Source organism: Oratosquilla oratoria, chromosome 18, assembly GCF_046742065.1.
Source record: "Oratosquilla oratoria isolate Oo_2021 chromosome 18, ASM4674206v1, whole genome shotgun sequence".
NCBI lineage: Eukaryota > Metazoa > Arthropoda > Malacostraca > Stomatopoda > Squillidae > Oratosquilla > Oratosquilla oratoria.
Window position 1 is genome coordinate 4,759,975 of NC_134794.1, and position 70,760 is coordinate 4,830,734.

General features: G+C 39.2%; 9 protein-coding genes across 9 annotated transcripts in view; all 9 read left to right on the forward strand.

The window, feature by feature from the left end:
• Window positions 1–2,988, forward strand: part of LOC143035145 (transmembrane protease serine 9-like) — a 6,661-nt gene extending 3,673 nt beyond the window's left edge. The window contains exon 7 of the mRNA XM_076201767.1: window positions 1–2,988. This exon is cut by the window's left edge and continues 59 nt beyond it. Coding sequence (XP_076057882.1) covers window positions 1–457 — 457 coding nt within the window. The 3' untranslated portion in view covers window positions 458–2,988.
• A 5,870-nt stretch (window positions 2,989–8,858) lies between these two features.
• On the forward strand, window positions 8,859–9,971 carry LOC143035008 (trypsin-1-like). Its single transcript, XM_076201400.1, has 3 exons — window positions 8,859–9,009; window positions 9,119–9,339; window positions 9,443–9,971. The coding sequence occupies exons 1-3, from the start codon at window positions 8,967–8,969 to the stop codon at window positions 9,956–9,958; spliced, it is 780 nt and encodes a 259-aa protein (XP_076057515.1). The 5' UTR covers window positions 8,859–8,966; the 3' UTR covers window positions 9,959–9,971.
• A 5,170-nt stretch (window positions 9,972–15,141) lies between these two features.
• Window positions 15,142–19,989, forward strand: LOC143035006 (trypsin-1-like). The gene is made up of 3 exons (XM_076201398.1): window positions 15,142–16,830; window positions 16,924–17,144; window positions 17,255–19,989. The coding sequence occupies exons 1-3, from the start codon at window positions 16,743–16,745 to the stop codon at window positions 17,768–17,770; spliced, it is 825 nt and encodes a 274-aa protein (XP_076057513.1). The 5' UTR covers window positions 15,142–16,742; the 3' UTR covers window positions 17,771–19,989.
• Window positions 19,990–20,441: 452 nt separating this feature from the next.
• On the forward strand, window positions 20,442–26,517 carry LOC143035010 (trypsin-1-like). Its single transcript, XM_076201401.1, has 3 exons — window positions 20,442–25,537; window positions 25,647–25,867; window positions 25,971–26,517. The coding sequence occupies exons 1-3, from the start codon at window positions 25,495–25,497 to the stop codon at window positions 26,484–26,486; spliced, it is 780 nt and encodes a 259-aa protein (XP_076057516.1). The 5' UTR covers window positions 20,442–25,494; the 3' UTR covers window positions 26,487–26,517.
• A 6,774-nt stretch (window positions 26,518–33,291) lies between these two features.
• LOC143035007 (trypsin-1-like) lies at window positions 33,292–34,335 on the forward strand. The gene is made up of 3 exons (XM_076201399.1): window positions 33,292–33,364; window positions 33,469–33,689; window positions 33,794–34,335. The coding sequence occupies exons 1-3, from the start codon at window positions 33,322–33,324 to the stop codon at window positions 34,307–34,309; spliced, it is 780 nt and encodes a 259-aa protein (XP_076057514.1). The 5' UTR covers window positions 33,292–33,321; the 3' UTR covers window positions 34,310–34,335.
• A 10,191-nt stretch (window positions 34,336–44,526) lies between these two features.
• On the forward strand, window positions 44,527–45,544 carry LOC143034890 (trypsin-1-like). Its single transcript, XM_076201233.1, has 3 exons — window positions 44,527–44,569; window positions 44,679–44,899; window positions 45,003–45,544. The coding sequence occupies exons 1-3, from the start codon at window positions 44,527–44,529 to the stop codon at window positions 45,516–45,518; spliced, it is 780 nt and encodes a 259-aa protein (XP_076057348.1). The 3' UTR covers window positions 45,519–45,544.
• A 7,578-nt stretch (window positions 45,545–53,122) lies between these two features.
• On the forward strand, window positions 53,123–54,164 carry LOC143034891 (trypsin-1-like). Its single transcript, XM_076201234.1, has 3 exons — window positions 53,123–53,189; window positions 53,299–53,519; window positions 53,623–54,164. The coding sequence occupies exons 1-3, from the start codon at window positions 53,147–53,149 to the stop codon at window positions 54,136–54,138; spliced, it is 780 nt and encodes a 259-aa protein (XP_076057349.1). The 5' UTR covers window positions 53,123–53,146; the 3' UTR covers window positions 54,139–54,164.
• Window positions 54,165–60,741: 6,577 nt separating this feature from the next.
• Window positions 60,742–61,732, forward strand: LOC143034892 (trypsin-1-like). Its single transcript, XM_076201235.1, has 3 exons — window positions 60,742–60,784; window positions 60,891–61,111; window positions 61,217–61,732. The coding sequence occupies exons 1-3, from the start codon at window positions 60,742–60,744 to the stop codon at window positions 61,730–61,732; spliced, it is 780 nt and encodes a 259-aa protein (XP_076057350.1).
• A 6,546-nt stretch (window positions 61,733–68,278) lies between these two features.
• On the forward strand, window positions 68,279–69,274 carry LOC143034893 (trypsin-1-like). Its single transcript, XM_076201236.1, has 3 exons — window positions 68,279–68,321; window positions 68,432–68,652; window positions 68,759–69,274. The coding sequence occupies exons 1-3, from the start codon at window positions 68,279–68,281 to the stop codon at window positions 69,272–69,274; spliced, it is 780 nt and encodes a 259-aa protein (XP_076057351.1).
• The last annotated feature ends 1,486 nt before the right edge of the window (window positions 69,275–70,760 follow it).

The window sequence follows — 70,760 nt, forward strand, 5'->3', positions numbered from 1 at the left end:
CGAGAGGATCATCCTCCACGAGGGCTACAACGCATGGAACGCCAGCAACGACATCTCCCTGCTCAAGCTGTTCAAGCCCCTCGAAATAAACAAGTACGTCGAAGGCATCCCTCTCGAAACCGATGTAGCCAGTGGTGACTGCCAGGTGACCGGTTGGGGAGCGATCTCTGAAGGAGGATCTTATCCCAGTGTCCTGCAGAAGGTCACCGTCTCCATCGTTTCTGACAAGGAATGCCGCGACGCCTACGGTCCCGATGAGATCTTCGACTCGATGCTGTGTGCTGGCGGTGATGGCGAAAAGGATTCCTGTCAAGAAGACTCCGGTGGCCCTCTTGCCTGTGATGGTCGTCTTGCTGGTGTGGTGTCATGGGGCTATGGATGTGCTCGCCCCAACTACCCCGGAGTCTACACAGAGGTCTCTTACTTTGTTGACTGGGTGACAAAACACGCCGTCTAGATAGATGCCCTTGTATCATGTCCCATGATCGGCGAGAGGATATTGATTCTATCTTGCTTAAGAGTACTGCGTGAGAGGAGTCACCCCAAACATGAGAAATGTACATACATACATATACCAAGGGCTTTTTCCCCCTTACATGGGGGGTAGCCACACACAGAAATGTAGTTCATACAATAACAGATAGATACCCTATATCGGATAAGCAGATGAGTTGGTGATTTTGAGGTGATTACAGAACACCCAAGGTGCTCTGGCAGTAGTTTTACAAAGGATCACAAAAGCGGAGCATGCCGACAGGAGACCTTTTGGTCCATAACTAGGTCGGATGCGAATAAAATCATGATGATAAATAAATAAGTAAATAAACAAATAAATATATAATAATATAAATGATAATAGATAATTTAAATAAATGCATAGATAATAAGCAAACACGTGAATAGTAAATAATATTAAATTGACATATAAATAATAACAAATGTGAATCAAGCAAAAAATAATAAAAGAATAGACAAATAATAACAAAACAAATAAACAAATAATATAAAATAAATGACAGTCATTACTGCATCTTGCTCAGGTGTTTATCTAAATGATTCTTAAAGCTTCGAACTGAACAACATTGCACTTACTCTGCAGAAAGTTTATTCCATTCATTAACCACACGGTTGGCGAAGTTGTTTCTACCCACTTCCAAATTAAATTTAATTCCTGACAGTTTGAGACCATAGCTTCTTGTCTGATTCTCATTCAGTGTGAAATTTTTATCACTTTTGATGTTGTCAATTCCGTTTAGAATCTTAAAGAATTGTATCAAGTCACTTCTGAGCCTTCGCTTTTTTAAGGAAAACAGATTCATATGTTTTAGTCGATTTTCGTATGATTTATTTTTTATATTTGGAATCAGTTTTGTGGCTCGCCGTTATACTTTTTCCAGTCTGTCAATGTCTTTAATGAGATCCGGCTTCCAATCTGTCAATGTCTTTAATTAGGTGTTGGATTACTAGTAAAAGATAGCCCGAGGAGATTTAGTAAACAAAATATGACACAAAAGGGAAGATTTTGTTGAGGGGAAAGGTGAAGAAATTGTCTTTGTGACGCTCAGTGACACCAGATTTTCTCTACTCTGATCAGATATGAGAGGAATGTCAGAAGTCAGGTGTTCCGCAGCGATCCTTTTATAATAATGAAACTTAATTTGAGAAAGACGTTTAATGAATCACGTTGAAAAATGTAGTGTAACCAGCATAAGAGTATATAGGGGAAAATGTGTGGGCCAATAAAACATTTATAAAAAGGAAAAATAAGAATAGTAGATAAAAGAGCGCCCTATGGGACGCCAGTGGCTATGGCATGAGAAGAAGGCTGTGATTGTCTACCACATGGGAGTAGGTCAGAGAAAAACCTTTTTTCAGAAATGAAAGGTAATTTCTTGGGCAACATTGAATTTGGTTTTGCAGTGCCGTTTTATTTTGGTTTTGGTTTTTGTTATTCATCTCTAGGTTTTATTTTTTACTTAGTTTCTGACTGTATTGTGGAGTTTCTCATGGTTCCGTTCTTGGGCCACTTCTATTCATAGTATATATAAATGATATAGACCACGGACTGAAATCTGTTATCTACGAATTTGTTTGTGATACAAAATTGTGCGGAATGGCGAATGGTCACTTAAACCAATTAGATATTCAAGAATATTTAGATAAACTACAGCACTGGTCTAAAAATGGGCAATGGAATTAAACCCAAGTAAATATAAGGTTATGCACATAGGTAAAAATAACAATAAGTACGATCTCAAGTTATTTGGGAATTTGTAAACAAAAATGGATAGTGAAATGGATCTCGGGGTAATTATCAGTAATGCTCTCAAATCGTCTAAGAAGTGTATTTCCGCCTCAGAGAAGGCAAATAAGATTCTAGGACTGATTGCGCGATCTTTTGCTTTTGACAGTCCATCTGTCATTAACAAGCTATACTGTATAGACCAGGGGTGGGGAACCTGCGGCCTTCCGGGCCATCAAGTGCGGCCTTCTGCGGCCTTTGATATACATATTATCTTTTTAAAAGACCTTGAATATTTTTTAAGTCTGAAATCATTATACACCTGAAACTTATAATATACACCACACACATAGACGAAAGCAAAGTTAACCGTGTTCAGTGATGTCACTCCCAGAAATTGGAACGATTTTTATACATAGGTATATTTTTGAAATTAAAAAATATTTTTAAACTTAATTTTTAGGGAGGGGGGGTGGAAAACTTACACCATCCCCTAAAAAGGGATAAAATAATTGAAAAAAAAAAAAAAATCAGTGCGGCCTCTATGTGGGACGATGAATTGCAAGGTGGCCTTCATGCACAAAAAGGTTCCCCAACCCTGGTATAGACTGTTAGTTCGTCCACATTTGGAATATACTGTTTCCGTGTGGTCACCGCATCTCATTGAAGACATTGAATGATTCGAAAAGTACAACGGTGAGCCACAACAATGATTCCAAACATCAGAAATAAATCATACTAAAGCATACTAATCTATTTCCCCTAAAAAGCGTAGATTCAGGTTTGTAAGATTCTAAAGGAAATTTACAACATCTAAAATGACAAAATTTTCACCCTGAATGCAAACCAGAGAAGAAATAATGGTCTCAATCTGTCAGGAAGTAGATCTAATTTGGAAGTGGGTAGAAACAACTTCGCCAGCCATGTAGTAGATGAATGGAATGAACTTCCTGCAGAGGCAGTGTATTTCGAAGTTTTCATTTTCATTTAAATAAACACCTAAGCAGTATGCTGTAATGCCTACCATTTATTTTGTTCTATTCAATTGTTTATTCATTATTGTTTATTTTTATTATTATCTATAATTATTTATCATTCATTCTATTATTTACTTATTTATATATTCATTTATTTATCTATTATATATTTATTTATTTATTTATTTGTTTATTTATTTATCTATTCTTTTTTACTTCATATAACTTCATGATATTTTATTTTTTCCACCTAGTTATGAACCAAATGGTCCCTTGTTGGCATGTTCTTCCTTGGTAATCCCAAACGTGGAGTCCCAACAGTCTCGCCTCCCTGTGCAGTGGCTTAGGGTATCCAACCAACATTTCCAACGACTAAACAAGAAGGACAGCATCATTAGCAGGGACAAAGTGTTACCAAGAGATGCTCCGCACCGACATTGATCGACAACTCTGTCCAATACCCAGATTATGCAGGAATTGAAATATTTTTGGGTCAGGATGCATTCTTGCCTCACTCCTGAATTAACAGGAAAGAGGCTAGAAATTCCTCCTCCATACTTTACAGTACTCTCTGTCTCAGAGTAAAAGCCATGCATCGAGTCAATTATCTTCATAGGAGTCCCATGGATCCGCAGAAGATCTCAGGGCACCCCACGAAACTTTAGCTGATGTGAACGAACCCGTGTCAGCAACAGACGAGCAAGCCTTTTACCTAGCAAAACGAACAGTGCAATACCGTGTTAGTTGTTGCAGTCCTTCCGGTCCCCTTTACGCCTTCAGATAAGGACGATCAGGCCCTTTTTACAGTCAGAAATAATGGTACCGGCCTACCATACAGCATGCAACCCACAGATTATGGTCTCACTTCCATGTTTCAGCAACTCTACACTGATATTGCAGATGACAGCTGCCTTTCCACCCTACAACTCACCCACAACCTCTTTGATCTCTTGTTCTCTGTCAGAGAGGGCACACATTCGTCTATTGGTGGACCAGTAACCGTCACCTGAATTCCACTGATGGGAAGCTGTGCGAGTGATAAACTGCTCAAAGTACTCGCCACAGTACTACACCCCTCTACGCCTCTCCAACAACATTTAGGACTGTGTTCCTCTGGATCACAAATTTGAAACGGAGTTTATTCAGATCTCGATAAGCAGCCTGGAGGTCACTTGCATTATAAAAGACCTCGATATCCTCAGCGATTCCTCTGACGTGCCTCTCCTTATCCATTCTAATGAGAGCTCTACTCCGCCGTTTCTGAGTCCTCTATCGGTCCAGGTTCCCAGACATTCTGGCAACATTCTCCTGTGTCTCCCGCCACGCCACTCTACTCCTCGACCTTGGGCGCTCTCCAATGCACTCCTCGGTAGCTGTCAGAGTTTCACGTTTAAAGGTGTTCCGCAGATCTTCAGGGTCTTTAAGTGTATGAAGGACTCCATACCAATAAGAGATTGATATCGCATATTCCTGGGGACACGCATTATCCCTGGGCTTCTCTAGACAAAATCTAGGTGGGCTACTTCTCGGGATTCTCGTTCCGACCACAAGTCTATGATCAGTCTCAAAGAATGCAGCACTCTGATAAATCCTGCAGTTTGTAGAATCTTTCAAAGAGTACTAACAGGTATTTGATCGATCTCCTTGGCCACTCCTCCGGTATTACTATACCATGTCCATCGATATGGCTCTCGTCTCTGGAATCAGAAATCACTAATCCTCAGCCTTCTGGACTTTGTAAAATTTAGAAGGAGGGACCTGTTAATGTTTCTGGTTCGAGAACCATGGGGGGGGGGATGGGGGGGTAATACATACTTTGTACTTCATAGCCAGCTCTGTCAATGCCAGTAATCGTATTGAAGTCGCCCAGAACTATAAGTGTATTTTATGGTGGGTACTAGTCAGCTGTGGATTCAAGCCTATCTGAATTGATGCCATCTAAAATTCTTTGTGTGAGGTTTGTCAGAAGAGTGTTTGTGGAGTGTAGTGGCCTAAAACTGTGTTGTGAGTCAGCAAGGGGAATATGTGGTGTGACAAGTTTAAGTATTAGGCGTTCAATGACTTTAGAGGGGGTGCAGAGAAGTGTGATTGGGCGGTGCGATGTTGGGATTGTTGGGTCTTTGTTCGGTTTTGGAATGGTGATTATTTTACCATGCTTCCAAATGTCGGGTATAGTGTTGTGTGAATAGCTGTAGTTTGCAATGTTTGTGAGTGCATGTATACCTTGTGGTCCAATGTGTTTTAGGTGGATGTTGCTTATGTTATCAGGGCCACAAACAGCCACCACAAACACATTACACCCGCTACACTACATAGCAGAACACCCGCACACACCAAGAAACATTAAAACAACACCCAAAGACCTTTATCACGCACAGATACTCTCTTCTCTTCCTCCACAACCACCAAATACCAGCCTCCGGAAACATATTCATAATCATATCACTCACCGCTCCATTAACACACTGAAAGACAACACACTGCTGCATGCCAGACCCCCTGATATCCACCCATCTGAATCCTCTCTCCCACGAAAGGACGGAGTCCACTTGGCCAGACTGCGGTGCGGTCGCCACCCAGCACCTCTAACCTACCAGAAGAGGCTGGATGACCGCGTTGTGAACAGCTGCCCAGGATGTAACACTTCACCCCATACCATACAACACATAATGGAAGGCTGCATTATACACAATCATGCACGCAAACAACCCACATACGCTCTATAAAGGATTTGTGGGAAAACCCAGTTTCGGCTATGGCATTCCTTGGGGAGGCGGGACTGCTCGGACAGACAGTCTAGAGAACGACAACAACAACAACAACAACAACATTTGGACAAAACAAAGAAACTAATATAACAATATACAAACAATGCATACGCTCAGTGTTGAATTATGCGAGTCCTGCATGGGCTCCTAATCTCAGTGAGACACACCACAACACCCTTCAAATCATACAAAACAAAGCCCTAAAATCAATTACAGGCTGCACAAATACAACACCTACAGACCATTTACACCATGAAACAAAAGTCCTCAAAGTCAAGGACCACCTCGACATGAGAGGCACACAAACACTTGCCGCAGCCACCACAAACACATTACACCCGCTACACTACATAGCAGAACACCCACACACACCAAGAAACATTAAAACAACACCCAAAGACCTTTATCACGCACAGATACTCTCTTCTCTTCCTCCACAACCACCAAATACCAGCCTCCGGAATCATATTCATAATCATATCACTCACCGCTCCATTAACACACTGAAAGACAACACACTGCTGCATGCCAGACCCCCTAATATCCACCCTTCTGAATCCTCTCTCCCACGAAAGGACAGAGTCCACTTGGCCAGACTGCGGTGCGGTCACCACCCAGCACTTCTAACCTACCAGAAGAGGCTGGATGACCGCGTTGTGAACAGCTGCCCAGGATGTAACACTTCACCCCATACCATACAACACATAATGGAAGACTGCATTATACACAATCATGCACGCAAACAACACAACATACGCTCTATAAAGGATTTGTGGGAAAACCCAGTTTCGGCTATGGCATTCCTTGGGGAGACGGGACTGCTCGGACAGACAGTCTAGGGAACGACAACAACAACAACAACATCTTCCTCTCCTCAAGTTCGTACGCCTCAGTAGGAGCATATACCACAATAAAAGAGATGAAGCCCAAGGTGTGTTTCAGCCTCACCAGCATTATATGCTCATCAACAGATAGCTATGTTTGGTTCGGCCCGACAAGAAGTAGGTATAACTTTTACTACTGATCTTACCACTGTCTGGTCTCCTCACCTCTGAGAGAGCCACTACGTATTATCTAAGCATCCTGAGAGAGAAAAAGAATATTCCAAGCGTCTACACGGAGAGCCCACCTGAGGTTTACCCTGGTCCCGGCTCTACGTTTTGCTGCCTCATTTCATAGTAGGCTTACTTATTTTGACAGGGACGGGTTGCAAGCCCACCCCTCCATGCTAAAGTAAATTCACATGCATCAAAAGGCCTTTCGTAAGGAGGCACCGTCCTATATCTTTCTGAAAGGGGGAGATTCATGACATTAAACTGAATCATGTTACTGCTCAACCTATCATATGACTCAGATAAGAGTACTCTAAGGCGGTTCGTTTGTGGATGTTGAGCTATTTTTTCATTTATTTATGAATTTGTTTATTCATCTTTTAGATATCGCATATACTTTCATTTTGATATTAAGTTGACTATTGGTGGCGGCTAGTGGGCTACATAATACCTAATAACATGTTTATCCGAATGTGGCTGTGAGTTCCTTCGGATTTTTTTTTTTTTTTTTTTTTTAAGATTTATCTATGATTCATTTTCAAACTGTTGCTATTTTCCTGGTCGACTTTTCGAAATTCCTTTGGGTTATCAAATAGCTTTGATATCTGTTAAGAAATTTTGAGGGCTTGAATTTCTTATAAGCCTCTTTTTTATCGCAATATTATTCTTCGTTTCTTTATCAATTGTCTTTCGACGAGATTGATGAGAAGAATGCGCGTTTCTATTGTCTTTTTTCTAAGTCTGTTCCACATTGTCTTCCACATCATAAGCTGACATTCTTGTTGTATGTCAGTAAAATAGGTTTTCTTAAGACAGGTATTATATCTGTGCAACTGTGTTGTATTGGATAGTGATATTCTTTAAGGTGTGCCTAAGGGAGAGGAATGTGCCAGAAGACTAGAAGAGTACATATATAATTCCACTTTAGCGGGATCAGCCAGTTAGGTGTAGTTGGAAAAGCATACGAAATGGTTTTATTTTAGATGATTGGGAGGGGAACAGAACTGATCATTTTGAAAGAGTAGTAAGGGTTTAAGAAAGGAAGAGGGTATATAAATCAAATTCTCGTAGTAAAGCACATATCCGCGAGGTTTTTGGCAAAAAGTAAGGATGTCTTGGGAGAATAATTTACTTGAAGAGAGCGTATAAGTGTTAACAGGAAGACATTATGGAATGTGTTGTAGATGTATGGGGTAGAGGGAAGGGTTTTGAAGGCAGCCAAAAAATTTTACGTAAGTAGTAAAACTTGTGTTAGAGTATGAGAAAATGAATGGTTTGAGGTGAACGTGGAGCTACACCAGGGTTATGTAACATCATCATTGTTGTTCAGCGTGTATTCTTACATAAATGGGGTGGTACGGTACGTAAATGCGAGGGTTAGGTTTAGAGTTTTTGGGGTTAAGCTTTTGGTTTTGAATTCATAGTATTCCTCATCGTATTTATCAAGATTATCAAAATACCAGAAAATCTTTTATATCCGAAACTATTTCTTCTTCCCTAATCTCGACGATAATAAGGGCTAACTACACCTGGTAGTAACACAAAAGGAATCCCCTGAAAGTTATTTACCATGGATGAAACACCTCTTCATAATATATACAAATTTTCTTTCATTAATAAAATGATTAAAAGCATAAATGGATTTTGCCTGTTGATACCTAGTTATATAACAGTTAGTCAAATACGTTTAAAGGAACGCCAATTTCACCTTTCATATATACCTCGGACACACCTATATTGTATAGGTTGTGCATCACGAACGGAATCTATACCATAACATTTTCAGTTTAGGCGAGATCTATGGTGAAATTAGATAAGAAAGAGATATGCTGAGGGTTTTTCCCATACAGTGGTCTTTGTGGGAGGAGCGGCTCACCGCTGACACGGATAAAAAGGAGTCGGACGCTCCATCTTCACCATTACAGTCATGAAGGTCCTCATCTTCACTCTCCTGGTAGCCGGCGCCTTCGGTATGTGATATAGCGACAAATTCCTTCAAACATTACTGACCGCAAAAAACGTAGCCACTTTCTAAAAACTCTATCAAACAATTGACCAATGTTCTTGATGTATTTGCAGCCGTACCCGCAAACAGGCCCCGCCTCCGCTTGGGCTTGAACAAAATTGTTGGAGGGGAGGATGCCACACCCGGAGAGTTCCCTTACCAGATCAGCTTCCAGGATAATTCATGGGGATTTATCTTCCACTTCTGTGGTGGATCAGTGTACAATGAGAACTACATAGTCACTGCTGGACACTGCGTCTATGGAAAGAACTACGATAACCCAAGGAATCTTCAGGTATGTTGTTTAGTAAACAGGAGCGTGTTTGTAGTGCTTCATTTTCAATAACCACATCACTTTTATTTTTCTGGATGTAATGGTAATGGTTTCTTAATCCCAGATCACTGCTGGTGAGCACAATCTGGACAAGGAAGAAGGAAATGAGCAGTCCATCAAGGTCGAGAAGATCACCCTGCACGAGGACTACAGCTCGTGGAGAACCACCAACGACATTGCTCTTCTCAAGCTGGCCGAGCCCCTCACCATGAACGACTACGTCAAAAGCATTCCCCTCGAAACCGGTGTAGCCAGTGGTGACTGCCAGGTAACTGGTTGGGGAGCATTGACTGAAGGAGGATCTTCTCCTAGCATCTTGCAGAAGGTCACCGTCACCGTCATCAGTGACAGTGAATGCCGCGATGCCTACGGTTCCAGTAAGATCTTGGACTCGATGATGTGTGCTGGCGGTGATGGCGAAAAGGATTCCTGCCAAGGAGACTCCGGTGGTCCTCTTGCCTGCGATGGTCGTCTTGCTGGTGTGGTGTCATGGGGCTATGGATGTGCTCGCCCCAACTACCCCGGAGTCTACACAGAGGTCTCCTACTTTGCTGACTGGGTGGAAAACCACGCCGTTTAAACCGATGTCCCTGTATCATGTCTAAATACAAGAATTTCCTTCAAATTCTCTTTTCTTTTCTTCTTTCCGACGATTACATGAGGAATACATGGTCCCAGTTGTGTTGTAGTGCGCTAACATTCTTTACTTCTTGAAGAATTTATTTAATTGTGAACATACATTGCCTGTTTAGATGGACGGAGGCAGCTATATCAGTGGAGGATTTCCTCACCATAATGTTGGATAATCTTCACGTCCACACTTATCATAGTCTCAGAGATGGTAATAAAAGCTCTCATAAAAACAACATTAGTCTGTGAGGTCAGATTTATTCCACCTAATGTCATTAAAGTTGCTGATTTGTCCGAACTATATGTTTTCAGAGTTGAGTTGGTAAGGTGATGATATTTTGTATGTTGAGTATCGACAAATGTATTGGAGATAGTTATATCAAAATAACAATAGGTGGAGTTAGTATAGTTTTGAGTTTGATGTAATTGTGTCTTATTCCGGGGCGTCACGGTGAGAAGGGGGTAGAGCATGTTTTTACATAGTGGGAAAGAGTTTTGGTGAGTGGATCGTAAGTTCCTTGTAACCTATGGAAACGCATGACGTCTTTGCTTCTGTAGGTTTAATAATGGCATGGTTTTGTATGTTCATTGTCGAATTTGTCGTTGAGTTTTTCTTGGTTTGTCTTGTTTTATTATGTATTGGCTTTGGGTGACAGCCTGTGAGATTGCCTCGGAGGGGGTTGTGCTGACAATATTCAGTTGAACATTTTGTCTATGGTTAATGTGATATTGAATTTATATATATATACATATATATATATATATATATATATATATATGCCGATAAGAACACGGGTACGTATGTTCACTTATGCAAAGTAGACTACTTGGAAAAAGAAACTAACGAAACAGCGCTTTCGCATATTACATCTTTAATGCAAAAAGTACATAATTGAACAGATATACATAGTTTATATATATATATATATATATATATATATATATATATATATATATATATAAGGAATAAGGACAGTTTACATAAGAGTAGAGGCTATTGACTCCCTGGAAAGCGGTGGGTCAGGTCGGAAGGGTCAATGCGTAAAACTAATGAGGGAGGGGCGACATCAGGTCACAGTCGCAGGGCTACATTTCACCTTATTATTCTTTTGTTTATTTCTTGACAGATAAAACTGTCAAGTTTATATAAGCCTTTGTTTAAGTTTTTATTTTGATCACTGGTGGTATGGATCAAAGTGCACTCTATTAATTTTCTTACTATTATATCATTGGTGTGATAGACGGTATGGGCATTACCCCAATTAACAGGATGATTATTCAATTGAACATGTTTGAAGATTCCACTGGAATTATTACCATCCCTAATATTTTTCTTACATTGTTCAATCCTGATGCTTAAGGGTTTGGCAGTTTGACCTATGTAAAATTGATTACACGTTTTGCCAGGAATTCTATAAATGCATCCTTTTTTTATCTTTAATACTACTGTTGATGAGCATATGTTTTACTGTACTATTATTCTTAAAAATTATGTTTACGTTAAATCTTTTTAATAATTCTGTGGCACTTAAATTTTTTTTTCTTGAAATGGCATTATGATAACTGAAAGATGATTTTGGTTGGGAAGTTTTATCTACCAATAAATAAACAAAAGAATAATAATAAGGTAAAATGTAACTCTGCGACTGTGACCTAATGTCCCCCCTCCCTCATTAGTGGGATGCATTGACCCTTGCGACTCGACTTACCGCTTTCCAGGTGGTAAATGTCCTCTACTCTTATGTAAACTGTCCTTGTTCCTTCTTCATGTATATATATAACCTACGTATTTCTGTTCAACTATGTACTTTTTGCACTAAAGATGTAATATACGAATGCGCTCTGCTTTGTTAGTTTCTTTTTCCAAGTGGTCTACTTTGCATAAGTGAACACACGTACCCGTGTTCTTATCAATATATATATATATATATATATATATGTATATATATATATATATGCATATATATGTATGTATATATATATATATATATATATATATATATACAGTATGCGCCGAAAGTAATGACGCCGCCCTTAATGAAACCCGTAAACTGAAGATGAAGGTTAGTTTGCATGTGAAAATATATGAAATAATGCAAGTTATGGTACTTACATATAGAAATTGGTTAAAATGAATATTCCTTCCTCTGTATCACCTTCTGGAGACGTCCTGGAGCTGATAGTGCCAAGAAGGTTATGGAGGGTTGTTTCAGGTATGGAGGCCCAGAGCTGGCGAATAGCGAATTCCAACCGTGGCACTGATGAGGTGTCCATGTCACGCAATTTTCTTTTCATTAAACCCCAAAGGTTTTCTATCGGGTTAATATCGGGACTGTTACCCGGCCAGTCTTTCATATAACTCACTTCACAGTCTCTTAGCCAGTCTGTCACAAGTTTGGCCGTGTGAGCAGGTACTCCATCCTGCATAAAAACCTCGGCCTTGGTCTCCTCAAAACAGTCAGGAAGATAGTCAGTCAATAACTCCAAATAGTTATACTAATTTACTTTTTCATTAGCAGGGAGTACAACGAGCTTGCCAACACCATAATACGTAAATCCTGCCCAAACCATAAGCGAGGCAGGGTGCTTGACGTTCGTGAAGCGAGGTTTCAAGGTGTCATTACCAGGCTTGCGGTAGACCTTAGCTGCTGGAGTGCCAGTCACTGTGAAAGTCGATTCGTCACTCCAGAAGACTGTTTTCTACTGTTCATCTGTCCATGTTGAATATTTCTTGGCAAATTTTAGACGTTTAACAACTTGCCGACGAGTAACCCAAGGAGTAGTGCGGGCATGGTAACTTTTATAATTCAGGTCATCGTGTAGTAGCTGCTGGATCGACCTGATAGAGACATCACCAAGGAGATTCGGGTTCTTCTCTTTCAGAAGGAGAACCCGAATCTCCTTGGTGATGTCTCTATCAGGTCGATCCAGCAGCTAACACGGGAAGGATGGATTATATAAGCTGTTCATTTTCTGAGACTGCATGTACTTTGAGAATGTCCTGGTAAGGACGAAACGTCAGTGAATAAAACTCCAACTGTTCTCTGTGTTTAGTTCACCGCCCTTCCACTCATTTGTCTTCCACACTTCAATATTCTCGGCAACTTCTGCCAGTGGCTTGGTAATGGTCGGATTGCCAGACGCGAGAAGGACAAAAGCGAAGAGAGATGTTTTCTTAAAGCAGGTGACGTCTACTTGCAAGTATTTTTGCATTTTTGCATTTTTTCTCTCCTTTTTTTTTGTGATGGGCGGGGAGCTGAAAAACTGAGCAAAATTAGCATCGAAGTATTTGATATTTTTTTTTATATTGACGTTAGGAAGTGTACTAAATTATGTTAAGTGTAACTGGTCGACGTGTATTATTTTGTGTCGTGTGGGTCTGCGTGTGTGTATAACAGCACAATGTATTGTCATAAATATGTATATGTATATATCTATATGTATATATATATATATGTAATATGTATACATATATATACATATATACATGTATATACATGCATGCGTGTATGTGTATATATATATATATATATGTATATGTATGTGTGTGTGTATGTATATGTTTATGTATATATAATCTTATCAAATACAAAAAAAAAAAAAAAAAATAGTAATAATATTCTTGGTCCACCGGCCGGGGGATGGGTGTAAATGTGCGCAATGTTAAACAATGTAAGACTTTTCCCCCCCAATACTTACAAAGTAACTGAAACTATCATAAGGAGACAGAGTTTGAAACCTTACCTTGACGCAAGAGCACAACTCGTCTCCCCCTGCACTTAATGAAAGTGGGATAAAAGAAAAACTAGAGGGCATGAAAAGAAACTAAAAAATGATAGTCACAGAAGAGATCTGAAAAAAATAGTTTTGCACACAGTGGTAGATGTCTGGAACAAATTAGACAAAACAATAATATGTGCAAACAGCATACAAGAATTTAAGAACAAACTAGAATAAAGTGTGATAAAAAAAAAACTAGGGTGCATGAAAAGAAACTCAAAAATGATAGTTATAGAAGAGATCTGAAAAAATAGAATTTTCCACACAGAGTGGTAGATATCTGGAATGAATTAGACAAAACAATAGTATGTGCAAACACCATACAAGAATTTAAGAACAAACTAGACGCTGAGAGATGCAAAGACGGTCACTACGAGTATAGTTCCCCTTCCGTGTAATACAACTAGGTACATACAAATATCAACCACCCATGCGTCGTTCCATCATCGTAATCTACGATTCCGTTTACGATCTCAAAGACCGAAAGAGATGCGAGAATATCGCGGGAAGGAATGAACTACCGCGTCATTCACCATATGAGGATGGAGCCTTTATTTGTACAACGTTTGGCTTATTACAGCTTTTTCGAGTACAAGTTGAGATACACATGCTTGAGATTGAATAATAAGAATGGAGGGAACGGGGAAAGAAAGTTGCTGTGATGATTATCATTTATTTTATATGATTTGTTTTTGTTTTGTTAACATTTGTCTGTTTGATTCTCATTTATTATTAGTTATATGTCAATTTATTATTATTTTCTATTTACCTGTTTGTTTATTATTTAACCATACCTATGACTTTATGTATTTCATTTGTTATTTACATTATTATAGTTTTTATTTATTCATTATTATTATTATGATTTTTTTTCGCATCCGACCTAGATATGGATCAAAAGGTCTCCTGTCGGCATGTTCCGCCTTTGTAATTCCTTTGTAATATATATATATATTGGTGAAGCGTGGCAGGAGATTCTCTCTGATGCATATTCTGTTAAAAACGACAGCAAAAGAATTATTAATTAACTTTTTCCGTGAGCTCTCAAGCTTGCGAAAAGTAGATTTCTGATAGGGGGAAAGGGAGTAAATCAAATTTCCAAAACTCATAGGAAACAAAAGTTATAATGAACACAAAAAATACAGCACACAGTAAACTAAATATAAGAAAAGACAAAGAATACAGCAAAAAACAAAATACAAGCAGAACAAATTTCAAAACGTTTCGCAGATCTTTCTGCATCCTCAGTTGATGTAAATAAGAATGGAAAAGGAAGCATATTTAAATGAAGAGAAAAGCACGGGGAGAAGACACCGTGTAGAAACTGGGGGAGGTCACCCGTATGAGCACGAACACTCGGAGAGATCACAGGTTGGCCCCCTTGCCTGCAATGGTCGTCTTGCTGGTGTGGTCTCCTGGGGCTATGGTTGTGCTCGCCCCAAGTACCCTGGAGTCTACACCGAGGTCTCCTACTTTGCTGACTGGGTGACAAAACACGCCGTCTAGATAGATGCCCTTGTATCATGTCTAAATACAAGCATTTCCTTGAAATCTTTTTTACTTTACCCTTTTCTTTTTGTTTTCACATGAATAGTATCTGTTCATGGTTGTGTTGTAGAGTGACATGGATTTAGATAATTTACTCATAACACCCAAGCTAGATGTATATGTTTAATAGAGGCAAAATTACCATATATTACAACAATGAAGTGACCGCTAAAAACAGAAACTATACCAGTTTGAAGTCAAATGCCAGGGTAAGGAAACTGTCTTGAACTTCATCTTTTGCAAGAGTTTAAGTCATAGAAAATCTGAAAATCTAATGTTGCATGGTCTTCTAAGAAAGGGGAGCACACAGCTATTGAGTTCAGGAAAAAATATCATGAAAATAGTGATACAAGAGATAGAAATGCAATTCTATGACTAACAGGGAAAATCCTATGGTCGGCGAAAGGATATTGACTTTATCTTACATAAGAGTACTGCGTGAGACGAGTCACCCCAAACATGAGAAATGTACTTCATACAAGAACAAATAAATACTCTGTATCGGAACATTACAGAACACCCAAGCTGTTCTAGTAGTAGTTGAGGTGTTTGATTTTCCGTTACCAGTAAAAGATAGCCCAAGGACTTTTAGTAAAAAATATGTAACACAACAGAGAAAGAGATTGATCTGAGGAGAATTTTGTTGAGGGGAAAGGTAAAGAAATTGTCTTTGTGGCGCTCAATGATACCAGCTTTCCTCTACTCTGATCAGATATGACAGGAATATCAGAAGTCAGATATTCTGCAGCGATCCTTTTATAATGATGAAACTTAATTTAAAAAAGAAAAATAGAGAAAATGTACAACATCGGGATGAAGGGCGAATGGTGAAATCCCCCCCATGAGAGAAAAAATAGTAACACGTAAAGAAATAATGAACCAAATAATGAACCATGATGTCAGGAAATCGCACGGACCGGATGAAATCGCAAATTGGATACTAAAAGAATGTAAAGAAGAATTAATAGACAAAATACATAACATAGTAAATTGCTCACTCAAAGAAGGAAAAATACAAGAAGGTTGGAAAAAATGCAGATATCGTACCAATTTATAAAGGAGGAGACAAGGAAGACCCAAACAATTACAGACCGCATTTAAGGCATAATGTATTCATGAAATACCAAAATCACTCAATAACTAGAAAACGTAATGTCTTGGACCGAACAAACCAATATTTTCTTGTAGGTATTTAAAAACAATGTTAACTTAATTAAAAGTGTCTATGACTACACTAATTTGACATTTGAAATAGTCATTAGATAAGTTTATAGTTTTTAATTTGTGTGATATCACTGGTATCTATTCCTAGAATTTCACAAAAAACATGTAAAATTATACGAGAAAAAGATAAATGAATATAATTTTCTCATGCATCTGAGTGGGAGGAGCAACTGAACGGTGACATGCATAAAACAGCACTCGGACGCTTCGTGTTCACCATTGTAGTCATGAGGACCATCATCGTCGCCCTCCTGGTAGCCGGCGCCTTCGGTAAGTGATGTAGTTGCAACTTCAAATTATGCTAATTGAAGAAAAGTGTAGTGTTTGGTAAATGGTTGAGCAAGGTTCTTGATGTTGTTTCAGCCGTACCCGCAAACAGGCCCCGCCTCCGCTTGGGCTTGAACAAAATTGTTGGAGGGGAGGATGCCACACCCGGAGAGTTCCCTTACCAGATCAGCATCCAAGATATCTTTTGGGGATCTGTCTTCCACTTCTGTGGTGGATCAGTGTATAATGAGAACTACATAGTCACTGCTGGACACTGCGTCTATGGAAATAACTACGACAACCCAAGTAATCTTCAGGTATAGTCTTTGGTATAGATGCCAGTGCGTTTGTAGGGATTCATACTCGAAAAATATATTTCCATAGTTTCATTATCTTAGTTCTAATGGTAAGGACTTTCTGATCGTAGATCACTGCTGGTGACCACGATCTGGACAAGGAAGAAGGACATGAGCAGTCCATCGAGGTCGAGAGGATCATCCTCCACGAGGGCTACAACGCATGGAACGCCAGCAACGACATCTCCCTGCTCAAGCTGGTCAAGCCCCTCGAAATAAACAAGTACGTCGAAGGCATCCCTCTCGAAACCGATGTAGCCAGTGGTGACTGCCAGGTGACCGGTTGGGGAGCGCTCTCTGAAGGAGGATCTTATCCCAGTGTCCTGCAGAAGGTCACCGTCACCATCGTTTCTGACAAGGAATGCCGCGACGCCTACGGTCCCGATGAGATCTTCGACTCGATGCTGTGTGCTGGCGGTGATGGCGAAAAGGATTCCTGTCAAGAAGACTCCGGTGGTCCTCTTGCCTGTGATGGTCGTCTTGCTGGTGTGGTGTCATGGGGCTATGGATGTGCTCGCCCCAACTACCCCGGAGTCTACACAGAGGTCTCCTACTTTGTTGACTGGGTGACAAAACACGCCGTCTAGATAGATGCCCTTGTATCATGTCCCATGATCGGCGAGAGGATATTGATTCTATCTTGCTTAAGAGTACTGCGTGAGAGGAGTCACCCCAAACATGAGAAATGTACATACATACATATACCAAGGGCTTTTTCCCCCTTACATGGGGGGTAGCCACACACAGAAATGTAGTTCATACAATAACAGATAGATACCCTATATCGGATAAGCAGATGAGTTGGTGATTTTGAGGTGATTACAGAACACCCAAGGTGCTCTGGCAGTAGTTTTACAAAGGATCACAAAAGCGGAGCATGCCGACAGGAGACCTTTTGGTCCATAACTAGGTCGGATGCGAATAAAATCATGATGATGAATAAATAAGTAAATAAACAAATAAATATATAATAATATAAATGATAATAAATAATTTAAATAAATGCATAGATAATAAGCAAACAGGTGAATAGTAAATAATATTAAATTGACATATAAATAATAACAAATGTGAATCAAGCAAAAAATAATAAAAGAATAGACAAATAATAACAAAACAAATAAACAAATAATATAAAATAAATGACAGTCATTACTGCATCTTGCTCAGGTGTTTATCTAAATGATTCTTAAAGCTTCGAACTGAACAACATTGCACTTACTCTGCAGAAAGTTTATTCCATTCATTAACCACACGGTTGGCGAAGTTGTTTCTACCCACTTCCAAATTAAATCTAATTCCTGACAGTTTGAGACCATAGCTTCTTGTCTGATTCTCATTCAGTGTGAATTTTTTATCACTTTTGATGTTGTCAATTCCGTTTAGAATCTTAAAGAATTGTATCAAGTCACTTCTGAGCCTTCGCTTTTTTAAGGAAAACAGATTCATATGTTTTAGTCGATTTTCGTATGATTTATATTTTATATTTGGAATCAGTTTTGTGGCTCGCCGTTGTACTTTTTCCAGTCTGTCAATGTCTTTAATGAGATTTGGCTTCCAATCTGTCAATGTCTTTAATTAGGTGTTGGATTTTCCGTTACTAGTAAAAGATAGCCCGAGGACATTTAGTAAACAAAATATGACACAAAAGGGAAGATTTTGTTGAGGGGAAAGGTGAAGAAATTGTCTTTGTGACGCTCAGTGACACCAGATTTTCTCTACTCTGATCAGATATGAGAGGAATGTCAGAAGTCAGGTGTTCCGCAGCGATCCTTTTATAATAATGAAACTTAATTTGAGAAAGACGTTTAATGAATCACGTTGAAAAATGTAGTGTAACCAGCATAAGAGTATATAGGGGAAAATGTGTGGGCCAATAAAACATTTATAAAAAGGAAAAATAAGAATAGTAGATAAAAGAGCGCCCTATGGGACGCCAGTGGCTATGGCATGAGAAGAAGGCTGTGATTGTCTACCACATGGGAGTAGGTCAGAGAAAAACCTTTTTTCAGAAATGAAAGGTAATTTCTTGGGCAACATTGAATTTGGTTTTGCAGTGCCGTTTTATTTTGGTTTTGGTTTTTGTTATTCATCTCTAGGTTTTATTTTTTACTTAGTTTCTGACTGTATTGTGGAGTTTCTCATGGTTCCGTTCTTGGGCCACTTCTATTCATAGTATATATAAATGATATAGACCACGGACTGAAATCTGTTATCTACGAATTTGTTTGTGATACAAAATTGTGCGGAATGGCGAATGGTCACTTAAACCAATTAGATATTCAAGAATATTTAGATAAACTACAGCACTGGTCTAAAAATGGGCAATGGAATTAAACCCAAGTAAATATAAGGTTATGCACATAGGTAAAAATAACAATAAGTACGATCTCAAGTTATTTGGGAATTTGTAAACAAAAATGGATAGTGAAATGGATCTCGGGGTAATTATCAGTAATGCTCTCAAATCGTCTAAGAAGTGTATTTCCGCCTCAGAGAAGGCAAATAAGATTCTAGGACTGATTGCGCGATCTTTTGCTTTTGACAGTCCATCTGTCATTAACAAGCTATACTGTATAGACCAGGGGTGGGGAACCTGCGGCCTTCCGGGCCATCAAGTGCGGCCTTCTGCGGCCTTTGATATACATATTATCTTTTTAAAAGACCTTGAATATTTTTTAAGTCTGAAATCATTATACACCTGAAACTTATAATATACACCACACACATAGACGAAAGCAAAGTTAACCGTGTTCAGTGATGTCACTCCCAGAAATTGGAACGATTTTTATACATATGTATATTTTTGAAATGAAAAAAAAATATTTTTAAACTGAATTTTTAGGAAGGGGGATGGAAAACTTACACCATCCCCTAAAAAGGGATAAAAAAAAAAAAAAAAATCAGTGCGGCCTCTATGTGGGACGATGAATTGCAAGGTGGCCTTCATGCACAAAAAGGTTCCCCAACCCTGGTATAGACTGTTAGTTCGTCCACATTTGGAATATACTGTTTCCGTGTGGTCACCGCATCTCATTGAAGACATTGAATGATTCGAAAAGTACAACGGTGAGCCACAACAATGATTCCAAACATCAGAAATAAATCATACTAAAGCATACTAATCTATTTCCCCTAAAAAGCGTAGATTCAGGTTTGTAAGATTCTAAAGGAAATTTACAACATCTAAAATGACAAAATTTTCACCCTGAATGCAAACCAGAGAAGAAATAATGGTCTCAATCTGTCAGGAAGTAGATCTAATTTGGAAGTGGGTAGAAACAACTTCGCCAGCCATGTAGTAGATGAATGGAATGAACTTCCTGCAGAGGCAGTGTATTTCGAAGTTTTCATTTTCATTTAAATAAACACCTAAGCAGTATGCTGTAATGCCTACCATTTATTTTGTTCTATTTATTTGTTTATTCATTATTGTTTATTTTTATCATTATTTATAATTGTTTATTATTCATTCTATTATTTACTTATTTATATATTCATTTATTTATCTATCATATATTTATTTATCTATTTATTTGTTGATCTATTTATCTATTCTTTTTTACTTCATATAATTTCATGATATTTTATTTTTTCCACCTAGTTATGAACCAAATGGTCCCTTGTTGGCATGTTCTTCCTTGGTAATCCCAAACGTGGAGTCCCAACAGTCTCGCCTCCCTGTGCAGTGGCTTAGGGTATCCAACCAACATTTCCAACGACTTAACAAGAAGGACAGCATCATTAGCAGGGACAAAGTGTTACCAAGAGATGCTCCGCACCGACATTGATCGACAACTCTGTCCAATACCCAGATTATGCAGGAATTGAAATATTTTTGGGTCAGGATGCATTCTTGCCTCACTCCTGAATTAACAGGAAAGAGGCTAGAAATTCCTCCTCCATACTTTACAGTACTCTCTGTCTCAGAGTAAAAGCCATGCATCGAGTCAATTATCTTCATAGGAGTCCCACGGATCCGCAGAAGATCTCAGGGCACCCCACGTAACTTTAGCTGATGTGAACGAACCCGTGTCAGCAACAGACGAGCAAGCCTTTTACCTAGCAAAACGAACAGTGCAATACCGTGTTAGTTGTTGCAGTCCTGCCGGTCCCCTTTACGCCTTCAGATAAGGACGATCAGGCCCTTTTTACAGTCAGAAATAATTGTACCGGCCTACCATACAGCATGCAACCCACAGATTATGGTCTCACTTCCATGTTTCAGCAACTCTACACTGATATTGCAGATGACAGCTGCCTTTCCACCCTACAACTCACCCACAACCTCTTTGATCTCTTGTTCTCTGTCAGAGAGGGCACACATTCGTCTATTGGTGGACCAGTAACCGTCACCTGAATTCCATTGATGGGAAGCTGTCCGACTGATAAACTGCTCAAAGTACTCGCCACAGTGCTACACCCCTCTACGCCTCTCCAACAACATTTAGGACTGTGTTCCTTTGGATCACAAATTTGAAGCGGAGTTTATTCAGATCTCGATAAGCAGCCTGGAGGTCACTTGCATTATAATAGCCCTCGACATCCTCAGCGATTCCTCTGACGTGCCTCTCCTTATCCATTCTAATGAGAGCTCTACTCCGCCGTTTCTGAGTCCTCTATCGGTCCAGGTTCCCAGACATTCTGGCAACATTCTCCTGTGTCTCTCGTCACGCCACTCCACTCCTCGACCTTGCGCGCTCTCCAATGCACTCCTCGGTAGATGTCAGAGTTTCACGCTTAAAGGTGTCCCAGAGATCTTCAGGGTCTTCAAGTGTATGAAGGACTGCATACCAACAAGGGATTGATATCGCATATTCCTGGGGACATTCATTATCCCTGACCTTCTCCAGATAAATTCCAGGTGGGCTACTTCTCGGGATTCTCGTTGCGACCACAAGTCTATGATGAGTCTCAAAGAATGCAGCACTCTGATAAACCCTGCAGTTTGTAGAATCTTTCAAAGAGTACTAACAGGTATTTGATAATCTCCTTGGCTTCTCCTCCGGTATTACTATACCATGTCCATCGGTGTGGCTCTCGTCTCTGGAATCAGAAATCACCAATCCTCAGCCTTCTGGACTTTGTAAAATTTAGAAGGAGGGACCTGTTAATGTTTCTGGTTCGAGAACCATGGGTTGGGGGGGTGGGGATGGGGGGGTAATACATACTTTGTACTTCATAGCCAGCTCTGTCAATGCCAGTAATCGTATTGAAGTCACCCAGAACTATAAGTGTATTTTATGGTGGGTACTAGTCAGCTGTGGATTCAAGCCTATCTGAATTAATGCCATCTAAAATTCTTTGTGTGAGGTTTGTCAGAAGAGTGTTTGTGGAGTGTAGTGGCCTAAAACCGTGTTGTGAGTCAGCAAGGGGAATATGTGGTGTGACAAGTTTAAGTATTAGGCGTTCAATGACTTTAGAGGGGGTGCAGAGAAGTGTGATTGGGCGGTGCGATGTTGGGATTGTTGGGTCTTTGTTCGGTTTTGGAATGGTGATTATTTTACCATGCTTCCAGATGTCGGGTATAGTGTTGTGTGAATAGCTGTAGTTTGCAATGTTTGTGAGTGCATGTATACCTTGTGGTCCAATGTGTTTTAGGTGGATGTTGCTTATGTTATCAGGGCCACAAACAGCCACCACAAACACATTACACCCGCTACACTACCAAGAAACATTAAAACAACACCCAAAGACCTTTATCACGCACAGATACTCTCTTCTCTTCCTCCACAACCACCAAATACCAGCCTCCGGAAACATATTCATAATCATATCACTCACCGCTCCATTAACACACTGAAAGACAACACACTGCTGCATGCCAGACCCCCTGATATCCACCCTTCTGAATCCTCTCTCCCACGAAAGGACAGAGTCCACTTGGCCAGACTGCGGTGCGGTCACCACCCAGCACCTCTAAGCTACCAGAAGAGGCTGGATGACCGCGTTGTGAACAGCTGCCCAGGATGTAACACTTCACCCCATACCATACAACACATAATGGAAGACTGCATTATACACAATCATGCACGCAAACAACACAACATACGCTCTATAAAGGATTTGTGGGAAAACCCAGTTTCGGCTATGGCATTCCTTGGGGAGACGGGACTGCTCGGACAGACAGTCTAGGGAACGACAACAACAACAACATCTTCCTCTCCTCAAGTTCGTACGCCTCAGTAGGAGCATATACCACAATAAAAGAGATGAAGCCCAAGGTGTGTTTCAGCCTCACCAGCATTATATGCTCATCAACAGAAGTAACCTTTATAACGACGTGCTGTAGTCGGCTAGCTATGTTTGGTTCGGCCCGACAAGAAGTAGGTATAACTTTTACTATTGATCTTACCACTGTCTGGTCTCCTCATCTCTGAGAGAGCCACTACGTATTATCTAAGCGTCCTGAGAGAGAAAAAGAATATTCCAGGCGTCTACACGGAGAGCCCACCTGAGGTTTACCCTGGTCCTGGCTCTACGTTTTGCTGCCTCATTTCATAGTAGGCTTACTTATTTTGACAGGGACGGGTTGCAAGCCCACCCCTCCATGCTAAAGTAAATTCACATGCATCAAAAGGCCTTTCGTAAGGAGGCACCGTCCTATATCTTTCTGAAAGGGGGAGATTCATGACGTTAAACTGAATCATGTTACTGCTCAACCTATCATATGACTCAGATAAGAGTACTCTAAGGCGGTTCGTTTGTGGATGTTGAGCTATTTTTTCATTTATTTATGAATTTGTTTATTCATCTTTTAGATATCGCATATACTTTCATTTTGATATTAGGTTGACTATTGGTGGCGGCTAGTGGGCTACATAATACCTAATAACATGTTTATCCGAATGTGGCTGTGAGTTCCTTCGGATTTTTTTTTTTTTTTTTTTTTTTAAGATTTATCTATGATTCATTTTCAAACTGTTGCTATTTTCCTGGTCGACTTTTCGAAATTCCTTTGGGTTATCAAATAGCTTTGATATCTGTTAAGAAATTTTGAGGGCTTGAATTTCTTATAAGCCTCTTTTTTATCGCAATATTATTCTTCGTTTCTTTATCAATTGTCTTTCGACGAGATTGATGAGAAGAATGCGCGTTTCTATTGTCTTTTTTCTAAGTCTGTTCCACATTGTCTTCCACATCATAAGCTGACATTCTTGTTGTATGTCAGTAAAATAGGTTTTCTTAAGACAGGTATTATATCTGTGCAACTGTGTTGTATTGGATAGTGATATTCTTTAAGGTGTGCCTAAGGGAGAGGAATGTGCCAGAAGACTAGAAGAGTACATATATAATTCCACTTTAGCGGGATCAGCCAGTTAGGTGTAGTTGGAAAAGCATACGAAATGGTTTTATTTTAGATGATTGGGAGGGGAACAGAACTGATCATTTTGAAAGAGTAGTAAGGGTTTAAGAAAGGAAGAGGGTATATAAATCAAATTCTCGTAGTAAAGCACATATCCGCGAGGTTTTTGGCAAAAAGTAAGGATGTCTTGGGAGAATAATTTACTTGAAGAGAGCGTATAAGTGTTAACAGGAAGATATTATGGAATGTGTTGTAGATGTATGGGGTAGAGGGAAGGGTTTTGAAGGCAGCCAAAAAAATTTACGTAAGTAGTAAAACTTGTGTTAGAGTACGGAATGGAGAAAATGAATGGTTTGAGGTGAACGTGGAGCTACACCACGGTTATGTAACATCATCATTGTTGTTCAGCGTGTATTCTTACATAAATGGGGTGGTACGGTACGTAAATGCGAGGGTTAGGTTTAGAGTTTTTGGGGTTAAGCTTTTGGTTCTGAATTCATAGTATTCCTCATCGTATTTATCAAGATTATCAAAATACCAGAAAATCTTTTATATCCGAAACTATTTCCTCTTCCCTAATCTCGACGATAATATGGGCTAACTACACCTGGTAGTAACACAAAAGGAATCCCCTGAAAGTTATTTACCATGGATGAAACACCTCTTCATAATATATACAAATTTTCTTTCATTAATAAAATGATTAAAAGCATAAATGGATTTTGCCTGTTGATACCTAGTTATATAACAGTTAGTCAAATACGTTTAAAGGAACGCCAATTTCACCTTTCATATATACCTCGGACACACCTATATTGTATAGGTTGTGCATCACGAACGGAATCTATACCATAACATTTTCAGTTTAGGCGAGATCTATGGTGAAATTAGATAAGAAAGAGATATGCTGAGGGTTTTTCCCATACAGTGGTCTTTGTGGGAGGAGCGGCTCACCGCTGACACGGATAAAAAGGAGTCGGACGCTCCATCTTCACCATTACAGTCATGAAGGTCCTCATCTTCACTCTCCTGGTAGCCGGCGCCTTCGGTATGTGATATAGCGACAAATTCCTTCAAACATTACTGACCGCAAAAAACGTAGCCACTTTCTAAAAACTCTATCAAACAATTGACCAATGTTCTTGATGTATTTGCAGCCGTACCCGCAAACAGGCCCCGCCTCCGCTTGGGCTTGAACAAAATTGTTGGAGGGGAGGATGCCACACCCGGAGAGTTCCCTTACCAGATCAGCTTCCAGGATAATTCATGGGGATTTATCTTCCACTTCTGTGGTGGATCAGTGTACAATGAGAACTACATAGTCACTGCTGGACACTGCGTCTATGGAAAGAACTACGATAACCCAAGGAATCTTCAGGTATGTTGTTTAGTAAACAGGAGCGTGTTTGTAGTGCTTCATTTTCAATAACCACATCACTTTTATTTTTCTGAATGTAATGGTAGTGGTTTCTTAATCCCAGATCACTGCTGGTGAGCACAATCTGGACAAGGAAGAAGGAAATGAGCAGTCCATCAAGGTCGAGAAGATCATCCTGCACGAGGACTACAGCTCGTGGAGAACCACCAACGACATTGCTCTTCTCAAGCTGGCCGAGCCCCTCACCATGAACGACTACGTCAAAAGCATTCCCCTCGAAACCGGTGTAGCCAGTGGTGACTGCCAGGTAACTGGTTGGGGAGCATTGACTGAGGGAGGATCTTCTCCTAGCATCTTGCAGAAGGTCACCGTCACCGTCATCAGTGACAGTAAATGCCGCGATGCCTACGGTTCCAGTAGGATCTTGGACTCGATGATGTGTGCTGGCGGTGATGGCGAAAAGGATTCCTGCCAAGGAGACTCCGGTGGTCCTCTTGCCTGCGATGGTCGTCTTGCTGGTGTGGTGTCATGGGGCTATGGATGTGCTCGCCCCAACTACCCCGGAGTCTACACAGAGGTCTCCTACTTTGCTGACTGGGTGGAAAACCACACCGTTTAAACCGATGTCCCTGTATCATGTCTAAATACAAGAATTTCCTTCAAATTCTCTTTTCTTTTCTTCTTTCCGACGATTACATGAGGAATACATGGTCCCAGTTGTGTTGTAGTGCGCTAACATTCTTTACTTCTTGAAGAATTTATTTAATTGTGAACATACATTGCCTGTTTAGATGAACGGAGGCAGCTATATCAGTGGAGGATTTCCTCACCATAATGTTGGATAATCTTCACGTCCACACTTATCATAGTCTCAGTGGTGGTAATAAAAGCTCTCATAAAAACAACATTAGTCTGTGAGGCCAGCATTTTCCACGTTTGAAGTATTACATTGATATGATATCACGATATGAATTTTCAATACTTACTCATGATACAATATTCAGGTGTATTATTTATCTTCATGGTTTAAAGTAAGGAAAAAAAAACTGCGACATGAAAGGTCTACTGAGAACAAAAAGTGTACAGTTTTAAGGTCAAGTGCTGATGGAGGTGGAATCTCGTGAGACTCACCTTTTGAAAGAGGACAAGCCATAAACAGGTAGAAAAACATCAGGAAGATAGCGAGTTTAGAGCAGGTCAATGGATGGAAGGAAAGACAGGGTGTACTGGTTGACTCTTGACTCTTGGAAAATGCAATTTCACAGAAAAAGGGTGAAATGTTTTGGAAAGTGTAATGTTCCATAACCTCCTAAGGAATGGAGGTACCCATTCTATGAGTTCAAAAGAGAAAGAATAATAAAGTAGTGATAGAAGAGATAGGGATGAAATATTTTGGAGCATACTGAGCAGATAATTATCGCTTGAAAAAAAAGTATGGGAGAAGGGTTTGGTTTTTACCTTTGTCAAGAGTATTGAGTGAAGCCAATCACCTCCAAACATAAGAAAATCCTTCATACAAGAATGAATAAGTTCCTTGTATAGAATAAACAAACGAGCTTAAACTTCTGAGGTCGGCACCAAACACCTAATGTCATTAAAGTTGCTGATTTGTCCGAACTATATGTTTTCAGAGTTGAGTTGGTAAGGTGATGATATTTTGTATGTTGAGTATCGACAAATGTATTGGAGATAGTTATATCATGTTAACAATAGGTGGAGTTAGTATAGTTTTGAGTTTGATGTAATTGTGTCTTATTCCGGGGCGTCACGGTGAGAAGGGGGTAGAACATGTTTTTACATAGTGGGAAAGAGTTTTGGTGAGTGGATCGTAAGTTCCTTGTAACCTATGGAAACGCATGACGTCTTTGCTTCTGTAGGTTTAATAATGACATGGTTTTGTATGTTCATTGTGGAAATTGTCGTTGAGTTTTTCTTAGTTTGTCTTGTTTTATTATGTATTGGCTTTGGGTGACAGCCTGTGAGATTGCCTCAGAGGGGGTTGTGCTGACAATATTCAGTTGAACATTTTGTCTATGGTTAATGTGATATTGAATTTATATATATATATATATATATATACGTATATATATATATATATATATATATATATATATATATATATATGCCAATAAGAACACGGGTACGTATGTTCACTTATGCAAAGTAGATCACTTGGAAAAAGAAACTAACGAAACAGAGCGCTTTCGTATATTACATCTTTAATGCAAAAAGTACATAATTGAACAGATATACATAGTTTATATATATATATATATATATATATATATATATATATATATATATATATATATATATATATATATATATATATATATATGAAAAAGGAATAAGGACAGTTTACATAACAGTAGAGGCTATTGACTCCCTGGAAAGCGGTGGGTCAGGTCGGAAGGGTCAATGCGTAAAACTAATGAGGGAGGGGCGACATCAGGTCACAGTCGCAGGGCTACATTTCACCTTATTATTCTTTTGCTTATTTCTTGACAGATAAAACTGTCAAGTTTATATAAGCCTTTGTTTAAGTTTTTATTTTGATCACTGGTGGTATGGATCAAAGTGCACTCTATTAATTTTCTTACTATTATATCATTGGTGTGATAGACGGTATGGGCATTACCCCAATCAACAGGATAATCATTTAATTGAACATGTTTGAAGATTCCACTGGAATTATTACCATCCCTAACATTTTTCTTATGTTGTTCAATCCTGATGCTTAAGGGTTTGGCAGTTTGACCTATGTAAAATTGATTACACGTTTTGCCAGGAATTCTATAAATGCATCCTTTTTTTATCTTTAATACTACTGTTGATGAGCATATGTTTTACTGTACTATTATTCTTGAAAATTATGTTTACGTTAAATCTTTTTAATAATTCTGTGGCACTTAACAATTTTTTTCTTGAAATGGCATTATGATAACTGAAAGATGATTTTGGTTGGGAAGTTTTATCTACCAATAAATAAACAAAAGAATAATAATAAGGTAAAATGTAACTCTGCGACTGTGACCTAATGTCCCCCCTCCCTCATTAGTGGGATGCATTGACCCTTGCGACTTGACTTACAGCTTTCCAGGTGGTAAATGTCCTCTACTCTTATGTAAACTGTCCTTGTTCCTTCTTCATGTATATATATAACCTACGTATTTCTGTTCAACTATGTACTTTTTGCACTAAAGATGTAATATACGAAAGCGCTCTGCTTTGTTAGTTTCTTTTTCCAAGTGGTCTACTTTGCATAAGTGAACACACGTACCTGTGTTCTTATCAATATATATATATATATATATATATGCATATATATGTATGTATATATATATATATATATATATATATGCATATATATGTATGTATATATATATATATATATATATATATATATATATATACAGTATGCGCCGAAAGTAATGACGCCGCCCTTAATGAAACCCGTAAACTGAAGATGAAGGTTAGTTTGCATGTGAAAATATATGAAATAATGCAAGTTATGGTACTTACATATAGAAATTGGTTAAAATGAATATTCCTTCCTCTGTATCACCTTCTGGAGACGTCCTGGAACTGATAGTGCCAAGAAGGTTATGGAGGGTTGTTTCAGGTATGGAGGCCCAGAGCTGGCGAATAGCGGATTCCAACCGTGGCACTGATGAGGTGTCCATGTCACGCAATTTTCTTTTCATTAAACCCCAAAGGTTTTCTATCGGGTTAATATCGGGACTGTTACCCGGCCAGTCTTTAATATAACTCACTTCACAGTCTCTTAGCCAGTCTGTCACAAGTTTGGCCGTGTGAGCAGGTACTCCATCCTGCATAAAAACCTCGGCCTTGGTCTCCTCAAAACAGTCAGGAAGATAGTCAGTCAATAACTCCAAATAGTTATACTAATTTACTTTTTCATTAGCAGGGAGTACAACGAGCTTGCCAACACCATAATACGTAAATCCTGCCCAAACCATAAGCGAGGCAGGGTGCTTGACGTTCGTGAAGCGAGGTTTCAATGTGTCATTACCAGGCTTGCGGTAGACCTTAGCTGCTGGGGTGCCAGTCACTGTGAAAGTCGATTCGTCACTCCAGAAGACTGTTTTCCACTGTTCATCTGTCCATGTTGAATATTTCTTGGCAAATTTTAGACGTTTAACAACTTGCCGACGAGTAACCCAAGGAGTAGTGCGGGCATGGTAACTTTTATAATTCAGGTCATCGTGTAGTAGCTGCTGGATCGACCTGATAGAGACATCACCAAGGAGATTCGGGTTCTTCTCTTTCAGAAGGAGAACCCGAATCTCCTTGGTGATGTCTCTATCAGGTCGATCCAGCAGCTAACACGGGAAGGATGGATTATATAAGCTGTTCATTTTCTGAGACTGCATGTACTTTGAGAATGTCCTGGTAAGGACGAAACGTCAGTGAATAAAACTCCAACTGTTCTCTGTGTTTAGCTCACCGCCCTTCCACTCATTTGTCTTCCACACTTCAATATTCTCGGCAACTTCTGCCAGTGGCTTGGTAATGGTCGGATTGCCAGACGCGAGAAGGACAAAAGCGAAGAGAGATGTTTTCTTAAAGCAGGTGACGTCTACTTGCAAGTATTTTTGCATTTTTGCATTTTTTCTCTCCTCTTTTTTGTGATGGGCGGGGAGCTGAAAAACTGAGCAAAATTAGCATCGAAGTATTTGATATTTTTTTTTTATATTGACGTTAGGAAGTGTACTAAATTATGTTAAGTGTAACTGGTCGACGTGTATTATTTTGTGTCGTGTGGGTCTGCGTGTGTGTATAACAGCACAATGTATTGTCATAAATATGTATATATATGTGTGTATATATATATATATATGTATATATATATATGTAATATGTATACATATATATACATATATACATGTATATACATGCATGCGTGTATGTGTATATATATATATATATATATATATATATGTATATGTATGTGTGTGTGTGTATGTATATGTATATGTATATATAATCTTATCAAATACAAAAAAAAAAAAAAAAAAATAGTAATAATATTCTTGGTCCACCGGCCGGGGGATGGGTGTAAATGTGCGTAATGTTAAACAATGTAATACTTTTTCCCCCCAATACTTACAAAGTAACTGAAACTATCATAAGGAGACAGAGTTTGAAACCTTACCTTGACGCAAGAGCACAACTCGTCTCCCCCTGCACTTAATGAAAGTGGGATAAAAGAAAAACTAGAGGGCATGAAAAGAAACTAAAAAATGATAGTCACAGAAGAGATCTGAAAAAAATAGTTTTGCACACAGTGGTAGATGTCTGGAACAAATTAGACAAAACAATAATATGTGCAAACAGCATAAAAGAATTTTAGAACAAACTAGATTAAAGTGTGATAAAAAAAAACTAGGGTGCATGAAAAGAAACTCAAAAATGATAGTTATAGAAGAGATCTGAAAAAATAAAAATTTCCACACAGAGTGGTAGATATCTGGAATGAATTAGACAAAACAATAGTATGTGCAAACACCATACAAGAATTTAAGAACAAACTAGACGCTGAGAGATGCAAAGACGGTCACTACGAGTATAGTTCCCCTTCCGTGTAATACAACTAGGTACATACAAATATCAACCACCCATGCGTCGTTCCATCATCGTAATCTACGATTCCGTTTACGATCTCAAAGACCGAAAGAGATGCGAGAATATCGCGGGAAGGAATGAACTACCGCGTCATTCACCATATGAGGATGGAGCCTTTATTTGTACAACGTTTGGCTTATTACAGCTTTTTCGAGTACAAGTTGAGATACACATGCTTGAGATTGAATAATAAGAATGGAGGGAACGGGGAAAGAAAGTTGCTGTGATGATTATCATTTATTTTATATGATTTGTTTTTGTTTTGTTATCATTTGTCTGTTTGATTCTCATTTATTATTAGTTATATGTCAATTTATTATTATTTTCTATTTACCTGTTTGTTTATTATTTAACCATACCTATGACTTTATGTATTTCATTTGTTATTTACATTATTATAGTTTTTATTTATTCATTATTATTATTATGATTTTTTTTCGCATCCGACCTAGATATGGATCAAAAGGTCTCCTGTCGGCATGTTCCGCCTTTGTAATATATATACATATATTGGTGAAGCGTGGCAGGAGATTCTCTCTGATGCATATTCTGTTAAAAACGACAGCAAAAGAATTATCAATTAACTTTTTCCGTGAGCTCTCAAGCTTGCGAAAAGTAGATTTCTGATAGGGGGAAAGGGAGTAAATCAAATTTCCAAAACTCATAGGAAACAAAAGTTATAATGAACACAAAAAATACAGCACACAGTAAACTAAATATAAGAAAAGACAAAGAATACAGCAAAAAACAAAATACAAGCAGAACAAATTTCAAAACGTTTCGCAGATCTTTCTGCATCCTCAGTTGATTTAAATAAGAATGAAAAAGGAAGCATATTTAAATGAAGAGAAAAGCACGGGGAGAAGACACCGTGTAGAAACTGGGGGAGGTCACCCGTATGAGCACGAACACTCGGAGAGATCACAGGTTGGCGGAAACAATACTCGGAAAGGTCACTCCAGGGTTCGGCGCCAATCTGCTTCTCAGTCTTTGGGAACGACGAATGGCAGGATGTTCTTCACTTTGGCGGGGAATGGGAAGTCTCTGTGGAGGAGACCCCGAATTCTTGGGATTGCCCATCTGGCTCCTCCGAACAGGTTTCATGCTAGGGAGGAGGGCGAAGTAATTTACTTGCCTATTAATGGCAGGTTGCAGCTCCTTTATCCAGATGGCTTCCAAGATAAATTTAAATATGCTCCCTTTTTCATTCTTATTCACATCAACTGAGGATGCAGAAAGATCTGCGAAACGTTTTGAAATTTGTTCTGCTTGTATTTTGTTTTTTGCTGTATTCTTTGTCTTTTCTTATATTTAGTTTACTGTGTGCTGTATTTTTTGTGTTCATTATAACTTTTGTTTCCTATGAGTTTTGGAAATTTGATTTACTCCCTTTCCCCCTATCAGAAATCTACTTTTCGCAAGCTTGAGAGCTCACGGAAAAATTTAATGAATAATTCTTTTGCTGTCGTTTTTAACAGAATATATATATACATATATATGTATACAGTATATATATATACATATATATATATATATATGTATATAATATATATATGTATTTATATATATATATATGTATATGTATATATATATATATATATATATATACACACCATGGACATACCAATATTGTATAAGTTGTGTGTAACCAATGGAATTTATACCACTATAGATTAAGTTTAGGTGAGATCTATAGTGAAATTAGATAAGAAAGAGATATGTTGAAGGTTTTTCCCATACAGGGAGGAGCAGCTCGTCGGTGACACGAATAAAAAGGAGTCGGACGCTCCATCTTCACCATTGCAGTCATGAAAGTCCTCATCTTCGCCCTCCTGGTAGCCGGCGCCTTCGGTATGGGACAGAGTGACTGATTCTTTCCATTGTTGCTACTTGAAAAAAATGTTCTTGTATAAAAGATGGCAAGTAATTGACCAAAGTTCTTGATGTTATTACAGCCGTACCCGCAAACAGGCCCCGCCTCCGCTTGGGCTTGAACAAAATTGTTGGAGGGGAGGCTGCCACACCCGGAGAGTTCCCTTACCAGATCAGCTTCCAGGATACTACATGGGGGTTTGTGTTCCACTTCTGTGGTGGGTCAGTGTACAGTGAGAACTACATAGTCACTGCTGGACACTGCGTCTATGGAAAGGACTACGATAACCCAAGGCGTCTTCAGGTATGTTATTTAGTAAACAGGAGCGTGTTTGTAGCGTTTCACTTTCAATGATCGTATCACTGCATTTTTCTATTATTGTAATGGTAATGGTTTCCTAATCCCAGATCACTGCTGGTGAGCACGATCTGGACTACGACGATGGAAATGAGCAGTCCATCAAGGTCGAGAAGATCATCCTGCACGAGGACTACGACTCGTGGAAAACCACCAACGACATTGCTCTTCTCAAGCTGGCCGAGCCCCTCACCATGAACGACTACGTCAAAAGCATTCCCCTCGAAACCGGTGTAGCCAGTGGTGACTGCCAGGTAACTGGTTGGGGAGCATTGACTGAGGGAGGATCTTCTCCTAGCATCTTGCAGAAGGTCACCGTCACCGTCATCAGTGACAGTGAATGCCGCGATGCCTACGGTTCCAGTCAGATCTTGGACTCGATGATGTGTGCTGGCGGTGATGGCGAAAAGGATTCCTGCCAAGGAGACTCCGGTGGTCCTTTTGCCTGCAATGGTCGTCTTGCTGGTGTGGTGTCATGGGGCTATGGATGTGCTCGCCCCAACTACCCCGGAGTCTACACAGAGGTCTCCTACTTTGTTGACTGGGTGGAAAACCACGCCGTTTAAACCGATGTCCCTGTATCATGTCTAAATACAAGAATTTCCTTCAAATTCTCTTTTCTTTTCTTCTTTCCGACGATTACATGAGGAATACTTGGTCCCAGTTGTGTTGTAGTGCGCTAACATTCTTTCCTTCTTGAAGAATTTATCTAATTGTGAACATACATTGCCTGTTTAGATGAACGGAGGCAGCTATATCAGTGGAGGATTTCCTCACCATAATGTTGGATAATCTTCACGTCCACACTTATCATAGTCTCAGTGATTGTAATAAAAACCCTCATGAAAACAATATTAGGATGTGAGGTCAGATTTATTCCACGTTTAAAAATATCACATTGATACGACATCACTACATGAGTTTTCAATACTTACTCAAGATAGAACACTCAAGTGTATTATTTATCTTCATGATTTAAAGGGAAAACAAAAAACTACGACAATGAAAGGTCTACTGAGAACAAAAAGTGTACAGTTTTGAAGACAAGTGGTGGTGGAGGTGGAATCTCGTGAGACTCGCCTTTTGAAAGAGGACAAGCCATAAACAGGTAGAAAAACATCAGGAAGATGCGAGTTTAGAGCAGGGCAATGGATAGAAGGAAAGATAAGACGCACTGGTGGACTCTTGACTCTTGGAAAATGCAATTTCACAGAAAAAGGGTGAAATGTTTTGGAAAGTCTAATGTTCCATGACCTCTTAAGGAAAGGAGGCAGCCATTCTATGAGTTTAAAAGAGAAGGAATAATAAAGTGATAGAAGAGGAAGGGATGAAATATTTTGGAGAGTACTGAGCAGATGAATGTCACTTGAAAAAAAAAGTATGGGAGAAGGGTTTGGTTTTTACATTAGTCAAGAGTATTGAGTGAAGGCAACCACCCCCAAACATAAGAAAATCCTTCATACAAGAGTAAATAAGTCCCCTGTATAGGATAAACAAATAAGCTTGAACTTCTGAGGTCGGTGCCAAACACCTAATGTCATTAAAGCTGTTCTAGCAGAAGTTGATTTTCATTCTAGTCGAGTTTACTAGTAAAGTACAGACCAATAATGTTTAGTTCCAGAGGTAAAGATTTATTTGACATAAGAACATAAGAACATAAGAATAAAGGAGACTGAAAGAGACCATAAGGCCTACACTAGGCAGCTCCGTATCCATCACCACCTGTCGTCCCCATCCATAAAGTTGTCTAATCGTTTTTTAAAACAACTGATAGTTTCAGCGCTTACTACATGGTTACTAAGTTTATTCCATTCATCGACCACCCTATTAGTAAACCAATTCTTGCCTATTTCCTTCTTAAATCTAAATTTGTCCTGCGAGTCCTGCCCTGTTGTTTTATTATGATGACCTTGTTTGCATCTTCCTTGTTATAGCCTTTGATCCACTTGAACACTTCTATTAGATCACCCCGCACTGTGCGTCTTTCCAGAGAGTGTAAGTTTAGGTGTCTAAGCCTCTCTTCGTAAGGCAAATTTCCGAGTTCATGTATCCTTTTGGTCATTCTTCTCTGTACTGATTCTAGTGAATTTATGTCCATTCTGTAGGACGGAGACCAAAAGTGTACCGCATAGTCAAGGATGGGTCTAACTATCGCTAGATAGAGTTTAATAATTACCTCTGCCCTTCTATTCGTTACCGTGCTAGCAATGAAACCTAATGCCCAGTTAGCTTTATTTCTGGCGCTAATGCACTGTTTCCTGGTTTTAAGGTCCAGACTCATCAGAAGTCAGAACTCCCAAGTCCCTCTCGCACTCAGATTTTTCTAAAAACGTGTTATCTAATATGTATCTATTTTTGGGGTTGTGTAGCCCCACGTTTAACACGCTACACTTAGAGATATTGAAGTTCATTTGCCATTTCTCCGACCATGTTAACAATTTATCAAGATCATCCCGCAGAATCTCTGCGTCGTCTCCTGACCCAATTAGGCGTCCTATTTTAGTGTCGTCCGCAAACTTACTAACATCACTATTTATTCCATCGTCTAAGTCATTTATGTACATAATGAACAACAAGGGACCCAAAACCGAGCCCTGGGGGACCCCGCTAGTAACATTGCCCCACCTAGATTTTATTCCATTTATGGTGACCCGCTGTTTTTTTGTTACTAATCCAAGCTCTAATTCATTCTAACACTTTTCCTCCTATGCCATGGGCTTTGATTTTATTTAGTAGTCTCTGGTGAGGCACCTTGTCGAACGCTTTGCTAAAGTCAAGGTAAATAACATCGTAATTATCATTGTTATCTGACACCTTATATACTTGAGTGTAAAAGGATAGAAGATTAGTCACACATGACTCACCCTTGGAGAAACCATGCTGTGAATCACGAATTAAATTATGCCCTTCGATGTGTTCTCTGAGTCTATTTACTATTATTGATTCAAGCATTTTTCCTATAACCGATGTCAAACTGATTGGCCTGTAGTTGCATATGGATGATCTATCTCCCTTCTTAAAAACAGGAACAACGTTTGCCTGCCTCTAAGCAGTTGGCACAAAACCAGTGTCTACCGATTTACTGAATATTTCAGTTAACTGGTCGCAGATTTCAAATTTACACTCCTTAAGCATTCTTGGAAAAATTTCGTCTGGACCCGGAGATTTTGTAGCTTTAAGTCTTTCAATCTGCTTGACTACTTCTTCTTTACTAATGCTGATATTAGATAGACTACTTTCTTCATCCCCTCTGTAAATCGGATCGCAGTCAGGTACTTTATCTAACCTCTCATTAGTAAACACCGATAGAAAATAATTGTTAAACTCCTCACTCATTTTTTCCTCCGATTCTATCATGTCATTTTCATCGTTTTTAATTGGTTCTATTCTTTCTTTATTATTTTTTGTTCTATAGAGGTAAAAGAAACCCTTTGGGTTGGATTTTGCTTGACTGGCCACCTTGATTTCATAATTACGTTTCGCAGTACGTGTATTCCTTTTAACCAGCTTTGCCATTTCGTTATATCTTGATCTAAGGTGTGATTCCCCGTTTTTTATTTTTACGTAAAGTCCTCTTTTCATTCCGATCTCATGTTTCAATCTGTCCGTCATCCATTTGGGAGTATTACTATTTTCCGTATTGACTTTAGGGGGATAAATGTGTTTTGTGCATTAATAATTAGATCAGTTAGATTGCTATACATTTCTTCTAAATCGCTGACCTGACTGTTGGGCCCTCACCCCCAAATGACCTGACCTAAAGTATGCACATTACCCTCCGTGACCCGGCTCTTGGTACCGACCTGACTCTCAGCCCCGCTACGAGAAACGAAAATGTCTGAAACGTCCGCATGACATTTCGTATTCAGTTTCAAATAGGTTTTTATACTGTCAAAGTTTGCTTTCCTGAAGTCTGGTACTTGAACGTTATTCGTACTTTTTAATTTTTCCCAAATAACATTAAATCTTATTTCTTGATAATCGCTAAAGCCTAGACTATCTCCCACTATTACGCTGCTAATTTGGTGCTCATTATTTGTTAAAATTAAGTCCAGGGTATTTTGTCCCCTCGTAGGATCGGTAATTACTTGTTTTTGGAAATTATCCTGTACCACATCTAGGAATTACTTCGCTTCATGATCTCCTGTTAAAGTTTCCCAGTCAAGATTTCTATAATTAAAATCTCCCATGATCACAACGTTTTTGTACTGGGACGCTCTGTGAATTTCATGAATCAGAAGATCAGTCTGCTCAATGCTGAGGTTAGGAGGTCTATACAAGACGCCAATAATAACTTTCTTATTCTTGTCTGTAATCTCTACCCAAATAGATTCCATACAGTCCTCTTCCTTAATCGAATTGTTGATAATACAGTTCAATGTATTTTTAACGAAAAGTGCTACACCTCCCCCATTCCTGCCAACCCTATCCTTATGAAAAAACTTATATCCTTCTATTTCGATTTCCGGAAGGAAATGTTTATCAGCCATGTTGATCCAGGCTTCAGTAATAGCTATAATATCGAAATTTTCTACGCATGCTTTACCTCGCAGCAAATGAATTTTGTTAATTATGCTCCTGCTATTTGTATAGTAAACCTTAAGTTCATCTTCCCTCCACCTGCTTTGGTGATACTTTTCACAGTCCCTCTCTAAGTTGCTTCTATTGCCTAAACTATATTCCGATACTTCCCCCACCTACTCCCACGTAATCTCCCCGAAAAAACCCTGTAGGATGCCTACTTCTCGCTCAAGGGATTCAGCAAGGAGTCGAAATCCTCTGGGAGACAAGTGCACCCCGTCTCTTTTATATAGGTGATTCTTACCATAAAAGCGGTCCCAGTTGTCGACAAATGCCCATCCATTGGCCTTACAATGTTTTGCCAGCCTGCAATTCATTGCAATAGCCCTGGAATGCCACATGTCTCCAACCCTACGCCTCGGAAGGATTCCACATACAACAGGAACACCTCCCCTATTTCTAATCTTGTCTAGCGCATCCCGATACCGCGCAAATAGTTCCTCACTCCCTAACTTATCTATATCATTTCCCTCGGCACTTAAGCAAACTACTGAGTCCTTACCTTCCCCTACTAGACACTCTTCAATCCTATCTCTAACATCTCCTATGCCCGCGCCGGGGAAACACACCTGCGTCCTATGTTTCCTATCTTTATCGCAGATAGCCCTGTCTAAGTACCTCACTTGACTGTCTCCTACTACCAAAATCTTACCTGTGGGTAGGGATCCAGCGTCTGCCCTTCCCTTCTTCTCTTGGATTTCATTAGTTTCTTCTTCCTGCAGATTTGCGAGTAATTGAAACGAGTTCTTGCATTTGAGCGGGGCTGGTGAGAACTTTTTTCCACTTTTCCGCATCTTATTTTTCACCGTATTCCATCCATGCTCATCACTAATTTTGTCTTCCGTATTTTGGTCCTTCGAGCGGAGAACTCGATTCTCCACTTTAAGGCACTTAACAGCATCCCCCAAGGCTTCAATTCTACTAAGTAGAGATTGTATCTCTTCGGCGCTAAACACGGTAACACAATCACTCGCCATTTTCACTAACTGAAAGAGCTACCCGGTTGACCTGATCTGAGTGGCGACTACTGCTCAACTGACATGGAAGGGAAAAGGATAGCTTTGTGGAAAATAGGATTCATGAAAGGACTGGGTCACAAATCGAATTAAGAGAAAGAATAGATCAGTTCAATCCAAGGTAGCATGATTATGTTATGAGACTTGCTGGAGGTAGATTCTTCCGGGTAATAAACGAATCGGTGCTTTTAGAAATAAGAACAAAGGATAGACTAAGGAAATGGCGGGTGCACAGGGTGATTGAAACCGTAAGGACACGTGGTCAGGATGTTGATCAAGTAAAAATGTGTGTGAATAACAATGAGACACACAGAAGAGGATATTAACTGAAGCGACAAATTGTTCTATGAGTAAAGGAACGGGTCTAAACCGACACTAATGATGAGCGAGTAATAAGATGGGATCTTCGTATGGTTTAAATGGGAATGAAAAGGACACATGTAACTGGGATGAAAGGGAAGGGTGAGGATTTTTCTTTCCCATGTAAAATGTTCTATATTAGTTTTCTTATTCGTGCCATGTAATTGTTGGTAGATTTTTTTGTCTCAAATTGAGACCAGCGATGAATACCTGACAATGTTGGTCCACACTACCCTTCTTAATAACTAAATAAATCCACCCTTATCTAGAGGTGCAGCCACTGGGGGTTGGCATTCGGTCTTATGGAATGACCCAAAATATCTGTGTATGATCTACTATTTCCTTCCATTTCCTTTTAGCAAAAAATAGAACCCATGTGGAACGTTGTGTAACGTTGCTGCTTCATAATCAGGAGGTCTGTGTTAAATCCCTGGTAAGAGACAGGTAATTGTTCAAACCACCGTTTGATATTGTAAGAAAACAAATGTGGTTTGCTACATGAAATGGTGATTTAGCGGGTGAGGTAAAGTCTCTGGTGGGCTTTGTGATTTTTTTTTCAGGTACGAAGATTATGTACAATGAGAGATATGGGAGAGGGCCTCCCTACCTCTACTAACTAAGTTTTTGACCTAGACAGTCCTCCTGCCAGATACTTGACCTAGGCAGTCCCTATTGCCAGGTACGTGACCTAGGTAGTCCTAGTGCCGGGGCTTGACCCCGGCAACCCTACCTTCAACGGCACAGCTGTTCCTAATAAAGGGGTAGGGGTAATGTTTTGTGGATTGCCGTGAGATGTGTTACTTATGAAATATAGGTATGGGTGTTTTTATATAGGGGTTATTTGTATGGTTGGTGGGCGTGTCTAGATATGGTGTGTATATATTAAATTTTGTAATTGGGTAGGTATGAAAAGGTCTGTCTGGTGACATTAGGCATCTCGTGTGGTGACACTGAGGGGGTGTCCTGTTGTTGTTTAAATTTGCATTGAGTCAAGTGTTTTGAGATTGGGAAATCGGTGAGTACCATGTTGCATGTGTGTAGATCACGTGGATGGTCGGTGATGGTTAGTGACGGTTACATTGCCTCCCAGCCTTTTAAAGTACGTCCGTGTACCTTGGTTTAAGGTCGTGTAAATTGAAAAAAAAATTATGAATATATGATAATTTATGAAGTTGCTAGTGGGAGACATTGACTTGTAAAATTTGTTTGAATTGGCAAAAAGGGTGATTTACGTATATTATCATATCTTGGATGTGTTCAACAAAGCTATGTAAGAATGTTTTCACTTGCACGTACATTCTCTTTGCAATGAGAATAATTTTGCACTAAATACATTCTTTGTTCAATGAGTTTGTCACTTTAGTTCGGGGATCTCTTTTCTATGAGATATATGTATTTTGTATTTGTTCATGGGTACACTTTCACTAGAGGCATAACTTTACTGAAGACACGACATCCTAAAAATATCGGTTAGTTTGTTTTAACGAGAATGTGTTAGTATGTGTAAGGCTAGATATAATAATAGTATTTAGTTCAATTTGGTAAATACATACACACACACACACACACACACACACACACACACACACACACACACACACACACACACACACACACACACACACACACACACACACACACACACACAGATATATATACATATATATGTTTATATTTATATATATACATATATATAACAATAGACAAGGAGATATCCGTTTATAGATAGGATTATAGTGTAGGAATTTGAGATTTATATTTTTGGTTGTTTCTGTGAGAAGTTGCAAAAGTTGAGTGGACTGTTGTCTTATTAATTTTGGTTCATTGTGTTTTGAGTTAAATGTTAATAATATTTGTTTCGCCGAGGATTATGAATGGTTATTTGCTATATTTTTGTGGGAAATTGTTATTTCTGTAAATGATGTTGCTGTACCCATAATCAGTATTGTACATAGATTATGGAAATCTGTGGCTTTTGTTGTTTATTCAAAGCAGTTAAGCTTTGAGTAAAAAAAAAAAACAAAAAAAAAAAACATAAGTTTGAGATGGAGATATTTATTACATGTATGGGTTCAGATTGTGGTATGAAATGATTATATATTGGTCGTCTTTGAGTGGAAAGTTTTGAGAATGTGTCTTTCCTGAAATTTGTGTGATTTTCGTATCTAGGTTGGGTTTGTCTGAGCTATATCGTTTTAGAGTTGAGTTGGTAAGGTGGTAATATTTTGTAAGTTGAGTATCGACAAATGTATTGGAGATGGTAATATCATGTTGACAATAGATGGAATTAGTATAGTTTTGAGTTTGATGTAATTGTATGTTATTCCGGGGCGTCACGGTCAGAAGGAAGTAGAGGATCCTTTTATATAGTGGGAAAGAGTTTTGGTAAGTAAGTAATCGTGAGTTCCTTGTAGCCTATGGATACGCATGACGTCTTTGTGTCTGTAGGTGGAATAATGGGATGGTTTTATGTGTTGGATTTGCTGATTGTGGAATTTGTCGTTATGTTTTGGTTGGTTTGTCTTATCTTATTATGTGTTGGCTTTGGGTGACTGCCTGTGAGACTCCTTCGGGGCAGGGTGGGTTTGGATGGGGTTGTGTTGAAAATGTTATATTGAACACTTTGTCTAAGGTAAATGTGATATTGATCTGTTAAATATATATATATATATATATATATATATATATATATATATATATATATATATATATATACATATATATATATATATATATATATATATGTTCGTTATTTGAGTACATGATGGCAGAGGTGATAATGTAGCTTGTAATTAAGAGGTGTATTGTCTTTGATACTTATATAGAATGAGTATGAAAAATATCTCCTATGTATATTGTGTTAAAATGCACTGGGATATATTTTGTTATTTAATTATTGAGTTCTATATATCTGGGGTTTGATATGTTTACACGTTGTTTGATATTCTATATCCGTTATTTGTAGTATGTGTTTGTTTGTATTAGCTGTTCTTTTATATAGGGGTTAGTTTTATGGTTGGTGGGAGTGGCTAGATATGGTGTATATATATTAAGTTCCGGTAATATGACTGGGGTATGTATGAGAAAGGGTTCAATAGGTCTGTCTGGTGACATTAGACATCTCATGTGGCGACATTGTGGGGGCGTCCTGTCGTTGTCTTACTTTACATTGAGTCAGGTGTTTTGAAACTGTGAAATCGGTGAGCTTTGGAAGACTGGAGATCTTAAGAAAAACGAGTACAATGTTGCATATGTGTGGATCACGTCCATGGTTAGTGACGGTTACAATAGCTTCATAGCTCCACTTTGCAAGGCCGGACATTAGAGCCGTGTTTGACCAGTGTCAGACAGATTACACTCCTTTCATGATACATTCACAACCACAGCCATTGAAATACTTATAGAACTCCACAAGCATTTCTTACCATGCTTATAGCTTCATAGTTCCACTTTGCAAGGCCGGACATTAGAGCCCTGTTGGACCAGTATCAGGCAAATTACACTCCTTTCATGATACATTCACAACCACAGCCATTCAAACAGCTATAGAGCTCTACAAACATTTCTTATCATGCGTATAATTATACCAAACTAGATTAAGCCACAGAGGCGAGGTACAAAGTATGCTTCGTTCCACAAAGGATGAGCTTTTCTTGCAGTGGACTCTATAGGGTGAACTGATCTTCCATATTCACAAAGCAAGAGCCAATATATCAGTGACTAGTCACTTGGCCCTGCTAGCTGGTGACGTAATAATACACACACACACACACACACACACACACACACACACACACACACACACACACACACACACACACACACACACACACACACACACACACACACACACACACACACACACACACACACACACACACACACACACACACACACACACACACACACACACTCCCATCCACCACCCTTTCCACCCCTTCCATCTCAGCTCCTCATGGATGACGGGTCATACCTGCATCCGCCAACTACCCTGGATCAAACGCAATGCAGCAAGACACAGTACATCCACAGCAAGGACGTGGATGTACGATAAGCCTAACTAAAACAAAATTTCTGGAAAGATGAAGGCGAAGTTCTGAGGACGTTCCTGGTTGATCTGTGGATGCAGATATCTACGTAGTCAAGAATATGGTGAAAAAATTAGTATTGTCTGCTTTCAGAGTTTCCGTATTAGGTTATTGGTGTTGTGTGGGCAACCATTGAAGATAGGTCCTTGAATTTAAGCTTTTACTTTTGGATATATAGTTTTCTTTGTCGTTTTTTTCAAGATTGTCAAGATATTAGGAATTTTTCTATTTCTAAAATAAAATCCCACCCCCAAATCTAGACAATAAGAAAGTCAAATGGACATCCTGGCAGCAGAAAAAATAAATCTCCTGAACGGTAGCTATCATAGCTAAGACACATTATCTTTATAATATATATGAATTTTCTTTCATGATAAATTAGATAAATTAATATAATAGTCAAATATATTTAAGAGAACATCAAAATTACCATATATATATATATATATATATATATACATATATATATATATATATATATATATATATATATATATATATATATATATATATATACTGTATATATATACAACCCGAACATACCAATATTGCATAGGTTGTGTATAACCAATGGATTTTATACCACAACAGTTTAAGTTTAGGCGAGATCTATAGTGAAATTAGATAAGAAAGAGATATGCTGAGGGTTTTTCCCATAGAGCGGTCTTTGTGGGAGGAGCGGCTCATCGGCGACACGGATAAAAAGGAGTCGGACGCTCCATCTTCACCATTACAGTCATGAAGGTCCTCATCTTCACTCTCCTGGTAGCCGGCGCCTTCGGTATGTGATATAGCGACAGATTCCTTCAAATATTACTGACCGCAAAAAACGTAGCCACTTTCTAAAAACTCTCTCAAACAATTGACCAATGTTCTTGATGTATTTGCAGCCGTACCCGCAAACAGGCCCCGCCTCCGCTTGGGCTTGAACAAAATTGTTGGAGGGGAGGATGCCACACCCGGAGAGTTCCCTTACCAGATCAGCTTCCAGGATACTACATGGGGGTTTGTGTTCCACTTCTGTGGTGGGTCAGTGTACAATGAGAACTACATAGTCACTGCTGGACACTGCGTCTATGGAAAGGACTACGATAACCCAAGGCGTCTTCAGGTATGTTGTTTAGTAAACAGGAGCGTGTTTGTAGTGCTTCATTTTGAATGACCACATCACTTTTATTTTTCTGGCTGTAATGGTAATGATTTTCTAATCCCAGATCACTGCTGGTGAGCACAATCTGAACAAGGAAGAAGGAAATGAGCAGTCCATCAAGGTCGAGAAGATCATCCTGCACGAGGACTACGACTCGTGGAAAACCACCAACGACATTGCTCTTCTCAAGCTGGCCGAGCCCCTCACCATGAACGACTACGTCAAAAGCATTCCCCTCGAAACCGGTGTAGCCAGTGGTGACTGCCAGGTAACTGGTTGGGGAGCATTGACTGAGGGAGGATCTTCTCCTAGCATCTTGCAGAAGGTCACCGTCACCGTCATCAGTGACAGTGAATGCCGCGATGCCTACGGTTCCAGTCAGATCTTGGACTCGATGATGTGTGCTGGCGGTGATGGCGAAAAGGATTCCTGCCAAGGAGACTCCGGTGGTCCTTTTGCCTGCAATGGTCGTCTTGCTGGTGTGGTGTCATGGGGCTATGGATGTGCTCGCCCCAACTACCCCGGAGTCTACACAGAGGTCTCCTACTTTGTTGACTGGGTGGAAAACCACGCCGTTTAAACCGATGTCCCTGTATCATGTCTAAATACAAGAATTTCCTTCAAATTCTCTTTTCTTTTCTTCTTTCCGACGATTACATGAGGAATACTTGGTCCCAGTTGTGTTGTAGTGCGCTAACATTCTTTCCTTCTTGAAGAATTTATCTAATTGTGAACATACATTGCCTGTTTAGATGAACGGAGGCAGCTATATCAGTGGAGGATTTCCTCACCATAATGTTGGATAATCTTCACGTCCACACTTATCATAGTCTCAGTGATTGTAATAAAAACCCTCATGAAAACAATATTAGGATGTGAGGTCAGATTTATTCCACGTTTAAAAATATTACATTGATACGACATCACTACATGAGTTTTCAATACTTACTCAAGATAGAACACTCAAGTGTATTATTCGTCTTCATGATTTAAAGGGAAAACAAAAAACTACGACAATGAAAGGTCTACTGAGAACAAAAAGTGTACAGTTTTGAAGACAAGTGGTGGTGGAGGTGGAATCTCGTGAGACTCACCTTTTGAAAGAGGACAAGCCATAAACAGGTAGAAAAACATCAGGAAGATTGCGAGTTTAGAGCAGGTCAATGGATGGAAGGAAAGATAGGTCGGACTGGTTAACTCTTGACTCTTGCAAAATGCAATTTCACAGAAAAAGGGTGAAATGTTTTGGAAAGTCTAATATTCCATGACCTCTTAAGGAAAGGAGGTAGCCATTCTATGAGTTTAAAAGAGAAGGAATAATAAAGTGATAGAAGAGGTAGGGATGAAATCTTTTGGAAAGTACTGAGCAGATGAATGTCGCTTGAAAAAAAAAAAAAAAAAGTATGGGAGAAGGGTTTAGTTTTTACATTAGTCAAGAGTATTGAGTGAAGCCAATCACCCCCAAACATAAGAAAATCCTTCATACAAGAATGAATAAGTCCACTGTATAGGATAAACAAATGAGCTTGAACTTATGAGGTCGGCACCAAACACCTAATGTCATTAAAGCTGTTCTAGCAGAAGTTGATTTTCATTCTAGTCGAGTTTACTAGTAAAGTACAGACCAATAATGTTTAGTGCCAGAAGTAAAGATTTATTTGACATAAGAACATAAGAACATAAGAATAAAGGAGACTGAAAGAGACCATAAGGCCTACACTAGGCAGCTCCGTATCCATCACCACCTGTCGTCCCCATCCATAAAGTTGTCTAATCGTTTTTTAAAACAACTGATAGTTTCAGCGCTTACTACATGATTACTAAATTTATTCCATTAATCGACCACCCTATTAGTAAACCAATTCTTGCCTATTTCCTTCTTAAATCTAAATTTGTCCTGCGAGTCCTGCCCTGTTGTTTTATTATGATGACCTTGTTTGCATCTTCCTTGTTATAGCCTTTGATCCACTTGAACACTTCTATTAGATCACCCCGCACTGTGCGTCTTTCCAGAGAGTGTAAGTTTAGGTGTCTAAGCCTCTCTTCGTAAGGCAAATTTCCGAGTTCATGTATCATTTTGATCATTCTTCTCTGTACTGATTCTAGTGAATTTATGTCCATTCTGTAGGACGGAGACCAAAAGTGTACCGCATAGTCAAGGATGGGTCTAACTATCGCTAGATAGAGTTTAATAATTACCTCTGCCCTTCTATTCGTTACCGTCCTAGCAATGAAACCTAATGCTCAGTTAGCTTTATTTCTGGCGCTAATGCACTGTTTCCTGGTTTTAAGGTCCAGACTCATCAGAAGTCAGAACTCCCAAGTCCCTCTCGCACTCAGATTTTTCTAAAAACGTGTTATCTAAGATGTATCTATTTTTGGGGTTGTGTAGCCCCACGTTTAACACGCTACACTTAGAGATATTGAAGTTCATTTGCCATTTCTCCGACCATGTTAACAATTTATCAAGATCATCCCGCAGAATCTCTGCGTCGTCTCCTGACCCAATTAGGCGTCCTATTTTAGTGTCGTCCGCAAACTTACTAACATCACTATTTATTCCATCGTCTAAGTCATTTATGTACATAATGAACAACAAGGGACCCAAAACCGAGCCCTGGGGGACCCCGCTAGTAACATTGCCCCACCTAGATTTTATTCCATTTATGGTGACCCGCTGTTTTTTTTGTTACTAATCCAAGCTCTAATTCATTCTAACACTTTTCCTCCTATGCCATGGGCTTTGATTTTATTTAGTAGTCTCTGGTGAGGCACCTTGTCGAACGCTTTGCTAAAGTCAAGGTAAATAACATCGTAATTATCATTGTTATCTGACACCTTATATACTTGAGTGTAAAAGGATAGAAGATTAGTCACACATGACTCACCCTTGGAGAAACCATGCTGTGAATCACGAATTAAATTATGCCCTTCGATGTGTTCTCTGAGTCTATTTACTATTATTGATTCAAGCATTTTTCCTATAACCGATGTCAAACTGATTGGCCTGTAGTTGCATATGGATGATCTATCTCCCTTCTTAAAAACAGGAACAACGTTTGCCTGCCTCTAAGCAGTTGGCACAAAACCAGTGTCTACCGATTTACTGAATATTTCAGTTAACTGGTCGCAGATTTCAAATTTACACTCCTTAAGCATTCTTGGAAAAATTTCGTCTGGACCCGGAGATTTTGTAGCTTTAAGTCTTTCAATCTGCTTGACTACTTCTTCTTTACTAATGCTGATATTAGATAGACTACTTTCTTCATCCCCTCTGTAAATCGGATCGCAGTCAGGTACTTTATCTAACCTCTCATTAGTAAACACCGATAGAAAATAATTGTTAAACTCCTCACTCATTTTTTCCTCCGATTCTATCATGTCATTTTCATCGTTTTTAATTGGTTCTATTCTTTCTTTATTATTTTTTGTTCTATAGAGGTAAAAGAAACCCTTTGGGTTGGATTTTGCTTGACTGGCCACCTTGATTTCATAATTACGTTTCGCAGTACGTGTATTCCTTTTAACCAGCTTTGCCATTTCGTTATATCTTGATCTAAGGTGTGATTCCCCGTTTTTTATTTTTACGTAAAGTCCTCTTTTCATTCCGATCTCATGTTTCAATCTGTCCGTCATCCATTTGGGAGTATTACTATTTTCCGTATTGACTTTAGGGGGATAAATGTGTTTTGTGCATTAATAATTAGATCAGTTAGATTGCTATACATTTCTTCTAAATCGCTGACCTGACTGTTGGGCCCTCACCCCCAAATGACCTGACCTAAAGTATGCACATTACCCTCCGTGACCCGGCTCTTGGTACCGACCTGACTCTCAGCCCCGCTACGAGAAACGAAAATGTCTGAAACGTCCGCATGACATTTCGTATTCAGTTTCAAATAGGTTTTTATACTGTCAAAGTTTGCTTTCCTGAAGTCTGGTACTTGAACGTTATTCGTACTTTTTAATTTTTCCCAAATAACATTAAATCTTATTTCTTGATAATCGCTAAAGCCTAGACTATCTCCCACTATTACGCTGCTAATTTGGTGCTCATTATTTGTTAAAATTAAGTCCAGGGTATTTTGTCCCCTCGTAGGATCGGTAATTACTTGTTTTTGGAAATTATCCTGTACCACATCTAGGAATTACTTCGCTTCATGATCTCCTGTTAAAGTTTCCCAGTCAAGATTTCTATAATTAAAATCTCCCATGATCACAACGTTTTTGTACTGGGACGCTCTGTGAATTTCATGAATCAGAAGATCAGTCTGCTCAATGCTGAGGTTAGGAGGTCTATACAAGACGCCAATAATAACTTTCTTATTCTTGTCTGTAATCTCTACCCAAATAGATTCCATACAGTCCTCTTCCTTAATCGAATTGTTGATAATACAGTTCAATGTATTTTTAACGAAAAGTGCTACACCTCCCCCATTCCTGCCAACCCTATCCTTATGAAAAAACTTATATCCTTCTATTTCGATTTCCGGAAGGAAATGTTTATCAGCCATGTTGATCCAGGCTTCAGTAATAGCTATAATATCGAAATTTTCTACGCATGCTTTACCTCGCAGCAAATGAATTTTGTTAATTATGCTCCTGCTATTTGTATAGTAAACCTTAAGTTCATCTTCCCTCCACCTGCTTTGGTGATACTTTTCACAGTCCCTCTCTAAGTTGCTTCTATTGCCTAAACTATATTCCGATACTTCCCCCACCTACTCCCACGTAATCTCCCCGAAAAAACCCTGTAGGATGCCTACTTCTCGCTCAAGGGATTCAGCAAGGAGTCGAAATCCTCTGGGAGACAAGTGCACCCCGTCTCTTTTATATAGGTGATTCTTACCATAAAAGCGGTCCCAGTTGTCGACAAATGCCCATCCATTGGCCTTACAATGTTTTGCCAGCCTGCAATTCATTGCAATAGCCCTGGAATGCCACATGTCTCCAACCCTACGCCTCGGAAGGATTCCACATACAACAGGAACACCTCCCCTATTTCTAATCTTGTCTAGCGCATCCCGATACCGCGCAAATAGTTCCTCACTCCCTAACTTATCTATATCATTTCCCTCGGCACTTAAGCAAACTACTGAGTCCTTACCTTCCCCTACTAGACACTCTTCAATCCTATCTCTAACATCTCCTATGCCCGCGCCGGGGAAACACACCTGCGTCCTATGTTTCCTATCTTTATCGCAGATAGCCCTGTCTAAGTACCTCACTTGACTGTCTCCTACTACCAAAATCTTACCTGTGGGTAGGGATCCAGCGTCTGCCCTTCCCTTCTTCTCTTGGATTTCATTAGTTTCTTCTTCCTGCAGATTTGCGAGTAATTGAAACGAGTTCTTGCATTTCAGCGGGGCTGGTGAGAACTTTTTTCCACTTTTCCGCATCTTATTTTTCACCGTATTCCATCCATGCTCATCACTAATTTTGTCTTCCGTATTTTGGTCCTTCGAGCGGAGAACTCGATTCTCCACTTTAAGGCACTTAACAGCATCCCCCAAGGCTTCAATTCTACTAAGTAGAGATTGTATCTCTTCGGCGCTAAACACGGTAACACAATCACTCGCCATTTTCACTAACTGAAAGAGCTACCCGGTTGACCTGATCTGAGTGGCGACTACTGCTCAACTGACATGGAAGGGAAAAGGATAGCTTTGTGGAAAATAGGATTCATGAAAGGCCTGGGCACAAATCGAATTAAGAGAAAGAATAGGTCAGTTCAATCCAAGGTAGCATGATTATGTTATGAGAATTGCTGGAGGTAGATACTTCCGGGTAATTGCTGGAGGTAGATTCTTCCGTGTGATAAATGAACCGGTGCTTTTAGAAATAAGAACAAAGGATAGACCAAGGAAATGGCTGGTGCACAGGGTGAATGAAACCGTAAGGACACGTGGTCAGGATGTTGATCAAGTAAAAATGTGTGTGAATAACAATGAGACACACAGAAGAGGATATTAACTGAAGCGACAAATTGTTCTATGAGTGAAGGAACGGGTCTAAACCGACACTAATGATGAGCGAGTAATAAGATGGGATCTTCGTATGGTTGAAATGGGAATGAAAAGGACACATGTAACTGGGATGAAAGGGAAGGGTGAGGATTTTTCTTTCCCATGTAAAATGTTCTATATTAGTTTTCTTATTCGTGCCATGTAATTGTTGGTAGATTTTTTTGTCTCAAATTGAGACCAGCGATGAATACCTGACAATGTTGGTCCACACTACCCTTCTTAATAACTAAATAAATCCACCCATATCTAGAGGTGCAGCCACTGGGGGTTGGCATTCGGTCGTATGGAATGACCCAAAATATCTGTGTATGATCTACTATTTCCTTCCATTTCCTTTTAGCAAAAAATAGAACCCACGTGGAACGTTGTGTAACGTTGCTGCTTCAGAATCAGGAGGTCTGTGTTAAATCCCTGGTAAGAGGCAGGTAATTGTTCAAACCACCGTTTGATATTGTAAGAAAACAAATGTGGTTTGCTACATGAAATGGTGATTTAGCGGGTGAGGTAAAGTCTCTGGTGGGCTTTGTGATTTTATTTTCAGGTACGAAGATTATGTACAATGTGAGAAAAGGGAGAGGGCCTCCCTACCTCTACTAACTAAGTTTTTGACCTAGACAGTCCTCCTGCCAGATACTTGACCTAGGCAGTCCCTATTGCCAGGTACGTGACCTAGGTAGTCCTAGTGCCGGGGCTTGACCCCGGCAACCCTACCTTCAACGGCACAGCTGTTCCTAATAAAGGGGTAGGGGTAATGTTTTGTGGATTGCCGTGAGATGTGTTACTTATCAAATATAGGCATGGGTGTTTTTTATATAGGTGTTATTTGTATGGTTGGTGGGCGTGTCTAGATATGGTGTGTATATATTAAGTTTTGTAATTGGGTAGGTATGAAAAGGTCTGTCTGGTGACATTAGGCATCTGGAGTGGTGACACTGAGGGGGTGTCCTGTTGTTGTTTTACTTTGCATTGAGTCAAGTGTTTTGAGATTGGGAAATCGGTGAGTACCATGTTGCATGTGTGTAGATCACGTGGATGGTCGGTGATGGTTAGTGACGGTTACATTGCCTCCCAGCCTTTTAAAGTACGTCCGTGTACCTTGGTTTAAGGTCGTGTAAATTGAAAAAAAAAAAAAAATGTTATGAATATATGATAATTTATGAAGTTGCTAGTGGGAGACATTGACTTGTAAAATTTGTTTGAATTGGCAAAAAGGGTGATTTACGTATATTATCATATCTTGGATGTGTTCAACAAAGCTATGTAAAAATGTTTTGACTTGCACGTACATTCTCTTTGCAATGAGAATAATTTTGCACTAATTACATTCTTTGTTCAATGAGTTTGTCACTTTAGTTCGGGGATCTCTTTTCTATGAGATATATGTATTTTGTATTTGTTCATGGGTACACTTTCACTAGAGGCATAACTTTACTGAAGACACGACATCCTAAAAATATCGGTTAGTTGGTTTTAACGAGAATGTGTTAGTATGTGTAAGGCTAGATATAATAATAGTATATAGTTCAATTTGGTAAACACACACACACACACACACACACACACACACACACACACACACACACACACACACACACACACACACACACACACACACACACACACACACACACACACACACACACACACACACACACACACACACACACACACACACTCCCATCCACCACCCTTTCCACCCCTTCCATCTCAGCTCCTCATGGATGACGGGTCATACCTCCATCCGCCAACTACCCTGGATCAAACGCAATGCAGCAAGACACAGTACATCCACAGCAAGGACGTGGATGTACGATAAGCCTAACTAAAACAAAATTTCTGGAAAGATGAAGGCGAAGTTCTATATATGTGTGTGTGTGTGTGAGTATATATATGTATATATATATGTACATATATATATATATATATATATATATATATATATATATATATATATATATATATATATATATATACAACTCGAACATACCAATATTGCATAGGTTGTGTATAACCAATGGATTTTATACCACAACAGTTTAAGTTTAGGCGAGATCTATAGTGAAATTAGATAAGAAAGAGATATGCTGAGGGTTTTTCCCATAGAGCGGTCTTTGTGGGAGGAGCGGCTCATCGGCGACACGGATAAAAAGGAGTCGGACGCTCCATCTTCACCATTACAATCATGAAGGTCCTCATCTTCGCTCTCCTGGTAGCCGGCGCCTTCGGTATGTGATATAGCGACAGATTCCTTCAAACATTACTGACCGCAAAAAACGTAGACACTTTCTAAAAACTCTCTCAAACAATTGACCAATGTTCTTGATGTATTTGCAGCCGTACCCGCAAACAGGCCCCGCCTCCGCTTGGGCTTGAACAAAATTGTTGGAGGGGAGGATGCCACACCCGGAGAGTTCCCTTACCAGATCAGCTTCCAGGATACTACATGGGGGTTTGTGTTCCACTTCTGTGGTGGGTCAGTGTACAGTGAGAACTACATAGTCACTGCTGGACACTGTGTCTATGGAAAGGACTACGATAACCCAAGGCGTCTTCAGGTATGTTATTTAGTAAACAGGAGCGTGTTTGTAGTGCTTCATTTTGAATGACCACATCACTTTTATTTTTCTGGCTGTAATGGTAATGATTTTCTAATCCCAGATCACTGCTGGTGAGCACAATCTGGACAAGGAAGAAGGAAATGAGCAGTCCATCAAGGTCGAGAAGATCACCCTGCACGAGGACTACAGCTCGTGGAGAACCACCAACGACATTGCTCTTCTCAAGCTGGCCGAGCCCCTCACCATGAACGACTACGTCAAAAGCATTCCCCTCGAAACCGGTGTAGCCAGTGGTGACTGCCAGGTGACTGGTTGGGGAGCGTTGACTGAGGGAGGATCTTCTCCTAGCATCTTGCAGAAGGTCACCGTCACCGTCATCAGTGACAGTGAATGCCGCGATGCCTACGGTTCCAGTAAGATCTTGGACTCGATGATGTGTGCTGGCGGTGATGGCGAAAAGGATTCCTGCCAAGGAGACTCCGGTGGTCCTCTTGCCTGCGATGGTCGTCTTGCTGGTGTGGTCTCATGGGGCTATGGATGTGCTCGCCCCAACTACCCTGGAGTCTACACAGAGGTCTCCTACTTTGCTGACTGGGTGGAAAACCACGCCGTTTAAACCGATGTCCCTGTATCATGTCTAAATACAAGAATTTCCTTCAAATTCTCTTTTCTTTTCTTCTTTCCGACGATTACATGAGGAATACATGGTCCCAGTTGTGTTGTAGTGCGCTAACATTCTTTCCTTCTTGAAGAATTCATCTTATTGTGAACATACATTGCCTGTTTAGATGAACGGAGGCAGCTATATCAGTGGAGGATTTCCTCACCATAATGTTGGATAATCTTCAGGTCCTCACTTATCATAGTCTCAGTGGTGGTAATAAAAGCTCTCATAAAAACAACATTAGTGTGTGAGGCCAACTTCTTCCACGTTTAGAAATATTACATTGATATGATATCACGATATGAATTTTCAATACTTACTCATGATAGAACACTCAAGTGTATTATCTATCTTCTTGGTTTAAAGGGAAAAACAAAAAACTACGACAATGAAAGGTCTACTGAGAACAAAAAGTGTACAGTTTTAAGGTCAAGTGCTGATGGGGGTGGAATCTCGTGAGACTCACCTTTTGAAAGAGGACAAGCCATAAACAGGTAGAAAAACATCAGGAAGATTGCGAGTTTAGAGCAGGTCAATGGATGGAAGGAAAGATAGGACGGACTGGTTAACCCTTGACTCTTGCAAAATGCAATTTCACAGAAAAAGGGTGAAATGTTTTGAAAAGTCTAATGTTCCATGACGCGTACCACGCGGTAATCGTACGGAAAATTGACGGAGAGCATACGGAATTGGTCGGGAAGTGTTCGTTTTAATTGTGGAGTTGACGGAGAAATCGGTAATATTACGATCGTTTCCCGACTACCGCCGACTATTCAACGAACGTTTAACTTCCGTATCGCTATTGTAAACCGTCTGTTTCACGTCTACGCCGTTCATTCCGCGTTTGATTTCCGTATTTGACGCATAAATACCGCACAATCCCGTTAAGAACACTACTAAATCACGAACAATACACTACCGCTTCACGTTTATCATCGGGGAGCATACGTGCTTTGGTAGTTTAATTCGTGAAACGTTCGGGCAATTGGGCCAAATTTGACGTGGTCGGGGATATACGGGAAGTGTTATCTGAACAGTAGTGTTGCATACGGAAACTTAATTAAACATACGCTATTTATTCGTTAAAGCTCCCCGACTAAAACAAAATTTCACCCCATTTCTGCCCGATCTCTCCACGATCAAGCCCTTTTTGTGCGGTAAGCATTCGGTTTTCATGCGGAATCCATGTGTGACAGGGTCTTAAGGAAAGGAGATACCCATTCTACGAGTTCAAAAGAGAATGAATAATAAAATAGTGATAGAAGGGATAGGGATGAAATATTTTGGAAGGTACTGAGCAGATGAATGTCGCTTGAAAAAAGTATGGGAGAAGGGTTTGGTTTTTACCTTAGTCAAGATTATTGAGTGAAGCCAATCACCCCCAAACATAAGGAAATCCTTCATGCAAGAGTGAATAAGTCCCCTGCATAGGATAAACAAACGAGCTTGAACTTTTGAGGTCGGCACCAAACACCTAATTTCATTAAAGTTGCTGATTTGTCTGAACTATGTTTTCAGAGTTAAATTGGTAAGGTGATAATATTTTGTATGTTGAGTATCGACAAATGTATTGGAGATAGTTATATTAGGTTGACAATGGATGGAGTTAGTATAGTTTTGAGTTTGATGTAATTGTGTCTTATTCCGGGGCGTCACGGTGAGATGGGAGTAGAGCATGTTTTTATATGGTGGGAAAGAGTTCTGGCAAGTGATCGTGAGTTCCTTGAAACCTACGGAAACGCATGACGTCATTACGTCTGTAGGTTGAATAATGGCATGTTTTTATGTGTTGGTTTTGCTCATTTTGGAATTTGTCGTTGAGTTGTCTTATTTTATTGTGTATTGGCTTTGGGTGACTGCCTGTAAAATTGCCTCGGAGGGGGTTGTGCTGAAAATATTCAGTTGAACATTTTGTTTAAGGTTAATGTGATATTGAATTGTTATATATATATATATATATATATATATATATATATATATATATATATATATATGCTGATAAGAACACGGGTACGTGTGTTCACTTATGCAAAGTAGACCCCCTTGGAAAAAGAAACTAACAAAGCAGAGCGCTTTCGTATATTACGTTTTCAATGCAAAAAGTACATAGTTGAACAGAAATACATAGTTTATATATACATGAAGAAGGAACAAGGACAGTTTACATGAGCAGAGAATATTTAGATCCATGACATAATACCTCCGCCCAAAATACCTCCGGCCAAAATCCCACACCTAAAATACCTCCACCCAAAATACCTCTTAAACCACCCACAATACCTCCATGCAAATGATAAGTGTTATGATAAGGACATTTGGGAATGATATTGTAAACAATATGTAGAGTATAGAATCCGATAGAAAGTACCATTAGAGGACTTTTTCATTCAGGATTATGGTAGTATGGTAGATCAAAGGAATAATCAATTCTATATAGAAATTGTTAATTAAAGGAATCAGACAAAACAATTGATCAAAGGAATAATTAATTTTATATAGAAAACTTTAATCAAAGTAATCAGACAAAACAATACAACGACTTCAGTTCACATGTTCAAATCAAATAATGTATTTTACACTATATAATGTATTTTACCCTATATCAGTACCTGGTCGCCATCTGTAATGGCATATAGTAATTAAGCCGATTTTCAAAAATAAAATAGAACAAATAAATAAGATAAAATAAGATACCTCTGACTCCAATTACTATATGCCATTACAGATGGCCACCAGGTACTGATATAGGGCAAAATGCATTATTTGATTTAACTTCTGAGTTTAAGGACCATTGTATCCAATTTATGAAACAATTACCTATGGCTGAACATGTGAACTGAAGTCGTTGTATTGTTTTGTCTGATTACTTTGATTAAAATTTTCTATATAGAATTAATTATTCCTTTGATCAATTGTTTTGTCTGATTCCTTTGATTAACAATTTCTATATAGAATTGATTATTCCTTTGATCTACCATACTACCATAATCCTGAATGAAAAAGTCCTTTAATGATACTTTCTATCGGATTCTATGCTCTACATATTGTTTACAATATCATTCCCAAATGTCCTTATCATAACACTTATCATTTGCATGGATAATTTGGTATCGTTACCGATAATTACACCGAGATCTTTTTCACTACTCACTTTTGTTAACGAATTTCCAAATAACTTGTAATCGTACTTACTGTTACTTTTACTATGTGCATTACCTTGCATTTACTTGTGTTAAATTTCATTAGCCACTTTTCAGACCATTGCTGTAATTTATCTAAACCTTTATTCCGCAAATTATAATTATTCCAATAAACTTGATAATTTAAGATTATAACCTTCTAAGCAGTACAAACAGCACAATATGCATGGAGGTATTTTGGGCATTTTTGGAGGTATTCTGGGTGGAGGTATTTTGGGTGTGGGATTTTGGCCGGAGGTATTTTGGGTGGAGGTATTTTGGGCGCCTTCCAGAATATTTACCCCATGGAAAGCGGTAGTTCAGGTCGCAAGGGTCAATGCGTAAAACTGATGAGGAAGGGGCGACATTAGGTCACAGTCGCAGGGTTACATTTTACTTTATTATTCTTTTGCTTATTTCTTGGCAGATAAATCTGTCAAGTTTATATAAGCCTTTGTGTAAATTTGTATTTTGATCACGGGTGGTATGGATCAAAGTGCACGCTACTAAATTTCTTACTATTATATCATTGGTATGATAGATGACATGGGCATTACCCCAATGAACAGGATGATTATTTAATTGAACATGTTTGAAGATTCCACTGGAGTTATTGCCATCCCTAACATTTTTCTTATGTTATTCAATCCTGATGCTTGAGGGTTTGACAGTTTGACCTATGTAAAATTGATTACATTTTTTGCGAGGAACTTTATAAATGCATCCTTTTATTTACCTCAATACTATTGTTGATGAGCATATGTTTTACTGTACTATTATTCTTAAGAATTACCTTTATGTTAAATCTTTTTAATAATTATGTAGCACGCAACAAATTTTTTCTTGAAATGGCAAAATCAAAACATTATGATAACTGAGAGATGATTTTGGTTGGGAAGTTTTATCTGCCAAGAAACAAGCAAAAGAATGATAAGGAAAAATGTAATCCTTGCGACTGTGACCTAATGTCGCCCCTCCCTTATTAGTGGGACTTAACTTACCGCTTTCCAAGGGGTAAATGTCCTCTACTCTTAAGTAAACTGTCCTTGTCCCTCCTTCATGTATATATAAACTATGTATTTCTGTTTAACTATGAACTTTTTGCTCTGAGGATGTAATATACGAAAGCGCTCTGCTTTGTTAGTTTCTTTTTCCAAGTGGTCTACTTTGCATAAGTGAACACACGTACCCGTGTTCTTATCAACACACACACACACACACACACACACACACACACACACACACACACACACACACACACACACACACACACACACACACACACACACACGGACACGGTCACACACACACACAAACACACACACACACACACACGAACACGGTCACACACACACACACACACACACACACACACACACACACACACACACACACACACACACACACACACACACACATATATATATATATATATATATATATATATATATATATATATATATATATGTGTGTGTGTGTGTGTGTGTATAACAAATATAGGTGTGGGTGTTAGTTCTTTTATATAGGGGTTAGTGTTATGGTTGGTGGGAGTGGTTAGATATGGGGTAAATATATTAATTTACGGTAATGTAATTGGGGTAGGTATGAGAAAGGGTTCAATGGCTCTTCCTGGTGGACATTAGGCATCTCGTGTGGCGACACTGCGGGACATCTTGTTGTTGTCTTACTTTGCATTGAGTCAGGTGTTTTGAGATTGGGAAATTGGTGAGGCCTGGAGGATTAGAGATCTTGCAAAAAACGAGTACCATGTTGCATGTGTGTGGATCACGTGCATGGTTGTTGATGGTTAGTGACTGTTACAATAGGTTCATAGATCCACTCTGCAAGGCCGGACATTAGAGCCGTATAGACCAGTGTCAGGCAGGTTACACTACTCTCATGATACATTCACAGCCACAGCCATTCAAACACCTATAGAGCTCCACAAGCTTTATTTACCATGCGTATAATCATACCAAACTAGATTAAGCCACAGAGGCGAGGTACAAAATACGTTTCGTTCCACAAAAGTTGAACCTTTCGTGCAGTGTACTCTAAAGGGTGAAATGATCTCCCGTTTTCACAAAGTAAGAGTTAATAAATCAGTGACTGTTCTCCTGGTCCTGCTAGCTGGTGACCTAACAAAAAACATATCTATATGTCTATCTAGTTGTCTATGTATCTATATACCAAGAACTTTTTCCCCCTTATAAGGGAGGTAGCTAAGACAGAGGTACGTATCTATTCCCACCTATTTCACTCCCACTCACCACCTTTTCCACCTCTTCCATCTCAGGTCCTCATGGATGACGGGTCATCCCTGCATCCGCCAACTGCTCTAGGTCAGACGCAATGCAGCAAGACACAGTACATCCACAGCAAGGACGTCGATATACAATAAACCTAACTAAAACAAAAATTCTAGAGAGATGTAGGGGAGGTTCCGAGGACATTCGTGGTTGATGTGTGGATGCAGGTATTTAGGCAGCCAAAATAGGGTGAAAACAAAATAAGTATTGTCTGCTTTCAGGGATTTGGTATTAGGGTTTTGGTGTTTGTGGTGTTTAGCTTTTATTTTTGGATATATATATATTTTTCGTATTTTTCAAGATTATCAAGATATCAGGAAAGAATTTTATTTCTAAAATAAAATTTCCTCACCAAATCTAGACAGTAAGAATGTGAAATGGAGTCTTTCCAACGGAAAAAGAAATCCCCTGAACGTTATTTATCATAACTTAGATACATTACTTTCATAATATATATATATATATATATATATATATATATAAATTTGCTTTCATGATAAATTAAATAAATGAATACAATAATTAGTCAAAAACACTTAAGAGAACATCAAAACCACCTTACATATACACATATATATATATATATATATATACATATACATATATATATATATATACATATATATATATATATATTACAGGTGAAAAATGTAATCACACATTTGTCAATAACGTAGAAACCACTGTTGGAGTAGAAAAGACTGGAAACGGGGAATCGAAATATATAGATTCCCCGTTTCCAGACTTTACTACTCCAACAGTGGTTTCTACGTTAAATATATATATACATATATATATATATATATATATATATATATATATATATATATATATATATATATATATATATATATATATACACCACGGACATACCAATATTGTATAGGTTGTGTGTAACCAATGAAATTTATACCACAATAGTTTAAGTTTAGGCTAGATCTATAGTGAAATTAGATAAGAAAGAGATATGCTGAAGGATTTTCCCATACGATGGTCTTTTGGGAGGAGCGGATCAGCGCTGACACGGATAAAAAGGAGTCGGACGCTCCGTCTTCACCATTGCAATCATGAAGGTCCTCATCTTCACCCTCCTGATAGCCGGCGCATTCGGTATGGGGTAGAGTAACAGCTTTCTTGAAGTATTGCTAATTGAAAAAAAAATGCTATTGTATAAAATATTATAAGTAATTGACCAATGTTCTTGATGTTGTTTCAGCCGTACCCGCAAACAGGCCCCGCCTCCGCTTGGGCTTGAACAAAATTATTGGAGGGGTGGCTGCCACACCCGGAGAGTTCCCTTACCAGATCAGCATCCAGGATACTACATGGGGATCTGCCTCCCACTTCTGTGGTGGATCAGTGTACAATAAGAACTACATAGTCACTGCTGGACACTGCGTCTATGGAAAGAACCACGATGACCTAAAGAATCTTCAGGTATGTTGTTTAGTTAACGCGAGTGCGTTTGCAGTGCTTCATTGTCAACAACAATATCTCTGTTTTGTTTTTCTGGCTATAATGGTAATGATTTTCTAATCATAGATCACTGCTGGTGAGCACGATCTGGACAAGAAAGAAGAAAATGAGCAGTCCATCAATGTCGAGAAGATCATCTTGCACGAGGACTACAACCCGTGGAGAACCACCAACGACATTGCTCTTCTCAAGCTGGCCAAGCCCCTCACCATGAACGACTACGTCAAAAGGATTCCCCTCGAAACCGATGAAGTCAGTGTTGACTGCCAGGTGACCGGTTGGGGAGCATTGACTGAAGAAGGCTCTTTTCCTAGTATCTTGCAGAAGGTCAACGTCAACGTCATCACTGACAAGGAATGCCGCGATGCCTACGGTACCAATATGATCTTGGACTCAATGTTGTGTGCTGGCGGTGACGGCGAAAAGGATTCCTGCCAAGGAGACTCCGGTGGTCCTCTTGCCTGCAATGGTACTCTTGCTGGTGTGGTCTCATGGGGCTATGGATGTGCTCGCCCCAACTACCCTGGAGTCTACACAGAGGTCTCCTACTTTGCTGACTGGGTGGAAAACCACGCCGTTTAAACCGATGTCCCTGTATCATGTCTAATTACAAGCATTTCCTTGGAAACCTCTTTTCTTTTCTTCCTTTGATGATTACATGAAGAGTAGTGGATTGTGGCTGTGCTGCGGTGTGATAATTTCCGGTCCCTCAAGAAATTATCCTGTAATGGGCATAATTTTCTGTCTCATTGATTTTAGGCAGCGCTATCTATTGGATGAGTGTCTCACCATAACAGTGGCTAGTTTCACATCGGTAATTTTCACATCCTAAGTGAAAATAATACAATCTTTCATTAACCTCCTCAATACATATCAAAATATCGCGGGCAGCATAAGCTGCCTGATGTACGATGGTTCGATGATGCACTATGATAGAAAATAAAGTTACAGCTGTAACACCCATTCTCTTTTACTTTGGATATTAATAACCACAGAAAATATGATGAAGCCAGTTCACAGAATACGGGAGTCACTCAACTACAACTACAAAGTAGATATGATATAGACGATGACGCCGGCATCTCGCCTACCCACTCGCACCTCATGACTTCTACATTGGTGTCATCGTATGGAAGGGATAAATACTATTGATATAAATGAATGACCTAGGTTGTCCATATTTACTCAAAATACCATACTTTGATACAATCCTTTCTATCTAAAAACTGCTCAAATAGATGGAGGCATAGAGCTTAAAGAGAAAATACACACACACACATACACACAAACACACACACACACACACACACACACACACACACACACACACACACACACACACACACACACACACACACACACACGCACACACACACACACACACACACACACACACACACACACGCACACACACACACACACACGCGCACACACGCACACACACACACACACATACATATATATGTATATATATATATGTATATATATATATATATATATATTTATATATATATACAGTATATATATACATACACTAAATGGTCCCCAATGAACAAATTAACATCTTTTCAACCACACTTTACTTTTAATTCCAATGGGTTAAGTCATTGACACTTTGTTACGTCCGAGTTGAGTTCGAGTCCTTAGCTTGATCACGTGTCAATTTCCGCATATATGCTTCCATCGAGCTCTTTGTCGGTTTCGACTGCAATGGCATGGAATTAAAAGTGACTTGTGGTGGAAAAGATATATATATATATATATATATATATGTAAATCTTGGCAGCAGGTTTTTTTTAACATGCTTTGTTAAAAACAACTGCGCATTCGGCGCTACAAAGCTTCTTTTAGTAGACTTTCAAGTCTTCTGAACGTAGATTTCTGGTTTTCACAGGACAGACGGAATAATGCATTTCCAGTAGACATTGCGAACTATTGTTGAGTAAGAGTATACAGACGTTTCGCTAAACGCAGTTAACATTTTCAATGTAATAGAGACAGAGAGTACAAGACATAATATACATGGAAGGAAGCTCTGGTTGAGGTCACAACATAAGACACGGGGGAAGGTCACATTACATGCGTGGGATTTTGTCACTGTGGGGCAAATGTCCGTTGAGGGCCAAGTGTCCTCTCTATGACTCTGGATGAACGCCAGAGAGGGACTTGGGTGTCGGTGTGATTGGAAGGTGTGTTGTTGTGGGTGAGAGGGCTATTAGTCCTAGGGAGGGGCTTCATGCTTGGGAGTATGGTAGGGGCTTCCACTTATCTGTCGATAGTAGGTTATAAGTCTCGTATGATAAGTGCTTCCAGGAAGAAAAGTCTAGGCTTTTCTGATTCCTTAGCGAGAATGACGGTGTTGTCTTCTAAAAGTTTCCTAGTGATTTGTGTGTTGTGTTTTTCTAGTAGGTGTAGTTTGGGGCCTCCACATGACAAGTGGGAAGACATTCTTCTCGACAATGTCGTTCTCGTTTGGCCAACGTAGTAGTCGAGAGGCGTACAGTCCTCTAGGGGTCAGGAAAATTTGTAGATGTAGCACATGAGTAAAATAAAACTGAAACCCACTCTTGAAGAAAAATAAGCTGAGATACATAGTAAACCGTATATTTCGACCCCTGACTGTGGTCATCTTCAGCAGATACATGCATAGAGTAAGACACAAGAAGATATATACAGGGGGAAATTACCACAAAAGAGAATTAGGAAAGCCTCAAGTCACGTGCCCTTGATGGGGTCAAACATTTTGTTTCTTAGAGATGAATTTGTTTATAACCAAGTTGGTGATGGAATTTCTAGTCAAGTATCAGTTTACAGGAAGTGTCTTGATATTCACTTTTTGAAAAAATCCAATTCATAGACACCTGCATAAGCATCAGGAGGATTGAAATTCTTAAACATTCAAGCGAGTGGAATTAAGATAGAACGTAGCAAATGAATTGCAATAGTTGCTCAGAAAAAAGGTGAGGCAGTAAAAGAAAGAAAATAAAAATATGTATATTGTTGCATGATCATTCAAATAGGGGAGACACCCAGCTACTGAGTTAAGAAAAATAACAGTCGCAAAGATAATGATAGTAAACATATAAAACGTAATATTGCAGATGGCAGGGAGAAACTGAATGCCATTGATAAGACAATTAGTGTTAATAAGTTGAAAGGGATTTGAGCCTACTTTGCTTAGGAGTGCTGAGCAAAGCGAATCAAAACAAACATGAGAAATGTACTCCAGTGCATAGAGATGTGTTGGAGTAAGAAAATTTAGAGATAAGTACAGTACCAAACACTTAACTCAAATCTGTTCTTGGAGTAGCTGAGATATGATTTTTGTTGTTACTGTTTTTGTTGTTGGTGTTCCATAGACTCTCCGACCGAGCAGTCCCGTCTACCCGAGGGACGCCACGGTAGAACGGGGTGCAATGCAGTCTTCCATAATGTGTTGTATAGTATGGGGTGAAGTGTTACATCCTGGGGAGTTATATGCGATGGTGTCATTCAGCCTCTTCTGGTAGTTTAGAAGTGTTGGATGGTGGTCGCACCGCAGTCAGGCCAAGTGGACTCTGTCCTTTCGGGGGAAAGAGGACTCAGAGGGATGGATATCAGGGGGTCTGGCATGCAGCAATGTATTGTTTTTCAGCATATCGATGGGGGTAGTGAGCGATATGAATTATGGATATACTTCTGGAGATAGGTGTATGGTGGTTGTGGAGGAAGAAAAGAGAGTATTTGTATGTGATATAGGTATTTTGGGTGCGATTTTTATGTTTCTTGGAGGCATAGAGCTTAAAGAGTGTGTGTGGGTGTTCTGCTGTGTAGTGTAGTATGTGCGCTGTATTTGTGGAGGCTGCCGCAAGTGTGTGCCTCTTATGTCAAGGTGATCCTTGACCTTGAGGATTTTTGCTTGATGGTGTAAATTATATGTAGGAATTGCGTTTGTGAAGCCTTTAATTGTCTTTAGGGTTTTGTTTTGTATGGTCTGTAGAGTGTTGTGGTTTGTCTTAGTAAAATTAGGGGCACATGCGGGGCTCGCATAATTCGTCACTAGGCATTGTTTGTATACTGTAGTAATAGTTTCTTTATTTTGTCCAAATGTTGTGCCTGGAATTGATTTATGTGCGTTGAGTCTAGGTGTACATTTTGTCCTTATGTATATGATGTGTTTTTTGAATGGCATGGATATATCATATATTACGCCAGGAATCTTGGGTATATGTACGTGTTGTATGAGAGTGTTGTTGATAAAGAGGCGTGCTATGTATTTGTGTTCCGCTGTCCTATTGGCGAGAAGTGTGGCTGTAGATGTGGCTGGGGCCATTTTGATTCTATTTGAAGTGAAACAGGTGTTGAGTGTGTCGAGGTATGATTGTAGTATTTCTGCGGCTTTGTCTGCGTTAGGGTATGTGAATGTAATCGTTATATCGTCTGGGAAAGAAGGAATTTGTATTTCAGAGGTGTCGGGTGTGGGTATATCGTGCATGCATATACTGAGCCCTGTGGTACTCCGATCTTAAAGTTTTTGGTGTGCGATTAATAGCCATTATATGACACATAGCCATTTATACCTGTCACATAATTGACCAGCCATTTTTTGGGTATTATTGTATATGTCTGTATTGTATAATCTGTTTGTGATATTGTGACGGTAATGAGTGATCATATATATATATATATATATATATATATATTAGAAAAATCAGGGCATTGATTATATAAGTTTTTCTGTGAGCTGTAGGTTTCGAGTCAGTGAAATTCCTTTCAGGTTTTTCGTGTTAGATTTTTTGGTCTTGGATGGTAAACAATTGATGCTAAGTCTTTGGGTTGATGTTTTTTGTTCTAGGCTTATATATTTCATTGAATTTTTTCAAAATGATCAAAATACCAGGAAATTTTGCATATATGAAGTTATTTTCCTACCTAAATCCAGTAAAGAGAATCAACTGCACCTAGTACACAAAAGAAATCCTCTAAACATTATTTATCATAGCTAAGACACAATAATTTCATGATATATCTAGAAGTGTCTACATAATTAGATGATAAGAATATAAATGTTCTCTGGATCTGAACATCTGAATTTTTACCTGTTAAGTACAATCACTTTGAAAAATAAATGTGACTAGTTTTACCGGAATACTTTTTCAGTATTTCCTAAAGTCAATAATAGCTCAATAGATTGCATAAAAACTTTAATTTTTTAATCATTGCAATTTGAAATTACTGATCCTATACCCAAAACATCGTCTGCTTCAGCCCTTCTCGTAAAACCTACCCGTGATGCCATCTACTCCGCAGTGATATCATGAGTTGTGTTCATTCTTCATGCATAGTCAGTGTGTTTGATGAATGGTAATCGTATCGAGTGCCGCAGGCACTGAAGAAAGAGCTATCTAACAAAATACACGATTGGGAAGAAAAAGATAGGAGAAGAGGTGGAGGATAATGATATATATATAGAAATATATAGAACTCAGAGAGAAAGGCAGGTGAAAAAAGCTTACGATAACCGCCCAGCAACAGTGATATCATCCACGTACAGACATACACGGAGAGCTAAATTTTCTTATAATTATCCTGAATGTCGCTTTCAAAAGCATATGCAAAACAAATGATAAGATGTACTGTTTTTGGAAATCTTGATAGAATTTATCAGATACATAACCTTAGAAAAATAAAAGTAGGAGAAATAACGGGGCCGAAGCATCGACGAAGACATCGACATCATCGTTATAACTGATAGTTATGTAATTCAAGTTACATAAAACCACGTCCTCATACAGGCAAACACAAACATTTTAACTTTCTAATTTCCTTATACTGGAGATTTCAATGCTGGCTAAACAATATACGAAACAGCAATTTTCTTTTATTAGATCTATACTGGAACTTGATATAAGTCTTATGATATGTTAGCTATTATCACAGTTTAGTAGTTGGCTAAATAAGGACGTGCAGTATAGGAATAAAGGGAAAAAAAATTGTCATTTGTTTGAATGGATTGGTATGTTCTTATCGATACTTGTAGTGAAGCTTTCATTTTTATAGTGTCCAAATAGTAGTTGGCTAAATAAGGACGTGCAGTATAGGAATAAAGAAAAAAAAAACACTTGTCATCTGTTGGAATGGATTGGTATGTCCTTATACTGTAGATACTTGTAGTGAAGCTTTCGTTTTTTAGTGTCCAAATAATATAAAACAATGCACCAATATTGTCGTGTAAAGAGTTATTAGTTTTTATATCGTAATATTAAGTCACCACAATTGATATTTTCATTGGCACATTAGGGTCAAGAGAAAAAAAAAATCTGTCATTGTAGAAATCATTGTTTACAAAGCTTGTAGCATCTAGGAGGAGTAATGTGAAAGTAATGCAGTATATTGTGTAGGAAAACACTGCAGAAATATTGAATGCCTCACGTATACTAACCTTGCTTTTTTGAGTACCCAAAGACAGCATTGGAAAACCAACAGGCACACAAATAAGCACCAATAGTGCATCAATGTGAAAATTTCTTCAGAGATATTCGGGTCTAAGTTGACAGCCATAACTATGCCGTCTTTCCGCACATCTTGGCTGTTATAAGATGTATTTAGGAAGTCGAGAATAATCTCAAAAGACGACGAAAAACTCAATATCGCTGAACATCGTCTGCTTTGCTTCCAGGCGTTTAGTTTGGTATAGAGGTCTTGACGACATCAGAACTAATCTCAAGAGATGGCACTGTATACTGAGTTTTAGAATGTAAATTAGCAGACGACGAATATTCTCGTCAAAAAGTTCCTTAAGTAGTACTTTTGAGGTAAAACATTTCCTTTGAAAATGGTTCGAGTGAAAATAGATAACATTACGAAAGAAAACATGCAATTTTATACTTATGTTTGGTGGTCGCCCTTTAATATCTAAGTATATAAAACTTAATTTTTTCAGATATTTCTTGATCTATAATGTACTTATACGGAAAGTTCCATCACTGGTACTTACATCATAGAATTTCATGCAAATTAAATGAAGAAATTATATAAGAAAGAGATAAAAAATAAAGATTTTCCCATACAATGGTCTCGGTGGGAGGAGCGCTTCAGTGGTAACACGGATAAAAAGGAGTCGGACGCTCCATCTTCACCATTGCAATCATGAAGGTCCTCATCTTCGCTCTCCTGGTAGCCGGCGCCTTCGGTATGTGATATAGCGACAGATTTCTTCAAACATCACTAACCACAAAAAACGTAGACACTTCCTTAAAAACTCTAACAAATAATTGACCGATGTTCTTGATGTATTTACAGCCGTACCCGCAAACAAGCCCCGTCTTCGCAAGGGCTTGAACAAAATTGTTGGAGGGGAGGATGCCACACCCGGAGAATTCCCATACCAGATCAGCTTCCAGGATACTGCTTGGGGATTTGTGTTCCACTTCTGTGGTGGGTCAGTGTACAATGAGAACTACATAGTCACTGCTGGACACTGCGTCTATGGAAAGAACTACGACAGTCCAAAGCATCTTCAGGTATGGTCTTCGATACACATGCCAATGTATTTGTGGGGTTTCATATTCAACAAACAAATTTCTGTTTTACTTTCTTACTTCTAATTGTACGTATTTGTAATCCCAGATCACTGCTGGTGAGCACAATCTCGACAAAGTGGAGGGGAATGAGCAGTCCGTCAAGGTCGAGAAGATCATCCTGCACGAGGACTACGACACATGGACCATCAGCAACGACATCTCTCTTCTCAAGCTGGCCGAGCCCCTCACCATGAACGACTACGTCAAAGGCATCCCCCTCGAAACTGGTGAAGCCAGTGGTGACTGTCAGGTGACCGGTTGGGGAGCGCTTTCTGAAGGAGGATCTTCTCCCAGTCTCCTGCAGAAGGTCACCGTCACCATCATCACTGACGAGGAATGCCGCGACGCCTACGGTAAGGGTCAGATCATGGACACGATGATGTGTGCTGGCGGTGATGGCGAAAAGGATTCCTGCCAAGGAGACTCCGGTGGTCCTCTTGCCTGCAATGGTCGTCTTGCTGGTGTGGTCTCATGGGGCTATGGATGTGCTCGCCCCAACTACCCCGGAGTCTACACAGAGGTCTCCCACTTTGCTAACTGGGTGGAGAATAACGCCGTCTAGAAAGATGCCCTTGTATCATGTCTAATTAAAGCATTTCCTTGAAAATCTCTTTCCATTTCCTCGTCTGTCGGCTACATGGAGAATATCGGGCCATGTCTGTGTTGTATTCCGGTAGGTAGTGTCCGTTCCTTCTCAAAGAATTTATCTTATTATGTGTAGGAGTTTCTGAGCATAAGAGTAGTTATTTTTTCTTCCACAATTATCATAACCTTTATCAGGACAATAAACATGGAACCAGCTGTCTCACACAATTAGGCAAGTAACATTTATACGAACTGACTATATGTGTTTACTCTTAGCACCAAACTTGCTTGTAATTTTTTATATACACGTTTTAAAGAGCAGCAAAAGGCCCCTCCTCAAAAGGAAAATAAATGTGACAATGGTCGTAGAGAGTCACCTCAGGAAGAAATATACAAAAATACACCAATTTGTTGAGGTCAAGTACTCGCGTCTTGAGATTTGCCTTTTGAAGAAAAAGTCAGTCATAGACAGTAGGATGAGAGTCACAGAACCTCCCAGTGGAAGTAAAACCAGAGTGTATTGGTCAACTCCGGCAAAATGAAATGCACAGAAAAAAAAAGTATGAGACCATCCAGAAAACAATATGTTGCATGTTCTCCGATACTGAGCTCAGAAGAACATTGGCTATGGAAATAGTGATACATAGAATAGAGCTGCAATATTGTGGCAGACAGGAAGCTGAAAGTTGCCAGGTTAATAAAGCTGATAAATCGGAAAGCTTTGGGTTATAAGCGAGTCACCTCAGTCATGAGAAATGTGTTCCTTAGAAGGACGAATATATATCCTGTGGACAATAGGCAGTTGAGTTAGAATTAAGGAATGTTAAACATAGTACAGAACACTTAATTTTATTGAAGTTGTTCTGGTAAGAGTTGAGCCATGATTTTTCCATTTGAGTTTCCTAGTAAAGGTTAGACCAAGAATATTTGGAGAGTTATATGGTAAATATTGAGTGCCACCACAGACAAGGATATAATTCTGTGAAAGAATGTGTTGAATGGATTGTGGAGTGGTAGTAATTACTATGATGCTTCTAGACTAGTAGTTAACAGTCGTTAGCATTCACCAATTATGTGATGATATCCGTAATAAGGTAAGTGTTCTGATAAAAGGTCAAATGTTGGCAGAGTACATAAAAGTCATTGCTAAATACTCTTTATGCGATTGTCGAAAAAGAATAAATAAACAAGGGTTCAAGAAGTAGAGCTTGTATTCAAAGATGTAAGGACGCCAGTCCAAACGGATTGACTTTCTAACCAGTCAAGAAAGTAGAAGACTTTGATACAGACTCCAGACAAGGGTTCAAGAAGTAGAGCTTGTATTTAAAGATGTAATGACGCCAGTCCAAACAGATTGACTTTTCAACCAGTCAAGAAAGTAGAAGACTTTGATACAGACTCCAGACAAGGGTTCAAGAAGTAGAGCTTGTATTTAAAGATGTAAGGACGCCAGTCCAAACAGA

Excerpts from the sequence above, each read along its gene's own strand:
- LOC143035007 (XM_076201399.1), top strand. The coding sequence starts at position 33,322 with ATGAAAGTCCTCATCTTCGCCCTCCTGGTAGCCGGCGCCTTCG. Across the intron at positions 33,365-33,468 it reads CCTGGTAGCCGGCGCCTTCG|CCGTACCCGCAAACAGGCCC; the intron begins GTATGGGACAGA and ends ATGTTATTACAG. Across the intron at positions 33,690-33,793 it reads ATAACCCAAGGCGTCTTCAG|ATCACTGCTGGTGAGCACGA; the intron begins GTATGTTATTTA and ends TCCTAATCCCAG.
- LOC143034891 (XM_076201234.1), top strand. The coding sequence starts at position 53,147 with ATGAAGGTCCTCATCTTCGCTCTCCTGGTAGCCGGCGCCTTCG. Across the intron at positions 53,190-53,298 it reads CCTGGTAGCCGGCGCCTTCG|CCGTACCCGCAAACAGGCCC; the intron begins GTATGTGATATA and ends ATGTATTTGCAG. Across the intron at positions 53,520-53,622 it reads ATAACCCAAGGCGTCTTCAG|ATCACTGCTGGTGAGCACAA; the intron begins GTATGTTATTTA and ends TTCTAATCCCAG.
- LOC143035010 (XM_076201401.1), top strand. The coding sequence starts at position 25,495 with ATGAAGGTCCTCATCTTCACTCTCCTGGTAGCCGGCGCCTTCG. Across the intron at positions 25,538-25,646 it reads CCTGGTAGCCGGCGCCTTCG|CCGTACCCGCAAACAGGCCC; the intron begins GTATGTGATATA and ends ATGTATTTGCAG. Across the intron at positions 25,868-25,970 it reads ATAACCCAAGGAATCTTCAG|ATCACTGCTGGTGAGCACAA; the intron begins GTATGTTGTTTA and ends TCTTAATCCCAG.
- LOC143034890 (XM_076201233.1), top strand. The coding sequence starts at position 44,527 with ATGAAGGTCCTCATCTTCACTCTCCTGGTAGCCGGCGCCTTCG. Across the intron at positions 44,570-44,678 it reads CCTGGTAGCCGGCGCCTTCG|CCGTACCCGCAAACAGGCCC; the intron begins GTATGTGATATA and ends ATGTATTTGCAG. Across the intron at positions 44,900-45,002 it reads ATAACCCAAGGCGTCTTCAG|ATCACTGCTGGTGAGCACAA; the intron begins GTATGTTGTTTA and ends TTCTAATCCCAG.
- LOC143035006 (XM_076201398.1), top strand. The coding sequence starts at position 16,743 with ATGCATAAAACAGCACTCGGACGCTTCGTGTTCACCATTGTAGTCATG. Across the intron at positions 16,831-16,923 it reads CCTGGTAGCCGGCGCCTTCG|CCGTACCCGCAAACAGGCCC; the intron begins GTAAGTGATGTA and ends ATGTTGTTTCAG. Across the intron at positions 17,145-17,254 it reads ACAACCCAAGTAATCTTCAG|ATCACTGCTGGTGACCACGA; the intron begins GTATAGTCTTTG and ends TTCTGATCGTAG.
- LOC143034892 (XM_076201235.1), top strand. The coding sequence starts at position 60,742 with ATGAAGGTCCTCATCTTCACCCTCCTGATAGCCGGCGCATTCG. Across the intron at positions 60,785-60,890 it reads CCTGATAGCCGGCGCATTCG|CCGTACCCGCAAACAGGCCC; the intron begins GTATGGGGTAGA and ends ATGTTGTTTCAG. Across the intron at positions 61,112-61,216 it reads ATGACCTAAAGAATCTTCAG|ATCACTGCTGGTGAGCACGA; the intron begins GTATGTTGTTTA and ends TTCTAATCATAG.
- LOC143034893 (XM_076201236.1), top strand. The coding sequence starts at position 68,279 with ATGAAGGTCCTCATCTTCGCTCTCCTGGTAGCCGGCGCCTTCG. Across the intron at positions 68,322-68,431 it reads CCTGGTAGCCGGCGCCTTCG|CCGTACCCGCAAACAAGCCC; the intron begins GTATGTGATATA and ends ATGTATTTACAG. Across the intron at positions 68,653-68,758 it reads ACAGTCCAAAGCATCTTCAG|ATCACTGCTGGTGAGCACAA; the intron begins GTATGGTCTTCG and ends TTGTAATCCCAG.
- LOC143035008 (XM_076201400.1), top strand. The coding sequence starts at position 8,967 with ATGAAGGTCCTCATCTTCACTCTCCTGGTAGCCGGCGCCTTCG. Across the intron at positions 9,010-9,118 it reads CCTGGTAGCCGGCGCCTTCG|CCGTACCCGCAAACAGGCCC; the intron begins GTATGTGATATA and ends ATGTATTTGCAG. Across the intron at positions 9,340-9,442 it reads ATAACCCAAGGAATCTTCAG|ATCACTGCTGGTGAGCACAA; the intron begins GTATGTTGTTTA and ends TCTTAATCCCAG.